The sequence below is a fragment of the Dipteris shenzhenensis genome, chromosome 17, assembly GCF_047967505.1.
Source record: "Dipteris shenzhenensis isolate YYH24624 ecotype China chromosome 17, Dip_SZ_1.0, whole genome shotgun sequence".
Classification (NCBI taxonomy): Eukaryota; Viridiplantae; Streptophyta; class Polypodiopsida; order Gleicheniales; family Dipteridaceae; genus Dipteris; species Dipteris shenzhenensis.
The window spans coordinates 17,320,950-17,393,038 of record NC_141612.1 but is presented as its reverse complement, the minus strand read 5'-3'; the positions used below and the strand labels follow the sequence as shown (position 1 = coordinate 17,393,038).

The following is a 72,089-nucleotide window of genomic DNA, read 5'->3' as shown; positions in this document are numbered from 1 at the left end:
AGGCAGTGTTTTGGTGACTCCTCGTCCTCATGACAGATCTGACAACGTCCATCCTGACCAACTTGCCGTAACCAGCTCCCCACTGGAAGACCCTTGTGGGCAAGTAGCCAAAGGAAGTAGGAGATCTTCCGCGGTCGCCAGCTCTCCCACAAGGCCTTCTAGAAGGCCTGCAAAAATAGCCTGGAGATACCCTGAGCATACCAACTGGGCCGCTGGGTGGGCGGGCGGGCGGCTTTGCATCCTCCCGAGAACTCTCCTGCCCAATGTCGTGCTGTAGGCGAAAAAAGAGGTCGGCCCCTGACCTGTCACAATCTCTGGCCATCTCCACTCTCTTGGGTCCCAATCAAGCCCAATCAAGCTCTGACAAGGCTCGCCCCTCCCAGAGCCAGAGTCGCCATAACTGCAGCTGATCCTGCTCTATACTAGGATCGGTCCGCCAAACCTTCCCCACGAGGCCAACGACCCGAACCCTCTGCCATGGGAGGAGGGGGTTGATGAGCACATCCTCTCTCCTGAGTCGGCCGTCCCCCAAAACCGCGAAGAAGGAAACAGAGGTGTAGTCCATCCGACCTGCAACCACCAGTGGGATGCCATGGGGGGTGAACTGTCCCAGCCAACGGTCATCACCAGGCATGAGGATCTGAATCTCAGGTGGAACCAACCAATCGGCTGGAATCGCTCCGTCTATCTCTGTGTGTCTTGCCTGAGCTCCACGGGCACCTCCAACTGCGGCTGCTAGAGCAACGGTCTCCAAGTGTCTGTACGTGTCCCTCCAAACTCGAAGGGACCGGGCTGGCCCCCGCATCCAACCGTCCCACCTGATGTGTGATCTCTCCCCCAGCTGAAGGCCCACGGCATCTCTGACCTGATCGTTCCAGATGAGCGGCTGGCGGTCGATCTCCTCCTGACAGTTAGGAGGGGACTGTATGAGACTGAGGCGGAGCCGCCTCCAAACCATGAGAAGGCTACGAATGAGTGAGGAGCGGGGGTGAGTGAGCGGGGCAGAAGTGAAGATCCACTTGAGGGACGGTAGCCACTCTCCACCTAGGCGCGGGACGCAAGAACCGATCCCCTGCTGAAGTAACATCTTTCACGTTTGCCCCCCCGGGGTCAAACCGCGGATAACCAACTTGCCCAGCAGGGCCTGACTCTGAAGCTCAGGATCGATGACCCCCAAGCCACCCTCAGCCTGCGGAAGAATGACTGTCTGCCAAGCTACCCTGGCTCTGGTATCTCTAAGACCGTCCCCCCCAGACCACAGGAAATTCCGGACCAACCTCCTACGCTGTGCCACGCTGGATCTCGAGAAACACCAACAAGAGGCCACATACCATGCCGTGGCTAGGAGAACCTGGTTGACTACAAGAGCACGACCTGCAAGAGAGAGCTTAGCAGTGCTCCAGAAAGCCAGCTTCCGTCGAATGGAATCTAGCACCGGGAGAAACTGCTGAGCTGGCGTGATATCCAGGCCGACCTGAAAGCCGAGATATCTAGCTGTCTGTCCCCGCGGGATCCACCTGAAACCCAAAAACCTCCCCCACTGTGAGCACGCCCCAGGGTTTGTGAGAAAACCAACTGATTTGTTCTAGTTGATTTTCGCACCGGCTGCCGAACAGAAGACCTCTAGGGCCAGCCTCACCCTCTCCAGCATCATCTCATCATCCTGAACATACAGTGCTGTGTCATCTGCATACTCTGAATCCAGGAGCTCCGTGTCCTCCCTGATGGAAAGGCGAACACCCCGGATCCTGGTCGACCTCGCTTGAAGGTAGTATGTCATGGCCTCGGCGAAGAAGAGAAACATGTAAGGAGCAAGGGGGCAAACCTGACGCACTGATCTCTCCAAACGAAATCGCTCTCCCATCCTACCTCTGATGATGACCCTGCTGGAAGGTGTCCTGTATAACGCTGAAATACCCTGAATCCATCTTGCTGGGAACCCTAGTCGCTCCAGAGTACCCTCCAGGAAGGACCAGTCCACTCGATCGTAGGCCTTCTCAAAGTCGAGAAGTAGGATGGCTAAATGTGACCCACTGTGCTGAGCCCACTCCGCCGCCTCTGAGAAGGTGAAGACATTATCCAGGATACTGCGATCCTGGACAAAGCCTGTCTGAGTGTCATGAATGAGGTCGGGAAGTAGAGGCCGAACTCTGGTGCTGATCATCTTGGTAAGGATTTTGTAGGCAGTGGTGAGGAGAGTGATCGGGTGCCACTGACGGATCTCCTGTCGATCTCCTCCCTTCCGGATGGGCGAACCAGGGCTGGAATGTGCCTCCACACCTCCTCGCGGGAACGTCGAGTGCGAGGGGCAGGCTGCTCCTGCTGGAAAAGAGTCCTGTAGAAGTCGGTAGCCAACCCCAAGACCTCACCCGGATCAGTAACGATGTGCCCCTCCGCTATCCTAAGACTCCGTAGCTGATCACCTGCTGCTCTCTGGCCATGCATCCTGAAGAACTCCCTGCTCATCCGGTCGCCCTTCCGAGCCCAGTATGAGAGGGAGGCATGATAGGAAAATTCTGAGCGGCACTGGAGAGTCTCCTCAAGAAGGGCTCTGGCTCGAAGGGCCTAGATCCGAAGCTCCTCCGAGCCCGGGGCTGCCTGCTGGAGTCGCTGAATGGAGGCGAGGTCCCTACGAAGAGCTCTCTCTGCCCCACCACTACTGGCGAACCTGAAGGGCTGCGAGCTGGCAAATCTGGCTGGACTCCTGCAAAGCCTGCGCCACTGAATCAACCAGATCCACGCACTCGCCCCAATCTCTGTCCCAAAGGCTACCGATACTACTGCGCACCTCCTCCCTCGAGAAGATGGAGTCGGGAATCTGGCACGAACGGGGAGGAAGGGACTAAGCTGCCGAGTCTAATGATAAGAGCACAGGCGCGTGGTCGGAGAGTGTCGTCCCTGGCACTATACCCGCCTGACCACCTCTGCTGATGGCCCAATCACTGACATAAAATCTATCCAGTCTCTCCAGGAGTCTGCCTCCTTCCCTACGGAAGCCCCACGAGAAGTCCAAGCTCCCGTGCCAACGACGGAAGGACGGATCTCTCCAGCTGTCCCTACCTCCTGTCGCGAAGATAAAGGAGTCCCAAGCGGACTGCTCTGCCTGAGCCATACCTGTAAACTCTGGTCCTCTGCCCTGCTGGTCCTCCAAGGTCTCCAGATTGTTGAAGTCACCTCCAACAATCCAGGAATCCATGTCTGGGAGAATCCCTGTGAGTGTCCTCCAGAAAGTGGCTCTGCATCGGAGGTGTGTGGGAGCATAGATGTTGAGGATTCCTATTTTGGAACCCTCCAACTCTAGGCCAACCTAAAGTGCACGGCCTGGAATCAACGTACCATGACCAAAAACTCCCTGGGCTAACAGCTCGCACACGGAAGTACAGACACCGCCACTCCTCCCCTGTGCACCAATCGAGGGCTCCCAATAAGTGTGAGAGCGTCCAGGGAGGATCTTCCCGCAGCTACAGGAATGAGCCACTGAAAGCTTATGCTCCTGGAGCAGAAGTATATCCAAGCGACCAATCACTGCTGGCTGAAGTTCCTGTCAAGATGAGCTTCCTAGGACCACGGGTGCCAGAAGAATGAAACCCGTTCACGTTCCAGGAGACAAGGTGTAAGCTCATGGTGAGGACTGATAGGCTGCGAACAACTGTCTGCTCGCGGCTGATGTCGATGAAGAAGCTGACGTATCAGAATAGAGGCGCTGATGCTTTTGAGAGGGTTTGGAGGGGGAGGCGGGGTCGTCCTGCCCGTTCTTCAAAACTTTTAGCAAAGGCGTAAGGCCTTTAGTGCCATGGACAAACGCTTTCTCGAGCCAACTCGAGATCTCTGAGGTAGTCATCCCGTATAAGGCTCGGAGTTTCTAAGGAGTCCAGGCTCTGACATCCTGGGGAAGGGGCCACGACAGAGGGGGCCTGAGGATCACAATCAATCTGAAGCGTTTGGCGGCGCAACGCCACCGCAGGCGCATGTCACCCTCGGACCACTGAGTCTCGAGAAGCTGTCCACCCGACAGGCCTATCCAGGGGCAAACCTGAGCGTGCGTCTGCTCTCTGAGAGCCTCCCAGACCGAGTCATCTGTCCAAGTCTCGGTGCCGTCGCTGAGAAATGTGAAAGCAAAGCTAGGGCTATCCCTTGGGGCCAAGGCTGCGATCTTCCCATCCGCCCCTTTACGGAGCAGGAAGATACTGATGTCGAGACAAGCAGGGAAGGTCCCAAGGTCGGCCACATCCAAGTAGTCCCAGGGGCCAGATCTGTAGAAGTCGCGAGGAAGCTCTCTATCCTGAAGCTGAGGCCCACCAGAGTCTGAAACTGAGGGGATCGGGCTAGCAGATAGGGAAGACTGCTCCAGGGGTGGTGTAGACTCGGGGTGTCCTGCCTGGGGAGGGGAAGGGGGAGGTGGCTGAGGGGTAGGCAACTCAGACTCCACGGAGGCGACTAGCGGGGGGGTGGAGGAGGGGGAGTGGGGGCTGCCCGCGGCTGAGGAACCATCAGTACAGCTGACACTACAGGAGAGCTGAGAGGGGCGGGGGGAGGGGGATGGGGCTGAACCTGGGACTGGGGCTGAGAAGGAAGAGGAGGGGGCTGAAGAGGAAGAGGCGGGGGCTGATGCTGCAGGTCGGGAAGAGGGGGGTGCGACTGGGGAAGGGGCTGGGACTGAGTGGAAGGGGGCCGGGGAGCGGAAGAGAGGGGGACCTGAGGCTGCGGAGGGCGAGCTACCGTCGAAGAAGAAGCTCTCCCAGGACCTTGGGGCGGCTGCCTGCCAGTTCTCTGAGCGCTGCTGCAGGTTGGGTAACCTCTGCCTCCTTGCCTTTTTCAGAAATCTTCTTATTCTTTCCTCTTTTCCTTCTGACCTCAGTCCAGCCGCCAGCCATCTCTGGACCGGACTCCGGCTGCCTCTGCTCCTCCTAACGTGGCTGCCCGGAGGGGGGGGAGGGGGTGGGGGGGGCCGAGAGGAACTGGAGAATCGTGGACAAATAGCAGCCAGGTGCCCAAAGCCGTGACACCTCAGGCACTGGCCTGGATGTCCTGTGACTACCATGCTCTGGGTAATGCTACCAGCGTTTGTCACGATCTCAATCACTGCAGAGAGAGTCGCAGGGTCTGCCACAGCCACACGGACTCGGGGGGCTCCTGCCATAGTAACCGCGTCGGCGAAAGTGTCATGCATTACCCAGCCAAAGTGGGAGCCCAGGTCCCTGACTATCGGCCGCAGCTCAGCAGCAAGGCCTGGAAAAACTAGCGTCACTGGGTGGCGAGGTATGCGGAAACGAGCATCAAAATCCGCTGCACTGAATCCACGGTACCAAGGGACTATCATAATGATCTTTCCATCCACAGATGTGGGGGAACCAGCAATCAAGTTGCTCGCAGCTTTCGCAGTGGAGAGTTTAAGCCAGAAGATGCCCCTTCCCATAAGGGCCACCTCCTCAATGTGGCTATCCTCTAGCATGAGAGTGGACTGGAGCCAGTCCCTGATGGCTGATCTGGAGGGGGTGTGTCCAATGACTCTGCCATAGACGGAAGTAAGGGCAAAGTCATTGGCAACCTCTTGTACCCAAGACGACTGTTGCTCTGTCAAGATAACGCGGTAGGCATCTGGAGAGGGAGGGTCCGATTGGGCCTCCGGTTCCGGGCAGGGAGCCGCCATACCGCCAAGACAAACTGCGAGACCTCCGATGAAGAAGAGGCTGCCACCCAAAAAAGGGGGGGATAGACGAGGGGGTGGAGCCTGGGTGTGACGAAGAAGGGTGAGGCGATACGAAACGAAACGAGGTGGGTGGGGGAAGCGGAGGCGAAGGTGAGGGCGGAGGCAGAAGGCGGAAAGGGGTGGAGGGCGGAGGGCGGAGGCGGGAGTGGAGGCGGGGGTCGAAGGCGAGGGGGAGGGATGGTGGTGGAAGCGAGGGCGGGAGGCGGAGGGGGAGGGGGGGGAGAGCGAGGGCGGGGGCGGAGGTTGGAGGGCGGAGGGGGGGTGAAGAGGGGGCGAGGGGCGGTGGGGGTGGAAAGCGAGGGGGCGGGGCAGAAGGGCGGAGGGGCGAGGGGCGGGCGGAGGGAGAGCGAGGCGAGGGGGCGGGGGGGGGCGTAGCGAGGGTCGAGGTGAGGCAGAGAGGCGAGGCAGGGGCGGGCGGAGGGCACGGCAGGGTCGAGGGGCAGAGAGGCGAGGGGGTGAGGGCGTGGAGGCGGGAGTGTGCAGCGAGGGCGAGGGGGGTAGGCGAGAGCGAGGGGGGCGATGGCGAGGGAGAGAGGCGAAGGAGGCTAGGGAGGTAGAGGCTGCAGGAGGGAGGGAGGGGGGCTCGCAGGAGCTGCTCCTGTGTGCGCACGCGCATACGTCTCCCTTGAATGCACATGGGTGCTTAACTAGCACATTTGTTCATTTAGGCATTAGAATGATTGCGGCTTCACAAGTAGTTATAAGTCAACCTCGAGAGTTTGTCAAAGTCACAAATGTGCTCACACAATAGAGCCTCTCTCTCTCATTCAATTGGCACGGAAGTCGAGGTGCAGCTTATCGTGGATCGTGCCACTTCAATGCGAGCGCTTGTCAATTGTCTTGTGACCTCAATGTACCATCTCACGACACATCATCTTGCCAACCCATGCATTGTGCCATCTCTTATGCATTGCTTAACGTGGTATATCAGACTACATTAAGACTCGTAGCTTTGTCTTTCAAAAGTGGGAGAGTTTTTACCAAAACCTGGTGAAGACGCTAGGAAAGGTGCATGTTACGATGGTGGTTCATAAATGTAGTAAGGTTGTAAATGATTAATCTATCCTAAAAGTTTCAGCTTCAAACATTTGACTAAGAAGAATCTTTTAGTGGCTGAATTGTTACTCTTGAATTTGCAGAGCCATTAGAAGCAATTATTAGTATTTTAGATCTCAGCATTGCTCAATCTTTTTTAGGTTTGGAGAGTAATGTCATCTTAAATGTTATATGAATGCGACTTATTAATCCAAACAACTTTGTCTTCACTAAAGGTTGAGTGATAACTTGGCAATTCTCTTGGTTTGCTCATCTCTTGGGTGCCTTTCTCTCTCAATTTAGTGGTTGTCATTATTTCAACTCTAGATATCCTTAAATGTGGAATGTCTCATGGATGTAATAACTTGCCTAGCCTTAGGCACTTAGCTTCATTGACCTAGCATTTTTATGCCTTATTTAGAAGTGCATAAGACTTTTGGATTCTTGGGTCTCTTGCATTGACATTCATGGTGAATCTTGACACTTGTTTTTTTGCATGGAAGATAGCGAGTCGACCACTTTGTAAGAGCATCATACCCATTGTAAAGTTAAAAATGCTTCATTGGGATCCACTACTTTCAACATAGTATAGACACTAATTTTTTGAAACTTTTTCTTTGGGCTTCTTTCCATATAAAAATTTATTCCCTTCTTAAGCTAAAGCGTCACTTGAATAGCTAGTTGAAAAACTTTTTTGTTGGGCTTCTTTCCAAATAAAAATTTCTTCCCTTCCTAGGCTAAAGCGTCATTTGAAAAGCTAGTTTACATATTCCTTAATGAATTAGTACTTATGGCAATTGATTTTTTGGAGAACCTCTTTGACGAGCCATCCACAAAGCTTGTAGAACCATAGCCCATTCCACAAGTATCAACACAGCCGCCAGCTGAAATCAAATGAAGAAGTGATGAAAGAGCCATAAGAAGAGTAGTTGCCTAAATAATAAGAAAAGAATAAAAAAGAAATACAACTTATTCTAGTAGAAGCCTTTCGAGGAAATGTATGCGAGACTCCACATGGTGATCATTTATAGCTTGATATGTGGATCCCATGATGAAGAAGGCTTTTCACAGCAGTGCCATGAATTGAAATCATTAAGGGTACCAAATGAGATCTCAAGGAGGACAGTGACACTTTTTTCTAGATCTTTTGATGAGCCATCAATGTAGATGGGATTCAACCTATAGGAAGCAAAACACAACCTACAAAGGCTCAAAGTGATATGCACAATTTAGAAGCAAAAAGGCTGATTAGAAGATAGAATAAAGTAAATCATAAGAGATCACCTCCCAAATGACTCAATGGGAGGAAGAAACAAACTAAGAAATCAAATTACTAGTCAAACAAGAACGCATCATATTGAGGCAATAATAAAAGAAATGGATTTCATAAGCAAAGAAGCATTTTACTCATAGCATGCATGGAAGTTATGTAGCCCCAAATGGATCAAGTAGTAGACAAAGTGCTCATTTTTTAATTTAAGCTTAAGGACATGCATTCCAAATTCACAAATGAAGATTTAGAATCTTTGAGATCATTTAGTAATCGAGAGATGAACTGCAAGCCAAAGTGGAGGAGCTATTGCAATTATTGACCAAGCCTTTCGAGCCCTCTCAATTTGATGCTCTACAAAAGGATGACTAGGGTCCTCACTCAAGACTTGGGGCAGTGACAAGTATGATTGCAACACCATAGATCTCAATGGAAGGTTTGGCCCAACTAGCCTCGAGTACTACCCAATAGAGGCTAAGGAGGGAAGGACAAAATCTTTCCCATTTGATAGATTTGGCAAACATGGTAGGAGATCAAATAAATGAAGTCTTAATGGATCAAGAACAAGTAGTACTGCTATAAGTGCAAGAGGTGACAAACTCAATGTTGGCCCTGAAGTCGAATTCAATGGCAAGCTGACATCCAAACTATTGCACCTTATGTGAGGTAGTAGACTTTGATAGAGACCATTAATCAAGGCCATTGGAGGTTGAACTTAGGGAGCTTGGGCATTCCATATCACTAAGGGTGCCAATGAATGCCAATGAATACCTTAAAAAAAAAGGGAACCGATGAACACAAAGCAAAAGCATGACATAGGGCCATCAATGTTTGCATTGAGGGAAAAAGGATCACAAGGGTGGCAACCCACCATCGAACCACTCTTTTTTACACCATTTCAAACATGGTGCAATAAATGGAGAGGGGGTGGATAATCTTCTATAAGCTTGCTAAAGACCATGGTTACAAAATATATTGAAGCTTGGAAGTCAAACCACACAACTCTGGGATCCGTTGAATGACTATGGCAAACCTCTTAATTCCAATATGGAACAAAAATATGCGAAGGAAATTCATGATTAATCAAAGAGATATTGAAGGCATGACGGTGTGGCCACATCAATAGTTGGGGACAATGTTGAGCCCCCAAACCAAAGGGGGCCAGCAACAAAGTGAATAACTTGGCAAAGCAAATGAAGAGTGAATTAAGACAAGGGCCAAAGTTTGAATCCTTTGGACTGAACCTCAATGAAGGACCAAAGGTGATGAAGATATCGCACCAAGCAAAAGGCACTTGAAATCCACACCAATGGTTTTCACAAGGATTCCTTGCAGGAGGAATCTAGGCTTCCTCAATGGCAAAATGCCTTGCTAAGCATTGCAAGGAGAGAGTGTAAAACGAGTGGTCATTTTGATCCCATGCTTGACTTAGTGTCCAAGGACCAAAACTCATGAACTCACCACTTCAATCTGATCCCTGACAACCTTTATCCTAGAATTAGATTCTAAGTATTCTTGAACTTGTAAATCTAGATCGCTTGGTACCTATCTTTTTTGGAAGCGATGTTGACTTTTAGTCAACACTTTGGCACACCTCGAATGGAACGAATGTCAAATGAGCTTTGAACCCACACCTTAATTATCTAAGACTTGCACAATCACCTTGCCAATGATTTGGTAAGGGCCCAACCAATGCATCTTCATTTTTCCAAGATGAGGACCCATGAGAGAGTTGAACTACAAAACCACATCACCAAGCTCAAACATTCGGGCAGCGTATTACTATATCCACGTACATACATAGCATTATATGTACATACATTCATACATACATACATCTATCTATCTCTCTCTCTCTCTCTCTCTATATATATATATATATATATATATGGCAAGGCCTATGTTCTATCTCCTCCCCCACAACAATCTAGAGACTCGGCACCACAACCACTAAACCCTAAGTCAAAGAAAATAAGGTCTATCTTAAATGTCGTTTATGAAGGCCCAAAGTGCATAATGCAACTTCTCCTCTGAACTAGGCCACTTCTTCTTCACAATCTTCTTTGAGATCCTTTACAAAACCTTATGAGTGGATTCCACCTAGCCATTTGCTTGTGGATAGTACAGGGTGGACTTCTTATTGATAATCATATGTCATTGGGTTAGACAATGGATCAAAACATTCAAAAAGTAACCCCTTGTGTAAATCTATAGAGGGCAAGAGAGGCTGACAATAGAGAGTGAGAGAATAAAAATAAAAAGTGTCTGCATCATGAGGAGCAAACTTTTTGTATGTTTAGGAACTTTCTGTATGTTATTGCACTCCACATAAGATTGAAGAGGAAGATGTCTACTAGGGTCGTCATACAAGGTGTAGAATTGTGGACAAGGCTTTGTAAATATATCCTAAAGAAGTGCACACTATATCGATTCTTGTATATCCAAGGACTAGGTAGATACTTGGCATCCATTAACTCATAGCAAAAGTAAAAAAGATCATCTTTTAAAGTTCACATAATTGAAAATGATGTCTTTACAAAGAGATCTTACTATTCCAATTTATTTGGCTAAGATCTCATGTGCAAGACCATGTGCAACTTGCTTAGAGTCAGTCTTGTGAATACTTCTCAGCAATGTACTCATATTTCAAATTTGAACATTTGAATTTCAAATTTAATACAAAGTCTCTAATTTGAATCAGAGAGAGATTTAGGAAAGGTATCGGCATCTGTTAAGGTATTGTCATAAGAGTCGTGGACTCATAACCACAACATCATGTTTCCACGGGGCCTCCCAACGCACATAAAGATAGTGAACTAAAATAACTATAGCTACCTTGCACCTTTATTTTACAACCAAAATACAAGAAAGGGGAGGAGACTAGCCAAAATTATGAATACTAATGAACTCAAATATGTACATACAACCTATGATACTACCTTGCAAGATATGGTCTTGAGTATGGTGCTCTAACATAAGCACTAAAGGGACCCATCACTAACCAAATGGAAGAGTAGGAGGTAGAGAATGTGAAGATGGATGATGAGGATCCAAGAGAGTTGCAGAGCTCAATGGTGGAGCTGAGAGAGATAGAAGAGGAGGGGAAGGGCCATCCTAGAACTTATGTCAAGAATGTAATTTCTCACTATGACACTAGATTGGGGGAGGGGCATCCTACTGGAGCCCATGGAAATATTAGGTATATTGTTATAGGCCTATGATTGGTTATGCGTAGATAGGAACTTAAGCTCAAATATTTGATATCCCTAGATTTTAGAAGGCATGTAAATGCAAGCATTTAACACAGATTTTATAGAAAAAAGGGCTAGCAAGGGCTGGAAAGGGGGCTATACACAGATCTTGTTGCCACACCTCCTTGCATTAGGGCTCAAATTTTTATCACCCCAAATACTGCGTTGGCTAGAGCTTGCAAGCCTTTTAGAGAGTGCAATGAGACCCAAGAATTGTTCGAGATGGCAAGGACCAAAATTTTGAATGGAAAACATCAGTGTGTGAAGCTATTGGCACCAAATGCTGGTATCAATGACAAGTTGTTGGCATCGAATGCTTGTATCAATGACAAGAACACGCCGAAGCACTATATAGGAAGCCCATTGAGAGTTGATACTAAGGTTGGTTACATACCAGTGCCCGCCTAATGTTAGAAAGGGTCATCCCCCCACATGGGATCCATGTGGTGACCACTATCAGGCTCGTCCATCGTTTGAGAGCAAGATTTGAACCCGTGCCATCCAATCCGAAGCCCCTCAACCTAAACCACGGAGGCATAATCACCCTTTTGCAATCAATGCGGGACCTTTTACTCTTAACTCGTGCATTTGGTGTGTAACGAGGTGGTGCCCATCATGTGACTAAGGAGAGAGGGTGGATAGTGATGCCAGAAGAGGGATTAGCAAGCTACCACATGAAGTTGCTCTAAGATGCAAAAGATGCAAGCATTTCCTACAAAAGCAAGCTCGGGTGACCTTATCTTGTCTTGTTTCTTCTCAAAATTCCATCCTCATGTTAAACTTATGATCTCTTTCTCTCTCTCTCTCTCTCTATATATATATATATATACCAATGCACATTGACTCTAAGGCCGCCCATGTTCTCCCAATGCTCGTGGGAGCGCTCTTATCACTTTTCTGAGAGATGATAGCTTCTGAGAGATGATAGCTTCACTGGGTGCTCTCTCTCATTGCTGAGAGGTCTCAGCTTCAATAGTTGATTGATTTCTCCCTCCTTTGATATCATAGCTTCCCCGGGTCTTCTATCACATTGCTCTCCAGTTCTCGGCTTCAATAGTTGATTGATTTTCTCCCACCTCTGAGCTATAGACCATGGACCCAAATGGCCCTCCCAAAACTGAACCCGTCCCTGACGACAAGCCCTCCGAGGACGAGGAGCCTTTGAGCTCTGACGACGACGACGACTCTGATTACGACTCCGACGACGACTACTCGGACGAGGAGGAAGGAGAGGAGCCGCAGGAGCTGGAGGAGCGGAGCCCCGAAGCATTGGAAGAGGCGGGCAGGCAGCGAGAGGAACGCAGGCTGAAGAAGCGGGAGGAGGAAGAGAAGAAGAAGGAACAAGAGGACGTTGTGGAGGAGGATGAATTGTGGAATTTTCCAGTAGACCGTGAGAATTGGACAGAAGCAGACCTCGGTGAGGTTTGGGCTGACTACTGGGGGGATACAACTGCTGTAGGCTATGACCCGGAATTAGTGGACAAGGCTGATATAGACCATTTTGATAAGCTGAGGAGCCAGGGAAAAGGACCGCCTAACACTCCCTATTATGTACCATACCGTAAATTCTATCCATCGATACCCGATAATCATTTTGATATTCAGACACCAGAGGATGTCGTGGAAGAGCTGGAACGCATGGAGGAATTTTTGGTATGGGTCAGTTATGTTTTCAAAAATGGTTCCAGGTAGGCTTGTTGCTCGGCTCAAGTACAAATTTATGCTTTCACATTTCTTTGAAACCAGGGTTTAAGGGTACTTCTTACGTGTGAAACGTCGAGGAAAGGCTAATACAATCTCCCGAGGTTCCGAAGTGAAATCTAAATTAGCGATTTGCAGTCTGAAAAAAGATATTTTCAACTTATTGTCCCCAGCATTTCATCGTAATACCAACGAGTTTGTACCGAAGCTTCGATATCGGCATAGTTCGAAAGCTTCTGGTCCTTTTCTTTGAACTTCATTGTTCGCTCGTATATTCATCCTTCTGTTTTGGTCTCAACTGTTTTTGACGTTGCAGAAAAATTTCTATACGAATGTATGTGATCCTCATATACGAACATAATTTAAATTAGTGGATCTGTTTTTGAAACCCCCTTTTGAATAATGAAGGATTTCAGTCTGCCAAGGGTTGAATAGTGGTAGGCGTTGTGACATTTGGCATTGTTTTGGGTACTTGACTGTGCCGAGTCTTCTTTTACCTTTAAGTATCCACTCATGTCCATACGGACAGTGCACCGTGTCATTTATCTCATAGAGAACTTCAGCATGTCGTTTATATCAAAGAGGACATGCCTGATGCATGGGATGAAAGAGCATAGGAAGAAATTGGGTGGTAATGATCGTTGAAACACGGAAATGCAAACGATCTTCCATGTCCTGTACCCATGGACTGGATGTCACATCAGGGCCGAGGCTCTGCTAATACACTATTTTCTCCTAGTGCCAATGGCAAGCGCTGTGGTCTGTGTTGGAAGCAGACATCTTTGATGAGCATCTTCAGCACGAATCCAACCAGCTTAAAATTTTTAGTGACTGATGTAATCTTAATTTCAACTGACCAAATTGAGTTTATTACTTCTGAGTCAGTTCTGACCAATTTGAGAGAGTTTTATGCTTGTCATTCTCACCTTAAAGCTGAAGTAATTGTAAAATACATTGTGTAAGTAAACTGGCGACACTGGTTTATGGATAACCTATTTGTTGAAGTCGTAAGAGCATATCTGCTCATCTCAACTGCCTATCTGTTGTCTTTTATTATGGGATACTAAAATCACGAATGTTCTTTGTTTGCTGGCAATAAGTATGGGTACTTCTACTACTTGAAGGTAAGAGAGGAGTTTAGGCTATATGTCACCTCAAAAGTGAAAATACAATGAGTTGGAGGGGGGCTTGTACAGCCGTCTCAAGCCGAAACATACCTAGCCAAATTACCAACTTGGTCTGATTTTTATCTTTATTCTTTTTTTCTAAAAAGGGAATTTTGCCTTTATTAGTAATTCCTGCCAGAATCTCTCTCTCTCTCTCTCTCTCTCTCTCTCTCTCTCTCTCTCTCTCTCACTCACTCACAGAGTCACAAGCATGCACACACGCGTGTACACGAGCGCACGCACACGCACCATGTGTATCTTCATGTAGATACACACATACAAGTATGCAGGTCCATGTGGATGTGTGCACACGCACGTGTGCTGTATGCATGTTTGTATGTATATATGTTTGTATGCACATATGCATACACAGGTTGCTTTAACAGAAAAAGAGAAGTGAGCTTTTGCTGAATTACTGATGTTTTTCAAACTTTTTATCATTTGCATATATACTTATTTTCGTATTCACCATCTTCTTTTGGGTTATCTCAGAAACAATCAAAGTGTAATTGCTGGAATGTCTGTTCCACTTCTACTGTTCACTGCTTTTTAACTTGTGCATGTATGCATAATGATCAATCCAGGTCTCTGCAGATGTGTGACATTATCTTTAAGCTGTGTAAGACTCTTTGTAAACTCTCATTTATAGATGCATCGTAGTATAAATTGCTATGAAGTGACGTGAAAAGTTGAGGCCATGCATGGTCTTGAATTGTCTTACCTCACTGTGTCAAAGGAGTGACTTTATAAGAAGAGTGGCTTTTTAAGGTGACTGTGCGTTTAGTCATAAATGCTTATCAATCATTTCAATAATTGTGATTATTAAAGACTGGTGTGTCTGTGCTGCAAAGAAGATCAGTTTTTTATCAGCAATTGGAAATTTTGATGCAGCTATGAAGGTACTGTATGGGATGACCTCGCCCATGGAAAGGGTGTCTATACAACTCCATTGGAACTTTGCAGGTGAACAAGATATGCTTGCTGTTTCCATCAGGACACATCAAGTTAGTAGAGTGTCAGGTCTACTGTACAAATAATAATAAGAGCTCTCTAAGAGTTGAAATTTGTTGTGTGGGCACGCAGGTATGAAGGAGAGTGGTTTCAGAACATGATGCAAGGACATGGTGTTTTAGAAGTGGATGTTCCTGTTTATGAGCCTCCACCTGACTCTCAGTTTGTGTCATGCCCAATCAGCTTTGTTGTTTGTGTTGTTAAATGCGTTTTACATCCCGGCACTCTTTAATACTATTTTCTGATAAGGTTTTCTTCTTTTTTTACATCCTGAAACAGGGAAGCAAAGAAGATGAAGGCAAAGGGCGCAATTTTGAAGTCAGATTACATGGATCCCTTTGAGAGGGAATGGTTAAAGATGGACTATGAAGATACCATCAAACGGCATCCTTTCCGTGTATTGCCTTTCGAAGACCGCCAGAGCTGGGTTGACCATTTCGGGGAAAAACCGTATGTTTTGAGAGCCTAGAATTTTTAATACAGATTCGTGAATTTCTCTGCCAAGACGTTCTTATGTGGGACTGAACGTGTGCAGATTGGGCAGGCTATGGGAAATTGATGTTTTTAAGCAAATGTGGATTGACGTTGCAGAGAGAAGGGGCATTATAAGTATTCAGGCCAGTGGAAGCACAGTCGGATGCATGGGTGTGGAGTGTTCGAAATCAACAGTCGTCTTATTTGGGTATGTTTTCTGCAAATCTAAATTTGTATGATTGGACTTATTCTAGTCTTACAAAGGTATATGTTTTCTGCAAATCGATGGGACTTTTGAACTGACAATAATGAAGTATATCATGCTACGGAGGATTTTCTTGGATTTGTGAACTGACATGATTCTGATGTATAAAACAAAAGCAAGGTAATGTTGTTGATATGACCGTAGAACTCCAAGTAAGCTGATTAACAAGCTCTGCATTATCTCTCGAAGGTGGAAAGGGAGGCAATGCCAGAGATAATATGGCAGCATACTCCTCACTACCCCAGCCAGCTAAATATGTTTCCGATGGATCACACTCGCTCTCAGAGCTCACTCTGCTCTCGTGCACTCGAGTAGATGTTGGTGTCAGAATGAGGGTGACATGATCTTCCAAATGAGGATGACATTGTTAAGGACTGCGAAGTGGGCAGATTTTGTGGCTGCTACATGAGCAGATCTGAGGATCAGTGGGCTTCCATGTAGACAGCAAGGTGGCTGCCACGTGGGCAGCAAAGAGGGCTGCACAAGGGCAGCAGATCTGACAACATCTGTCTGCTACATTACCCCAGCCATGCGGGCTGGATGCCACAGCAAAGGGGAGAAAGGCAGGGCCATAAGGGCCATATATAGGGATGACATGGACCTTGCAGACAGCTGACCAGCCTCTTTCTAAAAGGCCCCAATGGGGGATCATTGAAGCATCCACCAACAGCCTCTATTGAGCCACTGAGCCACCCACAGATAGAGCACATGGCAGAGGAGTTTGCAGTCAGAGGGGCAGCATATGTGGGTCTTGTGGTACCAGACCTGAGCAGCAGGTGGCTGGAGGCATTGGTTACACCGTGGATTACATTTTGTACTTGATCTATTCCATTGTGATTCTCCAGATCTTTGTGTGTTCCTCTTAACTTGTGTGCATACATGGAGGGTGTCCTTGTGTGTTAATGATCACAATTCCACTGTGTGGGTTTGGCTGTCGCACTCTTCATTCTAACATGTTTATTAGAGCCAAAGAGATCTACATCAGAGATCTGCTTGGACAACTGGGCCTTTGCTTGAAGAGAGGAGGTGACTTCAAACTCAGTGAATTGTGCCTTTTGTCAAGTGGCTTGCAGCGTGCGCTTGTGGAACTTTCTTCCAAGTCATTTACATGCCAAGGAGTGTATTACCAGGAGAGGGTGTGAACCTTCTATTCTACTCTGAGGATCTTTCCAGTGCACAGGTGGTAGCTTCAAACTGGTAGCAGCTACGAGAATTAAGGATGGAGGCTGCTCGGTGTACCATGTAGCCCACAGTTGGGTACCCCCACAAGCTCTCTTCTTTGGACGCCAAGAACACGCTTGCCACATTCAAGAGCTAAAGGGTTGGTACCATGATTTGCTAGAGTGCATATCGTAGCAGGAAAAGAGGAGAGATGAGAAGTTCACCCGACTCCAGACAGCTCACAAACAGCTCTGAGCTGACCAGAGCCAGATGCTCCAGTAGTATAAGGAAGCAATGGGTGTGTTCAAGGAGGCACGGGATACCATTGCCTCACAGAAGAAGCTGATGGTGATGACTCTTGTGCCAACCTCCACAGTCTCCAGCTAGGTAAAGCCCAAACCCTATAAAGATATGTCACCGTGTAAAAGGTGGGATCAATCTGGAGTGGTGTCATGGTGAACTTTGCCTCTACTATTTGATGAGGAACCACTGTTGGATCTGTACGCGAACGGTTGGTTGTACCGTACGGATTCTGTATGCGTTGCGGGACTTTTTTTGGGGGGGGGGGGGACGGGTGTAGGACCTTGGCACATACATTTCTGCGCTTTTTCATGGCTTCCGAGCAACAGACCTCATTGGAAATCTCAACATGCATTCACCCTTGGGACTCACTGGTTACTCGTTGTTCGAGGTTGTGAGCTTGTCCTCCAACAGCTGTACAACCATACAGCCATACAGCTTCGTACTGTGAGGAACTGAGGGCTTACTCCAAATCGTCCTGGAAACCCCATAATCACCTGTAGCCTTTCAAATCTAATCCAATTGGTCGTTGAGAGATCACTCCCCCCAGTAGGATGCTGCATACATGGTTGTTGGCCTCACTATTGTATCAAAACGGCCATCCCTTTGTCGGGAGGTCTTGGAAGTGTGCTTGTAAGCACTCTCGCTCTAGCTGGGCCAAAGCTACTCCTCATTTAAGTCATGCCCTGGCTGCATCTGTCATCGTGAAAACTGGTCACGTGAAGACTGTCCCTAGATAAATGTACAAGTGCATGATCTCCAGCGGCTCCCCTCAGTAAGTGAAGCGGTGTCAATGAAGTATTGGCCATGAGGAGTATAACCTTGGTTGCCAAGGTTGACTATCAAGTCTAAGGCTTCTAGATGTCTTTGTAGGTGTGCTGTTGAAGAGGATATGAGGACAATGACAGTTGCGTACATAGTTTTTGTATCATTAGATCAGCAAGCAATGATCGCTCACCCCCTAGGCAATCAATAAATGTTGTGATCGCATCAATGTAGGTCCCAAAGAGTGTCGTGAGAGGGGGCATCCTTGCTTCACTTTGTTCATACTCTGAATCCAATTTGACAGGCCTCTAGGGGCACGTACTCTACCTTTTGCTGACTCATGTAGACTCATCGCCCCCCAAATCATGTCTCCTTGGATCTGCATCTCTTGAAGTCTCCTAATTACTTGAAGTCTCTTACAAAGGTATATCTCTTGAAGTCTCCTAATCATGTGGGAACATGAGACCGTGTCAACGGCCTTTTGAAAGTCTACAAACTTTCTTGGATCTCGGTCTCGCCTCCTCGATGATGGCCTAGAGTGAAGATGTGATCAAGAGTAGAATGCTGCCTTCGGAACCAGGCTTGTCTCAAAGCTCGCTGTCCTTGTGCCTCTGTGTAGGATTTGATCTCTCTCTCTAGGACTGATCCGGTGGCCAATGTGTGGTCAATCATGAGAGTGCAGTGGATTGTAGTGTCAATGGGATCCCATGCTTTGTCTATTCGGGACGGTGGTTGTACCCCAAGCAAGGGGAAAGCCATGGTTGAACATCTGTGCTAAGATCAGGGCCAAGATTTGTATATTAGGCGATGTGAGATCCGCTGGTCTTAGGCATCATCAGGTGTCCCAAAGCCTGCTCATGTATCAAGAGAGATCTCATCTCTTGGCACTCATCATCAAACCATGGGTTTTGGGCATTTCCCCAGCTGGGTGGAATGTCGCGGATTGGGTCGTCTGGAAGAAGTTGGCAGTAGCATCCTGAACCATTGAGACAAGAGGGTTTGAGGCATAGGCGACGTCTACACCATCTCGAAGGGAGGCTGGTAGCTCGCTCACGAGACAAGTGGCTCGTATAGACTGCATCAAGGGCATGGTCAAAGTATATCTGGGCAGGGGTGGTGACGGGAGGGCCTGTCCTATGGTTGGGTGTGTGTGTGAGAGAGGAGAGAGAGAGAGAGAGAGAGAGAGAGAGAGAGAGAGATTAACATTAGTGGGTGGCCTTGCGGGCCTATGGGAGAAAGTGCATAGAAAAAGTAAACTCGTACAAGCCTCAAAGGGCTGGAGCAAAGGGTGCGCTAGGGCCCTTGCTGAGTACTAATCTATGCTAGCAAAATCATATTCAATACTCAATACTCCCTCAATCAAGCACAAGCTGAATCAAATCAATCTCAAAGCTGGGCCTCAGAAAACAACTCACGGCACAATGATGGCTCTCTAGTACCAAGAGAGGAAAGAAACTGCAAGATCTACCTCACAAGGGAGCTAGGAAACGAACAACATTTGCTCCGAAGATGTCGAGCGTATGCACACGTCAGAGAGAAGTAGGGACACCCTAAAAAATCTGTTGGAGCAACCAGACAAAAGCTAGGGAGCTACCTAAAAGAAGTTTTAGAACATTGCAGCAAATTACTCGAGCTGGCACACAAGCTAGCCAAGCAAGTACTCACAACATAGCAAGCTTTGTAAAGTTTTTCTTTTCGCTGGATGCAAAAGACCACTATCAGTTAATAGTGGTCATGAGTCCCATAGGCTCGCGAGGCCTCCCGCGGACGTTAATATTTATTTATTTCTTTCTTTCTCCCTCCTCTCCCTTCCCACCCTGCTCTCCTCCATCACATTGCTCTCCCTCCCCACACTGCCCGCCCTCCCAGCTCTACTCTCCCTACCCGCCCTAATCGCTGTCCTCCATCACGCCTGCTCAGCCCCTCCAAAGTGCCTCTGTTACTCCCTTGTTGTGCCTCCTCACTAATTTAGTAGTTCTCTAGTGGGAGTTAGAGGGAGATGTGGAGGGACTATATAAAACCACATCCACCACTGTTTGAAGTGATCTCTATCCTATCTATCTCCTCTCCTTCCTCCTCCTACTTGCCTACTCTCCTATACTCTCTCTCTCTCTCTCTCTCTCTCTCTCTCTCTCTCTCTCTCAATGCAGAACCATCCGCTGCCACTGCCACACAATCGACAACCGCCAGTCATATTTGCAGTTCAATGAATGTTGTGTAGCTGCAGTTTGAGGTTCGTCTGCTGTAAGAGCTACAAATCGAAGTTGCAGCAGGTTGAATCATCACTCAACAGGTTGAACTATTGCTCAGCCTACAAGCAGGTCACCAGATCACTTAAGGAGTTTTGGCGGGCGGTGGTCTTCCATTGGACCTAGCTCCGTTGCAGCACAGCCCGATTCATGCTTTCAAAAAGGGTCGTTTTAGCAGGCTTTGGTCTTCATTGCGGGTGCTTGATTGATCCACCTCTGCTCCATTGCAGCCCAGCTCGTTTTTTTGCTTCCATTTCATGCGTAGGGTCGTTTTGGCAGTTTGAACGCACAGCTCCCCAACAGACAGTTCGCTGCAAACAGATTACTCACTTCTGGGGTCTTTTTTGCTTAGCTTGTTCTGAACACTATGGGTAGCAAGAAGGTGAAGTCCTTTGCTCAGGCGGTTGCTTCCTCCTCATTGCCTCATACTAGACTAAACAGTCTGCCACAGCACATTGAGGACCTTGAATAGGAAAACCTGCAACTCCGAAAACTCATGGAAGAGCTTTAAAAACGTTTAACTAAGCTAGAGGAACAATTTAACAACCAGCTCGGTTCTCATCTTCTTGAAGGACTTGGTAAACAGGCTGTCATAGATGAAGTAGTCAAAGCTTGCAAGGCTTCTCCACCTACTCCTCAGCTAGTCTCTACAGTCAAAGATCTCGTTCATACTGAAGTACAAACAATCCAGAAAGAAGTTACTGTGGAGGTTGATACAAAGGCAAACAAAACTTCTATTCAGGAAGAGCACGAAGCTAGATGTGATAATGCACTGAAGATTGGAGTGGGAGGACTCTGGTGGCTTGAGCCACTAGCAACATAGCCTTCGGCTCCCGCCTCTTGACCCGTGAAGCCCTGCTCTGACCGCGGGAAGGTCCTTGGCCGTTGGTCCCTATGCGGCCTGTGCAAGAAGGCAGAGGAGCAGCGAGCTCCCCCCTTACCTTGGCGGACATTTCGAAAGGAAAGCCAGTCCTTCGGCCCCCGTTTTCGCTGGTCGAATGATTGCAGGGAAGGGAGGTTGCCTTCCCTCGAGCCTCTTCGTCAAAAAGGAAGGAGAAGGGTGGCTCACAACCTCTTTCTAAGTCCGTATTGGTGCAAGTTCAACAAGGCCCCCCAAGTGAGGTCACGTGTTACGCAGCAGCTGAGAGAGAGGCTGCGGACCTCATAATAGTCCCATCACATCAAGGGGTTTCCAACTCAGGCATTTCTTTTGGCATGGCAGATTCTTGGGTGACGTCTACTTCAAGAACTTGGGAGTGGGTCGCTCTAAAGTCAAGCCGTGGCTTTTCTAGACCGCAATTGCAGTCAGCCCAATCGGCTTTTCCCTTGCAGGCTGGTCATTTTTTCTTTCCTCCTTGTGGAAGCAAACGTTAGTGGTTGTTTGGCAGGGAGTAGAGTCTTGACGGTGACCTTTTGGTCTGACAAGAGAAGCTCTCATGGCAGCCTTCTCGGCTCTCAGAGCTGTGAAGGTTTGTCTCTCCTCCTCGGACAAGCAAATTCAGCAGACACTTCAATCTCTTTAGGATAGAGCAGTGGTAGGCCGGATAGTCGGTAGTAGAGGAAGGAGCCACATAGGCCCTTCTTTCCTACAGATTCAAGAGGAGATTCCAAATCCAATGCCTTCGGAGGAGCAAATCCGAGAGTGGCTTTAGGGGAGCTTAGCCCTAGAGGGTGACCACTTTCAGGAGGTCACTATCTACGAGAGGGGTTTCTTTCTGCTCCAGTTGAGCTCCCCAGCCACCAGTCAGACCCTCGTGGAGTAGGGTCCGATCTTCTTGGGGCCACACCTGGTCTACCTTATCCCTTGGTCCCCACGGTTTCATGGTGGAGGATATGGATACGACACCCTGTGTACCATGGTTTCCGGTGACGCTCAGCTTTCTGGGTCTCTCGCAAGAGTACAAGTCCATCCTTCCTTCTATAGGGGGGGATTTTGGCACAGTGCAGGAGTCCCTGCCATAACATGATGGGGTCCCAAGCTTAGGCTAGTTGTCGAGCACCTCGAGGCGCTCTTGGGTTCTCAAGACCCTAGATGGGGGTACACTTCGATAGAGGGTGGAGATCTCGGGGCTCCTTGGGCAATGCCTTCGTTGCCACCAGCTGGGGGACCTTGCCCGGGAATGCCCTAGAGGACAAGCACAACCTCCCTTCCCTCCCCCACAGGTTTGATAGAGTCAACAGCAAGAGCCTCAGGAGGAGCGAGACTAGCGCGCTCCTAGGCAACTCCAGCGAGAGTCACAAACACCTTGGGTGACCGATTCGAGGGCACGTGGATCCCAATATAAAAAGCAAGAAAAAACCGAGCTAAAAGACCCAAAAGAATAGGAGACATGGAGCCAGACGTAGGACGAAGGAGCGACTAGAGCGCGAGTCATCTTCCTCCCCTCAGGCGGAGCAGACAGTAGACTGACCTAGCCCTTTAGAGGCCTTTTAAGTGGAAAATGTGGAGGGACTATATAAGTGCCCATCCACACCCTATTGTACACTTTTTGATGTGCATCTAATCCTATCTACTCCCACCTCCTTCCTCCTACGTGCTGCCTACACTCCCCTCCCCAATCTCTCTCTCTCTCTCTCTCTCTCTCTCCCCTACCCTCTCCTCTTTTCTGCCATCTTTGGCCCTTCACCAAATCTGCCCCTTCTCCTTCATTGCATTCGTATTAGAGCTCCGACTCTGGGCCATAGACTAAACGCAAGGAGCTTTCACGACGCAAGGGATGTGCAACACAAGGAGCTTTCGTGACAGCAACATGCCTAACGACCAACGCTGACAGCAGCCTGCGTGACGAGTCATGACCAACGCTGGCCGTCCAGAGCTGTCCATCCACAGAACTTGCTTTGTTCATGCTTGAATCCTACGCCTCGTGTAGACAACCACTTGCAACGATGCCATATTCCCGTAGCCATCATGAGCCACCGTGAACCGAGCCCTGCACAGCCACGGCCGTGTGCCACCGACGAGGCAATTAGCATGCTCAGCCCTTGCGCCACCGTTGACATAGGGCCTCCATGGAGCTACACTGTGGCATGCGTCGTTGGCGCCGCTGCTGTTTGTGAATTTCCACTACCCCATCTTGCAAAACCTTAGCTTTTCTAGGTTAGACTAATCGAGGTTAGTAGGTTGGGTTAGGTTTAGTCAATTAGGTATAGTTAGGTGGGTTGGTTAGGTAACTGGGGGGTGAGGTTAGTGGTTAAGGGAACCAGATTGAGTTAAGTTTTCATTGGGATTAAGTTATACTAACCAAAGGGTCCTAGTGGTCCTGTCTTAGCAATCTTTAGGCTAGGAGTCTCGAGTGTCTTAAGTGACTTAGGAACCTCCAAAAAAAAAGGCAAAATTTCAATCTTTTTTAAGACCTTTCATAGCCCTGCTTGGAGTCATTTCGACTCCATTTTGCAGCCTCTTCATTGATTGTCCTCTCAACCTTCGCCATCGGCCTTTTGGAGGTTTTGCATACTCTTGCTCATTATAGCAGGGTTTTTGCTGCCTCCTTCTCTTAGTCCACTTCATCTCCTTGCCTGCATTCAAGCTTCCCTCTCTCGGACAGCCACCATGCCACCCAAGCGTGCCCCTTGGGAGTCGGGATACCTTGCATGATAGTGATGAGGCTGCTTAGCATGAGCAATTGCCTTCCACAGTGGGTGCATCCACTGGTGGTACAGAGATCCCTACACCTCAACCTCTCCAGCATCTCGAGAAGCACAGGCAGTGCAAACACAGTTTTTGGATACCCTTGCTTCTATGCTCCAGAGTGCTTTGTGCCAGATTGGACAGGTGTTTAGCCAGCAGCTTACCACAGCTATGGCTATGCAAAATACGGCTCTTGCCCAACTGGCTAGGCTATGCAGGACAAGGGCAAGCAGCCCGCCCTCTAGCAAGGGGACTACTCAGACAATCAGGATGTTTTTTCCGCTCCACACAAGGGTTTTATGGTAGATGCCCGTCGTGCCTATGAGCATCAGTCTTCTCGACCGTTGCATGTACCCCAACATGGGGATTATTGGGACTTGGATGATGCATTCTCAGTGCCACGGAGCACCTTCTTGCATGATGTCAGGCCATTTTTTGGCTCACAGTTTTCTTCATCCATGCAAGCCAAGCCATCTCTTTTGGGCCAACCCGTTGGTATACATCCGGTTAGTGCTCCCTTCACCGCATTAACAAGTATTTTTTTTAAAAAAGTAGTGCTTGTTATATTACTTGAAAAACGAGAGTACAAGAAGGCCTAAAGGCCAGCGGGCTGCAATCACGAAACGGATGCAGCCCGGGGTAAACAAAAAATTAAATTACAAGCCTCTCAGGGCATAATCATCTGAGTGTGGACAAACAGCCACAGTGGGGGCGAGTAATGCCACTGAAGACTCTGAGCAGAGTGCTGGAAGAAAAGATCCTAATGGTCCTAGTCGCGAAGGAAGTGCCGTCTCTTCTCCTTCCCTACCCGGGAGTCCCCTTGAATCTGCCCACTGACCCTTGAGCGTGTGAATGATCGTGCTCCAGATGTCCGCGAGGGTTTGGGTAGCGGAAGAAGCCTGATCTCCTAGGGTTTGTGCGCATCTGGAGGTCCAGATGTGCCAGCCTACGATACTTCCAATGATCTCCCAAACTGGGTGCTGAGTCATCACTCCTGCATCTGTCTCTGTCAGATGCCAAGGGAAGCTTTCCATGTGTGCCCAGGTGGCCTGCGTGATGAAGAAAACTGGATCTTGCCGAGAGAACTCGTAGGCCAAGTGATGTCCCATCTCGGTGCTGCACCAACACAAAGCTCCCCAAGTGACCGGTCCTAGCTCGGGTGCCGCCCTCGCTAAGATCCCCATGTGCCCCTCCTGCCCCATCTGCTTTAGCCAGCTCCCAACTGGTAGCCCCTTATGGACCACCATCCAAAGAAAGTAAGAGATCTTCCTTGGCCGCCAGCTTGCCCATAGAGTCTTCCAAAATGTACGAAGAAAGACCAGAGATATGCCCTGGGCATACCAGCTATGTGCCTGGGTGGGTAGCCTGTGCTGAAGAGCCCCAAGAGCACGCCTATTGGTACGCACGCTATATGAGAAGAAGGGAGTAAGGTTCTCTGAAGCATCAAGTGGTGGCCAACGCCACTCCCCTGGGTCCCACTCCACCTCTGTCAGGGAATGGCCCTCCCAAATCCAGAGTCTCCAGTCTTGGGCCTGCTCAACCAGGTCCAAATGCCACGCTTTCCCTTGCAGCCCTATAATGCGAGGGCGCTGCCAGGGAAGCTGGGGGTCGATCACAGCCTCACTGCTCTGGAGGCGGCTACCATCAGTGACGAGCCTGGATCCCTCGTGCGGTACCTATTGCTGCTGCCAGCTCGTCTGGGCTCAGCTGTTTAAAGACGTCCCTCCAAACCTTGAGCGAGCGCGCAGGCCCACTCACCCATGGGATATGGGATCTTTCTCCAAGTTGGCGACCTGTATCATCTGTCACCTACCTGCTCCAAATCAGGGGCTGTCTGTCCATCTCCTCTTGGCAGCTGGGGGGGACTAGGAGAGGTTGTGCCGCAGCTTCCTCCAGACCGAGAGGAGGCTGCGGAGGAAGGGGGAGCAGGGCTGAAGTGAAAATCCACCGAATAGAAGGCTGCCGATCACCCCCTCTCTGGGGGGTACATGCGCTGAGACCTTGCTGAAGCAAGAGCTTCCACGTCTGCCCTCTTGGGGTCAGACCGCGGATGACTAGCTTGCCAAGTAGTGCCTGACTCTGAAGTTCTGGATCTATGATGCCAAGATCGTGCTCTGTCTGGGGGAATGACTGTTTGCTAGGCGACCCGGGCTTTGGTGGTGTTGGAACCGTCTGAGCCAGACCAAAGAAAGTTTCGCACGAGTCTCCTCAGCTGGGCTACGCACGATCTCGAGAAGCACCAGCAGGAGGCCACATACCAAGCGGTGGCTAGAAGGACCTGATTGACCACAAGGGCCCTGCCTGCCAGAGATAGTCGGGCCGTGCTCCAAAAGGCTAGCTTCTGTCATATGGAAGCTAGGACCAGTAGGAACTGCTGAGCTGGCGTGGTATCCAACCCTACCTGGAAGCCCAGGTAGCGTGTCGTCTGTCCTCTAGGGATCCAACGAAACCCCAGGAAAATACCCCACTGCAAGTTGGCTCCAGGATCTGTAAGAAAACCAACTGACTTATGCCAGTTGATTTTCGCCCCAGCGGCTAGGCAGAAGACAGTCTCACTCGCTCCAGTGACTCAATATCATCCTGCACATACAGGGCCATGTCATCTACATACTTGGAGTCCATAAGTTTCATCCCTAATAGGGAGGCGCATCCCACGAAGACCAGTGGTACGGGCTCGTAGGAAGTGAGCCATAGCCTCTGCAAAGAAGAGGAAGAGGTAGGGCGCAAGCGGGCAGCCCTAACGTACCGAGCGCTCGAGGGTGAATCTCTCCCCCATCCTGCCACCGATGATAACCCGATTGGAGGCCGATCTGTAGAGGCTAGCAATACCTCTAATCCACTCGTTCGGGAAACCGAATCGAGAAAGTGTGCCCTCCAAGAAGGACTAGTCTACCCTGTCATACGCCTTCTCAAAGTCAAGGAGTATGGCTAGGTGCTGGCCACTATGCTGGGCCCACTCTGTCGCCTCTGAGAATGTGAAGATGTTGTCCAAAATACTTAGGGCGCCATTGTTTGACCTCCTGACGGTCCTCCCCTTTGGGGATGAGGCAAATCAAGCTTGACGCAAGGCTCTCTGGCATCTGTCCGCTGGAAGGCTGCGATCAGGGGCTGGTGGATCTGCTCCCAAAAGGTGGTGAAGAAAGCTCTAGAGAGCCCATCCTCACCTGGGCATTTCTGCCCATCAATATCTCTCACAGCATCCTGCATCTCTGAAACGGTGAACGGGGCGAGAAGGGCCTCACTCATGCTAGGCTGAACGAGTGTCGGCGTATGCCTCCACACCTCCCTGCAGTGGTGGGCACGAGGGTCTGGGGGCTCCTGCTGGAACAAGGATCTATAGAATCTGTCGCCAAGTCCCTGACCTCGTCAGGATCTGTCTTGACACAACCATCTTGCGCCCCAAGAGAGTGGATCTGCTCCCCTGCTGACCTCTGGCCATGAGTCGTGAAGAACTCTCTGCACATCATGTGGCCTTTCCTAGCCCAAAAGGACTTGGAAGCGTGGAACGAGAACTCTGAACGCCTTTGGGTGATCTCCTCTAACATGGCTCGGGCTCTAACCTCCTGTCGTATGAGCTCCTCGAAGCCTGGAGAAGACTGCTGCATCTACTGAATCGAGGCAAGGTCTCGCCTGAGGCCCCTCTCCTTCGCCCACCACTGCTGCCTGACCCGAATCGCCTCCTGCTGGCAGATGAGACTAGACTCGGCAAGGACCTACGATACCTGAGCTGCCATATCCCCCAGGGGGTCCTAATCTCGCTCCCACAGGTCCACTATCCTGCTGCGAACCTCTGCTCTGGAATAGATGGAGTTTGGGATCCGGCACGTGTGGGGAGGTAAGGAGTGAGAGGCTGAGTCCAGGACTAGGATGACTGGGGCATGGTCAGAAAGGGTCGTCCCTGTAACCACCCCTGACTCTCCACCTTTGCCTATTGCCCAATCACTGACATAGAAACGGTCCAACTGCTCCAGAAATCTGCCTCCCTCCCTCCTGTAACCCCAAGAGAAGTCCAAGCTCCCTGGCCACCTGCAAAAGGACGGCTCTCTCCAACTTTCCCGACCTCCCACGGCAAACAAAAAGGAGTCCCACTCCGATTGCTCCGCATGAGCTATACCGAGGAACTCTGGGCCCCGTCCCTGCTGATCCTCTAGAGCCTCAAGGTTGTTGAAATCCCCGCCTACAATCCAAGAATCCATCTCTGGCAATAAGTCTGTCAAGGAGCTCCAAAAAGCCGCTCTCCGTCTCAGGTTGGTCGGGGCATAGATATTGAGGATGCCAATGCGGGATCCCTCAATATTTAGGCCCACTCAAAGCGCTCGTCCTGGGATCAAGGTGCCAAAACCGCACACATGCTGTACAAGAGGAGCGTCGATGGAGGTACAGACACCTCCGCTCCTCCTCTGCTCGCCAATCGAAGGTTCCCAGTAGGTGTGGGAGCGCCCTGTGAGGACCTTCCCACACTCACTGGTCTGAGAAGCTGAAAGCTTGTGTTCCTGTAATAGGAGCACATCTACCCTTCCCACCAAAGCTGGCTGGAGCTCCTGTCTGAGCACCATCTTCCTGGGGCCACGGGTTCCAGATGAGTGGAACCCGTTGACGTTCCAAGAGATAATGCATATACTCATGAAGAGGAGAGATGGGCTGCAAATAGCTGTCTGCTTGCGGTCGATGTCGAGGTGGTCGGAGGATCCCCGGTGTGCAGACGAAGGCGCTTCTGTGAGGGTTCCGAGGGCGAGGCCGGATCATCCGACCCATCCTCTAAAACCTTCAGCAGAGGGGAAAGGCCCTTCGTCCCATAGTGGTAAGCTCTCTCTAACCAACTTGAAGCCTCCGCCAGAGAGAGATTGTAGAAGTCCGCTACGTGTGAGGGCCTCTAAGGGTGGAGCCCTTTCGCGTATATCCACTCCAAAGGCGGACGAATGATGACCAAAAGACGGAAGCGTTTAGCGCTGCGGCGCCATCTTAGACGAACGTCTCCCTCCTTACACTGCTGCTGAAGAAGCTCCGCTGCTCTGCTACCAATCCAGTCCTGTACCTGCTCCTGGGACTGATCACGAATCGTCTCCCAAACATTTTCATTCGTCCATTGCTCAGTCCCGTCACTAGTGATAGTGAAGGAATAGCTGGGACCATCATGGGGGGCGAGGACGGACACCTTACCCTCCGTCCCCTTTCGGAGGAAGAAGATGCTGATGTCTAAGCATGCAGGGAAGGAGCCAATACCAGTTGCATTCAGATAGTCCCAAGGTCCTGCTCGATAGAACTCCAAGGGTAGAGCTCTAGGAGCTGACCTTGGGTGGGGGGACGAAGATGAGGAGCCAGAACCAGAAAGAGGGGTGTTGGCCACCAGAAGAGCTGGAGTAATGCTGGCCGCCTAAGGAGGAGGGCCTCTCCCCTCCAACGGGGTAGGCATGGAGGAGGCCTGTGCTATCTTCGGGGGCGAAACCGAAGGAGGAGGGGGGGGAGTTGAAACCAAAGGTGGTGGGGGAGGTAGTGGAACCGAGGAGGAGGGGGGGCGTGGGGTGAATGGTGAGGAGTCTGGCTGACCTTCTCCTTCCCTGACCTCAGGGGTCTCCTGCTGGGGAGGGGGATTTTTGGTTTTTGTTTTGTTTCTTTCCCTTTTGTTTTTGACCTCAGTCCAACCTTCCTCCTTTGGAGGGGTTGTTGACACCTGGCGGGGGGGATCCTGAGCTGCCTGGTTGGGGGCCGTCGGGGGTTCTGTGCTCGTGAAGCGAGGGCAAGAGTGCGCCTGGTGCCTGAAGCTGTGGCATCTCAGACACTGATCTAGGCGACCAATGACCATAATGCGCTGCGTCACCACACCTGCGTCCGTCTCAATCTCGATCTCTGAGGGAATACTCTGCGGATCTAAGACTGCCACTTTGACGCGTGGAACCCCTTGGGCTGCCGCCGCATCAACGAAGGTGTCCTGCATGAGCTAGCCAAAGTGCGCTCCCAGGTCCTTGATGATCGGGCGAAGCTCTGCTGCGAGGCCTGGAAAGATGAGGGTAACTGGATGGCAGGGGATGAGGAAGCGGGCATCGAAGTCCGCTACACTGAAACCCCTATACCACGGGACCATAAGGATGATCTTCCCACCCACGGAGGTAGGGGACCGTCTGACCATATTGCTCGCAGCCTGAGCCGAGGAAAGCTTGAGCCAAAAGATACCACGTCCCATGAGTGCGACCTCCTCAATGTGGCTGTCCTCAAGGTATAGGGTGGACTGAAGCCAGTCCCTAATGTCTGCTCGTGAAGGGGAGTAGCCAATGAATCGTCCATATACGGAAGTGTGGGTAAAGTCGTTGGCAGCCTGCTTCACCAAGGAGACCTGATGCTCTGTCAATGTTACGCGATAGGCTGAAGGAGGGGGGGGGTCCGTCTGGGCCACCGGTTTCGGGCTTAAGGCTGCCATACCGCACCAACAAACTGCGAAAGCTCCAAAGGAGAAAGAGGGGGGGGGGTGCCGAAGCCGATGAGGTCTCTTCTGATGTCTGCCCGCGCAACGGCTTGCCCGAGGTCAGTAGGGCAGGCTGTGCAGGCTGCACGCAGGAGAAAGAGGCTCAGGGCTGGCGCGGAGAAGCAGAGGGGAGGTGGAAAGAGAGGAGAGAAGGGACAAGGTGAAGAGGAGGTCAAAAAGGAAGGGGGGGCGTGCAGGAGAAGGGCGGGGGGAAGAGAAGTGGCAGAGGGGAGAGAGAAACGAAGGCGGAGGAGGGGAAGGAAAGGAGGAGGGTGGTGCAGGAGGAGGCGGGGGGAGGAGAAACGGCAGCAGGGAGGGAGAAATGTAGGCGGAGGAGGGGAAGGAAGGGAGGAGGGAGGGTGGCAGCGCGGCGCGAAGGCGGAGGAGGGGAAGGAATGGAGGAGGGAGGGTGGCAGTGCGGCGCAAGGCGAAGGAGGGGAAGGAAGGGAGGAGGGAGGGTGGCAGCGCGGCGCGAGGTGGAGGAGGGGAATGAAGGGAGGAGGGTGGGTGGCAGCGCGGCGCGAGGGAGGTAGGCGAGAGGGGAGTTGGGAGCATTTGCAGGAGCAATGTGAGTAGAAGGCTAAGAGGGTGCAAAAAGACCGCATTAACAAGTATGCCTGGGGCTGGTTTTGGTTTATATGGCAACCCACACCCCTGGAAGAGAGGTCAATCCTCTTCTCAGCCCTTTGGCATGCCATCATTTTGGAGAGATGCATTTGGTAGAGAGACCCAGCCAGCGGTTCATGCACCTATCGCTCCGCCAGTGAGCAGATATAGCCAGAGGCAGCCAGTGCATTAGATGGCAGCAGCTACTACACAACAGGGGTTAGTGGTGGGCATCATGCCACTTTTGATGAGATACTGGCAGATTCCTTGGGTTCATATAAGGCCCTACCTGAGGCCATCAAACTTGAGATGTCTTTCTCCGATTATGTGAACCTCAAGCGTGATGATGCCCGCACTTCTGGAGGTTACACACACATGTATTTTGCAGACAAGGATGTCAAGTACAAATTCACAGTGCATAAGTTCAAAGGGGACACTCGCACACCTAATGAGCTAGAGTAGTGGCTTACAAAGCTAAAAGATTATTTCTGCTTCTACCCAAAGCAAGCAGGTTCAAGACCGCATAATCTTTGCGGGTATGCACATGCAGGACTATGCACGTACTTGGTGGCAGTATACAAAATGGCACCACTACTTGTACGGTGGAAAGATTAAAGTCAAGACGGATCATAGGACACTCAAGTACTTTCTTACACTGTCCAATTTGTCCATGAAGCAGAAGAGGTGGTTGGCTGCAGTTCAGTCCTATGACTTCATCATTGAGTACAGGAAGGGGAAAGAAAATGTGGATGACAATGCCTTGTCTAGAATGTGGGCTTGTAGTTTATCTGCCATTTCCACCATTTATCAGGAATGGATTCATGGGATCCAGTAACAATATATGCAGAATTCAAAGGCAGCTCCCATATTTTTGGGGTTACAGGAGCCTTCAAGCCAAAGCTGCATAATGGGCTGTTGTACTGCAAGGACAGAATTTATCTTGTGCCGGACTCCAAGAAAAGATTGCTGTTTTTGCACGAAATGTCACTCACTCCTATGGCAGGACATGTGGGTACCACTAAGACATATGAAAAGGTCAAACAGAGCTTCATCTGGGATGGCATGTGGTTCAATATGTCACGGAATGCTTGCCTTGCCAATAGAATAAGGTGGACAGCCAGCTACCCGCAGGTCTTTTACAGCCATTACCTATTCCATAAGGCAAATGGACTCACATAGGTATGGATTTCATCATAGGGTTGCCTTAAACATAGAGGGGATGGGATAGCATTTATGTGGTGGTGGATAGAATGACAAAACAGGCTCACTTCATACCCACTAAGACCCGGTATTCAGCATTACAAGTTGCTTGGCAATTTATTGAGCATGTTTTTAAGCATCATGGCTTCCCCAAGGAAATTGCCATTGACAGAGATGTAAAATTTATGGGTCACTTTTGGCAGGAGTTATTCACAGCAGTGGGTACTCTCCTCGCACCTAGCAATGCTTACCACCCTGAGAGGGATGGACAGTCAGAAGGGTGAACAAATGGGTGGAGGCATACTTGAGGCACTTTTGTCATGATACACAGAAGTCCTGGGATAAGTGGTTGGCTCTTGCTGAATTTTGTTACAACAGTACTAAGCAGCTTTCCATTGGCATGAGCCCTTTTGAAGCAATGTATGGATGCAAGGTTGGGATGCCGCCTTTTATTTCAGACATGGCTATGAAAAATCACCAAGCAAGAAGTGACTTGGAAAGAATGGATGCCCTTCTGCAATTGTCTAAGAAGAATATGCAGGATGCCCAAAAGCAGAAGAAGTATGGGGATGAACACAGGAGGTATTTGTCTTTTGAAGAAGGAGATTATGTACATTTACGCCTTCACAAGAACCGTTATGCCTCGCTGAAAGGTAACACCAACACGAAGCTTGCTCACAGTTTTTTTGGTCCCTACAAGATCATCCGCAAAGTTGGAGAGGTGGCATATGAGTTGGAGCTTCCCAATACCTCCAAGATTCATAATGTTTTCCATGTGTCCTTGCTGAAGCCGCATGTAGGACAGCATGTCCAAGTTCTTTCTGAGCTACTACCTATGGATGAGGAGCGTCACATCCTCTATGTCCCGGAGCGCATCATGGGTTTCCCGAAACAAGGTCCACATAGAGTATCTCATCAAGTGGTGGGGACTCCCTGAGGATGAGAATTCAAGGCAGGCAGAAAGCATTGCTCAGGACCACCCTTATCTCCTACCAGGCTGATTAGTAGTTGCTGTTTGCTAGTCTTTTTGGACAGCCAAGATGTGAAATTTTGAGGGCAAAATTCTATGGGAAGGGATGGCTGTAATGAAGGGGGGAAAGGGCCAATTTAGAGGCCTTTTAGGTGGAAAATGTGGAGGGACTATATAAGTTCCCATCCACCCTCTATTGTATACTTTTTGATGTGACATCTAATCCTATGTACTCCTATCTCCTTCCTCCGACGTGCTGCCTACACTCTCTTCCCCAATCTCTCTCTATCTTCCTCTTCCCCTCCCCCTCTCTCTCTCTCTTGCCCCCCCCCCCCCCCCAACTACCCTCTCCCCTTTTCTACCATCTTTTGCCCTTCACCAAATTTGCCCCTTCTCCTTTATTGCGTTTTCGCTTCAGTATAGGACCCCGCGAGAGCCGAGGATGCACGCAATCTCCACCGCACCCTTAGGGTCTGGAAATCCAGATGTCAAAGGTTCCTTCAGAGAGACCCTCTCAGTAGTTGGAGGAGGTGAGGCAGATCCATCAGGCCTCAACACAGATGCAGGCACCTTCATGAGTGGAGTTTCCCCCCCATGCCCTCCCCCCTAGTTTCTTCCCACCTCGCCCCCCCTCCCCCTCACCCCTTGGATCCCTGTTATTCGCCTCCCTCCTGCTCTAGCACCCCCTGAGGTGCCCCTCTTGGCCCTCAGCCCTAGGGCAAGGGCAAGGGCAAGGGACCGACCCCTACCCCAACCCCTCTTCCAGCACAGCAGGCAGGAGCCCCCCACAGAGGACCATGGCCTCACCTCAGGAGTCAAGGGGTAGGAGGACCCACTTGTAGGGCTCAGATCCAAATGTGAGACCCAGACTTCCCTTGCCGCAGCCTTGGAACTACCTAGCTATTCCAAATGCCTATCCTCTGTCTTGAGTTGACAATTCTGATTGTGGAGCCCCAAAAGAGGCTCTTTCAACTGGATCCCGCCCACATCCTTTCTAGGGTATGGAGGTTGCCTCCACAAGAGAGGAGAGATGGATGCCGGAGATGTTTGATGACATGATAGAGGAGCAGTTGTCCCGCATGATGACTGAGTGGATGGGGCCGTATGGGTTGGATCTCGTCCGCTTTCTTCCAGCTTGGTTTCACGCCAAAGAGACCGGGCTCAGAATTGGCAGTAGGAGTGATCCGCGTGCCATAGGAAGCCAAGATTTCTCCGACTCAGCAACGTTGGACGCTACATTTTCATGATGCAGTTGGCTCGGAAGGTGGGCATAGAGCCGATGGCCACTCTGGTCCGCAGGTGCAGGGACACATATTACTTCCCCTTCAAGCCCCCTTCGAAAGTGCAAAAGTCCTGGTTCTTAGAACAAGCTTCCGCTCATCGGCGAGCGTTGTTCCCTTCGACATCTTCCTCATGAGCTGGATAGTGGTGAGTTGGAACATGCGTGGGCTCCACAATTGTGCACATAGTCATCCTGCAGTGCCTGATTTTTCGCCAGGAGCTGCAACGAGCAGTGGTAGGTAGGTCAATTGACCTCCTCTTGATCCAGGAGCATATGTTCTCAGCCACAGATATTGCGTGCCGTCGTAATTACCTCCCTGGAAGCGGCCCGAGGTCTAGTCCCTAGCAGTCGACAAGAGCGGTGGGGTTTGTATCTCAGCCTCGCAAACAGTGGCTGCTGAGGTTTTTGACCAAGGCGAGCTAATCATAGGCTGTGAGGGAAAGAGAGGAGGTGGAACGTTAGGAGAGGGAGACACAAGAAGTGTGGGTGTGTAAAAAAAGTGTTGAGCCACACCACAAACTCAAAGGTTTTATTAGGATTAGGGATTCCCCCTATGACTGTCTTAAGGGTCATAACTTTTAAAGGGTGGCAATGTGCCTTTACCCCAACAATCTCCCACCTAAAGGCCAATGTGCCTAAAGGGGAGAAAAGAATAAAATTACAGCAATATACAGTTACTGTATACAAGACCATAAAATAAGAATGGTCTCATCCTAATCCCATGATGTGGCGACAATGTGTAAACCGCTCTGTAGGCAAGCTCTTAGTGAGCAAATCTGCAGGATTATCATCAGTATGCACCTTCACAAGCTCAAGCCGCTTGTCTTCCAGTACCTCCCTGATGAAATGGTATTTCACATCTATGTGCTTGGTCTTCTGATGAAAGACCGGATTCTTTGCCAACATGATAGCACTCTGACTATCACAATGCAAAACTGGCATATCTCCTGTAATGCCCAAATCTCCCACCAGCCGAGTAAGCCATATTGCTTCCTTGCAAGCCTCAGTGGCTGCAACATATTCAGCTTCAGTGGTTGACAGTGCAATGCATTTCTGCAACTGAGACACCCATGATATAGCACCTCCTGCAAATGTGAAAATATAACCGGTAGTAGACTTCCGGTTATCCGCATTCCCTGCATAGTCTGAATCTGTAAAACCATGCACCAATGCATCCTGCCTACCATAGCATATGCACAAGTCTTTGGTACCCTTGAGATACCTCAGACGCCTTTCACTGCTTCCCAGTGCCGCTTGCCTGGATTTGCCATATACCTGCTGATGACTCCCACCGCAAAAGCAATATCCGGACGAGTGGCAACCATGGCATACATCAAAGAACCAACTGCAGATGCATACGGAACCTTGGCCATCTCAGCCTTATCATCATCTGATCTGGGGCTGTCCTTACTGCTGAGTTTTAAATGAGGAGGCAACGGGGTACTAATAGACTTCCCTCCCTCCATTTTAAACCTCTGCAGTACTTTGTCAATGTACTTCTTCTGTGACAGAAACAAAAGTCCCTTGGACCTGTCACGAATAATCCTCATACCAAGAATATGGTTTGCATCACCCAAGTCTTTCATGTCAAAAGACTTATGCAGTTGCTTCTTCAAAGCACTAATCTCCTGCTGAGATTTGCTGGCAATCAGCATGTCATCCACATATAGAATGAGTAGCATCAAACTGCCATCCTTTGCCCATTTGGTGTACAAGCAGTGATCGGTCTCACACCTATGATACCCTTGGGACTGCATGAAGGCATCAAACTTCTTGTACCATTCTCTTGGCGCGTGCTTGAGTCCATACAAGCTCCTCTTGAGCTTACACACAAGCTGCTCTTTCCCTTCAACAGCATATCCCTCTGGTTGACTCATGTAGATCTCATCATGGAGATCTCCGTGAAGAAAAGCAGTCTTCACATCCATCTGACATAAATCCATGTCCTCATGAGCAACAAGAGCTAACACTGCTCTCAAAGTAGTCATCTTGACTACAGGGGAAAAGATCTCATCAAAGTCAATGCCCTTCTCCTGCTTAAATCCCTTGGCAGCCAATCTGGCCTTATACCTCGGTAAAGCATTTGAATCCACTTTGACTTTGTAAACCCACTTGCATGGCAAAACTTTTCTGCCTGCAGGTAACTGCACCAAGTCCCATGTATCATTTTGAAGTAGGGAGTCCATTTCTGACTGCATGGCTTTCTCCCACTTCCTTTTCTCTGTTCTTCCCATAGCTTCCTTGAAGCTGGAAGGCTCACCACAATCTGTCAGAATGATAAAATCAGCCACATTATTGGCTCCTGGAACAAACCTGTCATGAGGGCGTTGTACACGGGTGCTCCTCCTAACAAAATGCTCCGTATTAGGCTGCTGTCTAGCCTGTTCGTCATGCATGACGGGTGGCTGTACCACCATATTTGGCTGTCCTACAACGCCATTTGCTGGCATATCCAGTGGTGCATCATTGGCAAAATTGTCTGGCTGATTTTCAGCCTGTATACCCTCTTGAACAGGGTTATCTACAGCAGCCTGCTGCTGCATATTAATGGGCATTCTTTGCTGTCCGACATCATCATAGACAACCCTCCTGTATTCCGCAGGTTGCACGGGTTCTCTGTGTACACAATCCTCTTTAAAGATGACGTCATTGCTGCATATAATCTTCCGTTTGACAGGATCCCATAACCTGTACCCCATTTCACCTTCGTCACCGTAACCCATGAAGATGCATCTGAAAGACTTTGGCTCCAATTTGGTGCGCAGTTCTTTGCGTACATGAGCAAAGCACTCGCAGCCAAACACACGTAAGTGCTTATATGAAGGTGGCTTGCCAGACCACACCTCCTCTGGCACTTTCAGCTCCAAAGCCTTGTTCGGCGACCTGTTAATTAGGTGAACTGCTGTTTGCACGGCTTCTGCCCAAAAGCCATGGGGCAATGCAGCATAAGACAACATACATCGAACTTTCTCCTGAATAGTTCGATTCATCCTCTCACTCACACCATTTTGAGATGCATTATGAGGGGCTGTGAGTTCCTGTTTAATGCCCTTAGCTTCGCATAACTGTACAAAAGCATGTGACACATACTCACCCCCATTATCGGATCTGAGGCATTTCAGCCTGTGTCCTGTCCGATTCTCAACCTGAGCGACAAACTTCTTGAAAGCATCTAAGGCATCGCTCTTATGCTTCAAGAAATAGACCCACACTTTGCGTGTGGCATCATCAATAAAAGTAATGAAATACTTTGCACCCCCTAGTGATAGCTGTGGCATCTCACACAAATCAGTGTGCACTAGATCAAGCGGTGCTCTATTCTGGGGAGTTCTCCTCTTATGAGGAGTCATAGAATGCTTTCCAAAAATGCAATGATCACAAGTAGGCAAATCTGAAAATGAAAGAGACGGCAGATAACCCAAACGTGACAGTTCTTGCATTCCTTTAACGGACATGTGTCCCAACCGGCTATGCCACAATGAAACCTTTGGCAGCTCGGTTATGGCAACAACATGATTACCTACACTGGAAACATAAAGAGGGTACAAGGTATCACTCTTATAACCCTCAGCCACTACAACCTGGCCATCAATAATTACCCATTTGGAATCCCCAAATGTGGTATGATAACCACTGTCATCCAACAAGCCAGTGCTAATCAGATTTTTATTGATTTGCGGCACATGGCGAACACCATCAAGCATAAATATGTGTCCGTCAGGGAATACTATCTGTATACTGCCAATCCCTGCAATCTGACATGCATAGTTGTTCCCAAGGTGAACAACTCCATGAGTACCTGTGTAGGAAGTAAACCACTCCCTATGGGACGTAACATGAAAAGAAGCACCTGAATCCAAGAGCCAGGTGTGCATGTCATGGCCATCAACAACCAATGTATGTGCAATTACAGCAGAAGAACATAATACATCATGTCTGTCACTGTCACTGTCCTCTGCTGCAACATTCACTGCATCCAAGTCATCTGCCTTGGCCTTGCCTTTGCCTTTGCTTCCACTGCCTGCATCCTTTGTCTCAGCCTTCTTGGCTTTCTGATCCCGTATAAACTTGAAGCACTTAGACTTCACATGTCCCTTCTTGCCACAGTAAAAGCATTCAATATCCTTTTTGCCACGGGAATGACTGCGGGATTTGGACTTGCCAGCAGATCTCCCCTTCTGTTGAGTCCTACCTCTTTCCTGTACCTGCAAAGCATTGGAAGACTTGCTGCCCATATTATTCTTCCTGCTCATCTCCTCCATAAGGAGAGAGCTCTCCACATCAGCATACATAAGAGTGACATTTGAATTTGACAAGGTGGTCTTGAAAGTGTCCCAACTCTCAGGGAGGGTACACAACAAGAAAGTAGCCTTGAACTCCTCATCAAGGTTCAATCCCTGTGCGATAAGCTGTGTAAAGATGGCATTGAACTCACTCAAGTGTGAGGTCATAGCTGTACCTTCCTTCATGCGAAGGTCGACAAGCTTCTTCAACCAATAAACCTTACTGGCTGAACTCTTTTGGGCATACAACTCTTCTAGCCTCTGCCATAGGCCATAAGAGGTCTTTTCTGCCTGAACATTGAACACAAGAGAATCAGTGAGAGTAAGCATGATAGCCGCCCTTGCGGACAAATCAAGCTCCTTCCACTCATCATCTGCCATCCCAGATGGCTTGACACCCTTCACCCTTATGGGCTTAGAAATCTTCTTTAGCAGAAGTACATTCAAACACTGTTCTGCCCATAATGCATAATTGTGTGCCCCTTCCAATTTCTTTATGTTCAGTATTGAAGATTCACTTCCCCCTGATGCCATATCAGATAAGCAAAGTGCCTGACTCCCTGTAAGTCAAAAAAATGACTAAATAAAATTCTGATTTCTCAGAAAACCTGCTCTATCAAGAGCCAGGAGCACTCACAATAGTGCTGTTTTTTACTGTCAAAAAATCTGCAGCAAAACAGAAAATTTTCCCTCCAGTCATTGTACCTTCTGACACACTGTACCGTGCTCAAATAGGCATAAAACAGTAACTACAGAATGCTGCAGCTGTTCCACAAGTGCTTTACAAGTGCATCATCATCTGACGAAACACAAAACACTGATGTCCTGATCACTTCTCCCACCTTAGATGAGGTATTGCACTGATTTTATATGCATAAACCACTTGTCATACACTATTTTGTCCACTGAAAAAGGCTCCAAACACCTCAGCCTGTCACAAACCTGCAACAAAGTATGGGACAAATCCCAAACAATCACCCTTCTGCCAAGGGGATAAAAGGCATTTGAAGTTCTCAAACAGTAACTCAAGTGCTCACAAGCAAAATCTGGGCAAAAGCCCCTTGATTTGACACCTGTACCAAGTGAAAAACACCTCAACACTGAGGTAGCATACAAAATACAGCGCTCTCCTAGCACTTTCACCTGACAAAGTAATGCATAAACTGCCTGTGTGCACAGTGGCAACACAGATCCCAACGTACAAACACCGAAAAGAAGATCTTTTGAGCACTGTCAACGATGGACAGTTAGGCACTGTGCAACCACCACACACTGTGGCACTAGTCACCTCAAGCACGAGGGACACGAGTGTACTTGATGTACCTCAAACACACAGTTTTAAAACTGAAAATTCTGGGAATGCATCAAGAAAAAAAAACTCGTTGTACTTCTGTACCTGCGTGTACTTGCAAGTACCACGCAAAAAGAGCAGAGTGCTCTCCCTTTTTCCTTCTTCCCCAAAAAAAAATTTCTGTGCCTGCTGTACCTGCAAGTACTTGCTGTAATGGCTGGCTGTACCTGTCGTGGCGTCCGTACAGCCGGTACGGCTGGCTGTACGGCTGGTCACGGCTGCTACCTTGCAGCCGGTCGACTGGCTGCGCGCGGCCGGTGCTGCGCGCTGCGCGCGTTGGCTGCGCCCGCCTGGTAGGCTGCGGCCGCCGGGTAGTGGGTAGCAGCTAGCAGCAGCTAGCTGCTGCTGCAGCTATGGGTGCTCGCGCACCTGCTGCGCGCGGCGGGTGCCCTGGCTTGCTGCTGCCCCGCTCGCTGCTGTCGCGCCCTGCTCGCTGTTGAGGGCACGAGGCCCGAGGGGAGAGGAAGGGGTAGAGGGAGGGGTAGACCGAAGTGAGAGAGTGGCTCTGATACCACTTGTGAGGGAAAGAGAGGAGGTGGAACGTTAGGAGAGGGAGACACAAGAAGTGTGGGTGTGTAAAAAAAGTGTTGAGCCACACCACAAACTCAAAGGTTTTATTAGGATTAGGGATTCCCCCTATGACTTCTTAAGGGTCATAACTTTTAAAGGGTGGCAATGTGCCTTTACCCCAACATAGGCAAGGTAGTGTGGATGGGCCTTCAGGCAAGAGGTCTCCGGATAGGAAACCTGAACGTTTACGCATTAGCATGTAGACAACACTGGCCAGGGGGCGGAGTTGATGGAGGGGGAGGCCGATGGGGCGGAGTTCAAAGGGGATGCGATGGGGCTGCGGAAGGGGCGGGGCAGCCAGGGAGCAGCGGCAGCAGCTCCTAGAGCTCCGAGCGAGTTGTGCACTGGCTGACTAAGACCTTAATACCAGAGGATGAGTAATCTCTTCTTCGCAAGGGAGGAGCTCACATTGAGCAGACATCAGAGGACTCACCATTCTGGACCTGCTTTTCATACCCACGAGACTAGTATGAGAATATCTATAGGACCAATGAATAGGTGCCCCATATGCAGTACTACTCTTGGCACCATCACAATGCCAAGTGACTCACGATGGCACCAGGTTAATATCACAGAGCAATGTGGAGGATAGCAAAGGCAAATCTCCAAAGACACCAAGACTCCAAATGGAACCTCGGCCAAGTCCATGAAGAGCTCACCTCACTCATGGCAAGCTATGAGACTCACTCAAGTAAGATCTGCACATACTCTGCATCTTCAGCATATTTCATCTACTATAGCTCATCTTTTATGATCAGGCTATTAGATTGCAATTTTTAAACAGAGATGTGCTAAACACCTCTTGTTTGTACATGGGATGTTCAGGTCATGGGGTATTACAGTTCTTGGTCTCATATGCCTTTTCGGCATGTTACAAACACCAATGCACCCTCTCTCTCTCTCTCTCTCTCTCTCTCTCTCTCTCTCTCTCTCTCAGGAGACTACAGGAGACGCAGATCCCAGAGACTTTGATTTGGGGTGTGTTGAGTCTTAGATGCTCGTTTGAGAGAGACTAAAATGAAATCGTTTAGACTTCACAAGCAGTTGTAGCTTGAATGAGGAGATTTTTGACTACTTTTTGACTTCTCCTTTAGTGCTAGCCTTCGTTACGGCTAAGTCAGCCCTTCACCTCTGAAGTGCCGATAGAAACTCAATACGAAGACTTTGTATAAATGGATGCTCAAGTAAGTGTGTTTGTGTGGATTTGTATGTGTGAGAGCATATTTTTATACTATGGTCTACACCCACTGTTGGATGCTGATGACGTCAGTGGGGATGTCATAGTAGCTAGTCGCTGCTATGCATGATGGAATTTTTGGTTTTCCATCTTATGAGTGACTATCGTGAGATTGAAACTGCACTATGTTGTGTTTTTAGAGGATGAGTTTGGGAATGTTCATGGATTCATCTAGGTATATGTGTTGAGTCTATATGAGTCTGTTAGAGGGAAAGTTCTTGCGCCAGGTGGTTTGTTTGATTGGGTTGAGAGCACGATAGGGGTGAAGCAGGGTTGCCCCCTCTCATAGACCCTTTTCGGACTCTATGATTTTTTGAAGCATTTTTTGTGTCACTATTCCCTAATTTCACATGCATCTTCTGGGATTTCACTACCCCATGATTGCAGCCATCTCATCCACTCTTTGTGCCATCCCGTGAATTTTGTAGCTTCCATTGCCTTGTCGTTTCCTATTTGCGTTCATCTTCTCAACTTTGTTGTGGTAAGCCATAAATTGACATAATGCTTTCCCTTCTAGAGGTATCATACTTGTTTCAGCTAATAGGATGGGGTAGGATGTCTGCGATAAAAGCACAAAGGACATTGAAGAACTAGTTGAGTTCATAGTTGCCAGGGAACGCCGTTCCATAGCTATGGAATATTGGAACGACGTTCTCTTCACTCAGCTTGAAGAAAACATCTGTGGAACGTCTGGCCTCTGGAACGGCTATGGAACGTTCCATATCCCTTGTGGAACGTCTAGGGAACGTTTCCTAAGCCGTTCCCTTCATGCAGGTAACGATTTGGGCAAATTATCTAATCCTAATCTAATCAGCGCAATTCGCCGCTCTGTGTTCCCCGCTTGTAGTCGACCTCCATGCTCTGCGTGTTTGCTGCTTGCAAGCTTGCTTCGACTTGCAAGGTGCCTTTGTTTTACTCTCCTAACAAGAGAGCTTTCACTCTCATTGAATTGCCAGTCTTTGGCTGGCCCCAATAGCGGCATGTCCATTTTCATGAACCTCCTGCAAGCAACTCCTCGGGATTTAGAAAGTCCACTTCCTTCCACCAAGAAGATTAAGCATCACAACGTGGAGGAGCCATGAGAATTCAAACTTCAAAGTTGATTGTTGTAACTTGTTTGCTACTCTCACAGTTCACTGTTAAAGCAGCAAATTGAAGTCCATTAATATCAACTTGGTACATTGCACAATAGGCTAGCTGTGCGTAGGCTAGCGTAGCGTGGCTAGCAGTGCGTAGGCTAGCGTAGCGTAGGTTGCGCGATGGTAGTGTGGGCTAGCGTAGCTTGATAGGCTATAGCATTAGCAAGCTGCTATAGTACCAGAAAATGTTCTTTTATGCTTAAAAGCATTGGCAAATGCATCTAAGCATGGTGCTCGAGCTTTTATGCTTGTTGGAAGTGCAGTGTCTATAAGTATTCCAGTCTCAGCAATGCCTTCCATTTCAGTTGCCACTTCTAGTCTTGGGAAGGGCAAGAAACAAGCTTCCTTAGCTGCCACTTGGCACCCTGGGAGGAAGGCAGAGGTAGATGATGCAGTGGGGCAATTTTTTTTATAGTGGTGACATTGCCTTGAATCAAGCCCGCAATCCTTATTTTGTGGATATCGTGAGGGCTATTGCAGCTTTTGGTCCCTCTTACACACCGCCATCTTATGAAGCCTTGAGAACCAAGATTTTAGAAGGAGAGAAGCATAGCATAGAGTAGGCTTTGAAGCTTGTTAAAGAGGAATGGAAGACATTTGGTGCTACCTTGATGGGTGATGGATGGAGTGATACACGTAGTCGATCTATTCAGGGCATAGTTGCATATTGCAGGGGTAAGTCATGCTTCTTGAAGTCCATTGATAACTCAGAGGACAGAAAGACAGCAGAGAGGTTGGCTGATTTGTGGAGTGAATCTATTAATGAGGTGGGGGCTGATTATGTCATTCAATTCATAGCAGATGGGGAGAATTCCAACAGGGCAGCAAGTCGCATTTTGGAGGCACGTTATCCTAAGCTCACTTTTAGTGCTTGCATGGCACATTGTGTCACCACAATGTAAATATCCTAAGTCAAAGTACAGTTGACCATTTATTTGATCATAATTAAAGAGTTTTATATGTGTTAATTATGGTTAAAGAGTTCTTTTAATGGTCAAAGGATTGACTGCGGTCAAAGATACTTGACTCTAGTCAAGTAAACCTGACTTCAGTCAGGGAGACTTGGTTTATTACCAAGAGGGTTAACTGCGGTTAAACAGAGAACCACAGAGTTGACTACGGTCAGAGAGTGGTGACTTCGGTCAATGAGACTTGGCATGCGCCAAGAGGGTTAACCACGGTTAACCAAGATGTGCCGACTTCGGTTGGAGAGACTTGGCTATAATTAAGGCGCCTCGACCCTTGGTCAAAGCTCCTTAACTATGATCAAGAGTGTTGACTCCGGTCAACCAGAGAATAAATATGTATTTTTATATTTGTTTAGGTGTGCACATGTATTCAGTGGGGACGCCCACCATGACTAGAATTAGTCCACAGTGTGTTATTTGCATGCAAAGCGCTAACAATTAATGGGTGCCATGGTGGTGCGCTTTAATTAATTGTTGCGGGTACTAGGAAGAGTTATTTTCCTAAGCACTATGGGAGCCTAACAAGCATCTAGGAGGCGGTTCGTGTGACCAAGTGCTTTGAAGACTCCAAAATGGCCCTTAGTGGCATGTAATAGGACTTAGTCTAGATTTTAGAAGTGGCATGTTGCCAATTTGAAATGAGCTTGAAGCTCTTGTAATGAATGATTCATGTTTTGGATTTTTTATGTATCAAACAGCTCTACGCTGAACTCTTGTAACAGATTCTCTTCAAGAAATAAAATACCTTGGGGGGGGGGGGTCCAGCTCGACATGTTGTCCTGGGCCCTAGTTAGTGTGTAGAGAGAGAGAGAGAGAGAGAGAGAGAGAGAGAGAGAGCTCTACTGAGTATTTCTGCAATAAATTCTGAGCGTGAGGGTCTGTAGAGAGAGAGAGCTAGCGATGGCATTGGTATCAGAGCCTGGTCTCATAGTTTTCCTAAATTGTGACGATCCAAGTGCAAGAGAGTTTCTCGAGATGATAAGCGACGCTTGGGAGAGTAGCATGATTTTGATCGGTGGTTAGCTGAAGAGCCCTACAGGCGAAGAACCAAGATGCAGTTTTGCACCCAACGTATTAGCAATGAGCAGCTACCTTGCTGAAGGGGTACGAGTGCCATATTAGTAAGCTATTGCGTGAAGAGGGCAAGCAAGGAAAAATAAGGCGTAGGTGTTTGTCTATCTCGAGCGCTAATTGGGCGTCGTGATTATGGCAAATACCGTGCATATCACAAGCGTTGGGCCTGTGCCTACTCATCGGGATTACGCTACTGGAAGCCTCTTGTAAGCACCGGCAATTACCATGCAGAGGGAGACGCCCTCACGCGTAGCGACTTTTTCATTGCCTCCGCCAGCGGTATCAGAAGATGACTACAAATCTACACTTCGTTTAGTTCTGATCGCGTGAACTATTTTCCAAGCCCTGTGTGAAAATCTGTAGACGAATGGCGGAGACACCGACGGGCGCTGACGTTGCAGGCCTGACACACAGCTGACGTGGCAGCCAGCAGGTCCAGCTGACGTGGCGTCCACACGTGTGATGATGACGTGGCAACGCAGGAAGCTGATGTGGCATTAACATGTGGCAGAGAGGCAGCTGCTGATGTGGCAGCCAGCTAGACTGCTGAGATGGCAAACTAATGGTTAGACTAACCCTGGTACAGTTAATCCTGGATGGTTGACCCGTGGTTAGTGAAACCGTGGTTAAGTTAACTACAGCTAGTTAACTCGGGTTAGTTGAACCAGTACTCAGTTAGTTCAACATTGGTCCAGTTAATCTAACCAGACCAGTCGGGTTGGTGTAACTAGACTGTGACCAGTCTAGTTAGTCTAGTTGCAGACTAACCAGACCAGAACCAGTCAGTCTGGTTAGAGTAACCAGCCAGTTACTCCATCTGGTTACTGTTCACCAAAAAAAAAGAAAAGACAGTTGCAGAGACTGTTTCTGCTAACAGATTTCACCTATCTGTCAGACTTTTACTGTCAGAAAAGCAGCAGAAAAGCAGAGAAATCAGAGATTTGCAGAAAAAGAGTATGCGTGCCTTTGAGCAGTGAAAAGAGGGAAAAACATATGCTTTTTGAAGCCATCTGCAGCAGCCAGAAAAAGGGGCAATATAGTTGTTGATGCTTTGGCAACTGTGTGGGTATATGCCTTGAATTGACAGCCAGTACTGGCATAGATTGTGAATGCAAGACACCTCTTGTTGAGGTAAATTTTCTCTTTAAAAAGCAAAGGCAGCGTGCATCAGTTGAATACACAGTGTGTGTGTCAGAAATTTGCAGATCTCAGACGAGTTGTAAGAAAATGGCTCAATCACCTATCCAGTGGGATTCACACGATAGGGATGCGCATCCAAATCAGAGAAGTGTGCAACAAACTCAGTAAGAATTTGAGCAGATGGTACGCACTCGTATACAAGAGATGGAAAATCTCAGAAAGGATCCAAGGGCTCAGCATTTGTTCCAAGTAGAAGCTATGCCTAATGCAGTATATGACGTGCCAATGCCAGAGGCACACTCTCGTGTACAGCCAGAGAAAGAGAGATCTCATAGGGGACGGTCTCATAGCAAGAAGAGATCGAGGCATCATCACCGATCTCCTAGTCCATCACCGTCTACCTCGAGTTTGACTTCTGTATCTTCTTCTTTATCAGATAAACCATCAAGGAAAAGAAGGAAACACAAGAAGTCTAGGAAGAGAAAGTCTTCCAGAGAGACCAAGGAATTCAAAGAGGGAGGTAAATCTGTCAAGTTTATGACCTACAATGGACAGTATGGTCATACAGACAAAGCATTGCAGTTCATCAGGCAGTTTGATGCTGCATTCGGTACAGAAAAGTTTTCAGAATCCTCCAAGATAAGAATGGTCAGTTTGCACTTGACAGCGACAGCTAGTGCATGATGGAGTGCATAGACCACAGATGGGTCAGCCCCAAAGAAGTGAAAGGACTTTAAGAAAGCCTTCTACCAACAGTTTATGCCAAAATAGTTTAGAGACCATGTTCTTCAAGATTGGGACAATTTGCATATGGATGTAGGAGATACAGTGGATGTGTACAATTAAAAGTTTTGGGATGCTTATTTGCAGGTTGCACCTTTCAAAAAGATCTCCAAAGGAACCCAAATGAGAAAGTACAGAGCAGGTCTCAGTCCAAGAATCTAGGTAGTAGTGAATGCTTTGGGGGCAAAGAACATTGAAGACCTTATGCATTCAGCTTCAGTAGCTATAAGCATAGGAGACAGTTAGATCTCAAGGAAGGGGATTGGGTACTTTTGAAGTTTGAAAAAGCTAGGCTCCGCAAGTGTAAAGGCAAACATAAAGTGTATGCAAAGTTATCTCCCAGATACTATGGCCCTTTCAGGGTTACAGAAAGAATAAATGAGGTTGCATACAGGTTAGCATTGCCAAAGCATTGGAGGATTCACTATGCATTCCATGTGAGTCTTCTAAAGAAATTCCAGGGGCCAGAGCCTATTGAACCAGTATCAGAGGATCCACCAGAAGTGGATGAGCTGGAGGAGGTCGTTCAGCCAGAACAGATTGTGTACCATACTGTACGCAAAGACCCTCAACGCAAGGAGTTTTACAGGTATCTTGTAAAATTCAAGAATTATACGGCATTAGATGCCAAGTGGATGGACGAAGACATGTTATCCGATCATCCACATCTTTTGGATGTTTACAAGGAAGCTATTCAGTTGAGGTCAACTGAATAGAAGCCGAGGGGATGTCACCACAATGTAAATATCCTAAGTCAAAGTGCAATTGATCATTTATTTGATCATAATTAAAGAGTTTTATATGTATTAATTATGGTCAAAGAGTTCTTTTAATGGTCAAAGGATTGACTACGGTCAAAGATACTTGACTCTAGTCAAGTAAACCTGACTTCGGTCAGGGAGACTTGGTTTATTACCAAGAGGGTTAACTGCGGTTAACTAGAGAACCACAGAGCTGACTACGGTCAGAGAGTGGTGACTTCAGTCAATGAGACTTGGCATGCGCCAAGAGGGTTAACCACGGTTAACCAAGATGTGCCGACTTCGGTTGGAGAGACTTGGCTATAATTAAGGCGCCTCGACCCTTGGTCAAAGCTCCTTAACTATGATCAAGAGTGTTGACTCCGGTCAACCAGAGAATAAATATATATTTTTATATTTGTTTAGGTGTGCACATGTATTCAGTGGGGACGCCCACCATGACTAGAATTAGTCCACAATGTGTTATTTGCATGCAAAGCGCTAACAATTAATGGGTGCCATGATGGTGCGCTTTAATTAATTGTTGCAAGTACTAGGAAGAGTTATTTTCCTAAGCGCTATGGGAGCCTAACAAGCATCTAGGAGGCGGTTCGTGTGACCAAGTGCTTTGAAGGCTCCAGAATGGCTCTTAGTGGCATGTAATAGGACTTAGTCTAGATTTTAGACAAGTGGCATGTTGCCAATTTGAAATGAGCTTGAAGCTCTTGTAATGAATGATTCACGTTTTGGATTTTTTATGTATCAGACAGCTCTACGCTGAACTCTTGCAACAGATTCTCTTCAAGAAATGAAATACCTTCGGGGGGGTCCAGCCCGACATGTTGTCCTGGGCCCTAGCAGTGTGGAGAGAGAGAGAGAGAGAGAGAGAGAGAGAGCTCTACTGAGTATTTCTGCAGTAAATTCTGAGCGTGAGGATCTGTAGAGAGAGAGAGCTAGCGATTGCACATTGCTTGAATAACTTGCTAAAGGACATAGGGAAGCTTGCTTGGGTTCATCCAATAATTGATTTTGCAAAGGATATTATTGGTTTTATCACACGACACCACTACATTCTTGCAGTGTATCGTAAGCTTGCCTCCAAAGACCTCTTGAAGTATTCAGAGACATGTTTTGCATACAACTTCATCATGTTGGAGCGTCTTCTAGAGGGAAAAAATGCTCTAAGGCAGCTTGTTGTGTGTAATGAATGGGAGGCGTGGAAGGAATCAGAGAGTGCAAATGCCTTGGAATGCAAGTCTTTATGCTTATCTAATGCCTATTGGGAGGATGTCAATCATATGGTGAAAATAGTGAAGCCCATCATGCTTTTGATGAGGCTTATGGATAGTGATGAGCCATGCATGAGCGGTGGAACTCCTATCATTCACCCTTGCATGCTGCAGCTTATGTGTTGGATCCATAATTTCAAGGTAACAAGCAAGAGTCAGATAAGGAGGTGATGCGAGGATGGGAGAAGATACTGAAGCAAATGGTACCAGATGCACAAGAACGAAGGCAAGTAAAGGATGAGTTGGCTTTTTATAGGAAGAAATATGGAATGTGTGGCTGTGAGGATGCACAAAGGGACAGGTATATTGTGGGATTTGCTCTATGGTGGGAGGATTATGGGGCTGATACACCTTTGTTGCAGAACTTGGCTATCCGCATTTTGAGTCAAGGAGCACGTTCCTCTCCTTGTGAGCGCTTGTGGAGTAGCTTTGGGCACATTGCATCAAAGAAGAGGAACAGACTTGGGACACAAAAGGCAAGTGACCTTGTGTTTGTGCATGCAAACTTACATTTGCTTCAGAAGATGAATGCTAGGTACAGCCGTGAGGAATTCATTGGATGGCGGGAATGGTAAGGCAACAGGCCGGCAAATTATTCCTGTGGTGGGTGCATCCATGGATGATGTTGGAGATGACCAAGAAGATGGAGATCATCCAGATGATGGAGATGATGAAGAGGAGGAACAGGGCAGCAACCACGATGCTGCAGATTTAGATTGATCATTGATGTTGACAGTGTTGAGTGGATCATGCATGTAGCAGCTAGTTTTTTAAGTTCTAGGAACATCAGTGCTAGGAGGTGTCACTCTCCTTTTCTTGTATCCAAATTCAAGATTCCAAGACTCAATATAATCTCATATGTTTGTGCCTTGTCTCTGATGGACTTTGCTTTTGTATGCCATTGGCAAGCTATAATGATTAATCTAGATTCTATTATCAATGATTATTCGTGAACTATCATCTATGTCCTGAGTCTTGAGTCCTTAAGGCTTACTCCAAATTTCAAAAGCAATTGCAATGTTTTTGAGTATTGGATTCTAAGTTTAAGCTTTCTAATGTATAGAACAGTATGTTTGTTTATGGGTATGGTGACGTGGTGTTCCCTTCCCGTTCACGTTCCCTAGGATTTGGGTGTTCCCGTTCCACAAGGGGTCGACGTTCCGTTGCCGTCAAAGTTACGGGAAATGGGGAAACGGAAACGTTTCGGGATTTTTGAGAGGGGGTGAAACGGGGAAACGCTACGTCATCAAGGGGGTTTATAAAAGGGGGTTTAGAGTAATGCATACACACATTTAGAGTGCTCTACCTTAAAAAAAAGTGCACAATAAGCTATAGCTCTACCTAGTACCATTAATATTGATTGTAACTTTGAACTTTGAAGATTCAAGTTTCATTGTTCAACCAGTTACCAATCACACAATGCAAATTTCAATTACGCAAGGTGGGGTAATTTATAAATCCTATAACAAGTTACAAAATGGAAAAATGATTCATGATTCATGATATTTAAGAAACCAATCATGATTCATAAATGGTAATTCAGCTTTCAAAGCCCAAATGTCATAGTAACAAAAAGAAAGCTGAAACCCAAAAAAGGCTACATCGAGGATGATATCATATATGATCAAATAATAAGCTCATCCTCATCCTGAGACTCAACCTTTGCCTCCTTCTCCTCCTCATCATCATTCTCCTCTACTAACAAATCATCATCATCAGGTGAGTGGGCATCATCTGGGCTATGAAATCCAATATATTTGTCATGCGTATACTCGTGTCTCATCTTGTTAAGCAAACACAAGTTTGCATTAACAAAGACAAGATCATTGGCCCGTTGTGTTCGCAGACGACTTCTCTTCTTTGTGTGGATATGGGCAAAGCTACTCCACAACGCTCACAAGAAGAGGAGGTGCAAGCTTGGCTTAGAATGCGGATGGCAAGCTTTTGCAACTCGGGGAATCAGCTCCATAATCCTCCCACCATGTAACAGCCCCAACTCGAAATCTGGAATTCCAAAACTCATAAATTTCAGATTTCTTATTTTGTATTAAATAACAAATTACAAGTTCCTAAAATCTGAAAATTAAAATGAGTTAATATTACCTATCATGCTGTGCATATGGCCATCCATACATGCCTTCCTTATTGCGATAATTGGCAAGTTGGTCTTTTATCCTCCGCCGTCCGTCAGGAGTTGGCACCATCTTTTGAAGAGTGAGGTTCCAACCACGAACAACCTCTGCATCACTCTGTTGTGCACTTGCCTTGTGTTGAAACTCCGGGTCCAACACAAAGGCAGTTGCATGTATGGGAGAGTAATATTGATTCCATCTGCTCACAGCCAACTCCTCCAATTCTCTCAACCTTTGGGGATCCTTTTCTATTTCTCTGATATTCTCAATCATCCGATCCATCCCCTCATACACCTTACCAAGAAAAGGCATATCTCCATCAACTCGGTTAAGCAGCTTCACAATAGGCACACATAGATCAACAATGTGAGATGCATCAGCCCAAAATTCATCACTGCCTATGCACAAGCCATATCAATAAATTCCAAGAGCCTGCCTAGAAGTGAGCCATGCATCCCACTTTTGGCTTGCGACAACTTGTTTCAGTGCAGTTCTCATTTCAAGGAGCATGCGAAGCATAAAAAGTTGTATGCAAATCTTGTCTCTGCATACTTCAAAAGCTCCTTGTTGGCAAATTTACAGTACAAAGCAAGAGAAAAATTATGTCGTTTGATGAAGTTAACCACCTCTTTTCCATTGTCAATAACATTCTTGACCCAATCCAATTTGCCAATGTCCTTTAATAAATTATTCAAGCAATGTGCTACACAAGCACTCCACTGGATATGAGAATACTTTTGCTCCAATAATGCACCTGCTGGCTTATTGGTATTTTCCCCATGTGAAACAAGTTGCAAAACATTAGACGGCCCCACATATTCCACTGCATCTGCCCACATTTGCATCAATATAGGTGCTGTTTTTTGTTGAACTCCACACTCTATGGAGTGTATGTAGAGTGCAGATCCCCTGCAATATGCAAGGATATCCTCTAGTGAGTGACTTCGCACATCACTCCATCCATCTGCAACCAAACTTACCCCATACTTTACCCATTTCTCTTTCACAAGTTCAATAGCTTGCTTAACTGCCACCACCTCATCCTCTAGAAGCTTGCCCCTCAAAGCATTAAATGTGGGAGGGGTATATGTGGATCCAAATGTTTTAATTTCTGACACCATCTCTTTGAAGTAAGGTGATCTAGCAACATTGAAGCTAATCCCATTGGAGTAAAAAAATCGGGCCACAGCTGCATCTACTTGTGCCTTCCTTTGCGGATGCCATGATGTGTAGAGACTGCCCTGCCTATGTGAAGTAGACCGAGATGTAGCAGGAGCTCCATGTGCACTCGCAGAAGAAGAAGCCGTAGTAGCAGAGGGAAGAGGACTCCGAAATGCAGTGGCCTGCTGAACACGTGCTGCATGAGCACCTGATGAAGCTCCTACACAGTGGAAGTCATTGTCTTTGCCCTTTTTGTAGTGGGCAATACTTTAACCTCTCTTTGCAACCTTTCTTTCTCTTGTGGTGAGATTACGGAGCATAGCCCAATCCCCCCATCCTTAATGCCAAGATCACATTTGACCCTATCAGGGTTCCCTCCTCGCTCCAATCCACACCATCTGCATCTAAACTTGTGAGATCCTCCTTTCTTGGAGTCATACTTGCCTACCAAATCAACTTGGCTCCACCAATAATCCGATTGGGTGAACTCCTTCTCTTGCTGAGGGACAACGCTTTGTGAAGCCATATCCATGAGCAAAAAGAGCACTTGTACAAGTTGCAATAGATCAAATTTCAAAGGGAAAAGCCAAGAATCAATGGTTGCAGCCAAAAAACAGCAAGATGTTTGTGGCAAGAGAAGCATAGAGAAAGGAAGTGTGCTCACCAAAGCTGGGTGTCCAAAAGAGCAGCCACTCGTAGGGCTGGGACTCGGGACTCGGGAGAGAACCAGGTGGGCAAGAAATCGTGGGGGAGAGCAATAGGCAGAAGAGCAAAAAAACGCGACGAGGCGTGGGGCGTTTTTTATGTTTTGCCTTGTTTTTAGGTCACGTCCGAAACGACACCAGAAACGGCGCGATTCGGGTTTGAAACGGCGTTCAGATGCCGTTTCGGCGTTTCGGATCGTTGTTTCAGTCTGTGTTTTGGGTTTCGGGGCCGTTTTGCGTTTTGGGGGGTGTGGCACGGGGGAAATGTCGTTTCAAGCCTTTGTTGCGCCGTTTCGGCATTTTGGCGTAACTATGGTTGCCGTTCACGTTCCCTAGTAACTATGGTTGAGTTGGAGTTTGGAATTCAGGGAGCAACAACAATGGGCAGCCATAGCTTTACCCTTACCCGCCGATCAGTTACAAAGTGAAGGGTCACTTGAAGAAACTTTAGCAACAGTGAAAGCCTTTCTCCTACTATTGCATGGAGCATGCGAGCAGCAAGATCTATTGAAAGAGGGGTAACCAATCACTTGTATCATTCAAAACAAGTGAATTCCTGGTCCAGATACTTGATAGAAATGGGAGTGGGGGACAAAACGTAAAATGAGCAAAACGTAAGAATCCATGAACTTAAGTTGCAAGAATGATAAGTGAAATGGAACTTTTTTTATATATACCTTTGTAAGACTAAAATATATCCAATTGTACAAATTTAGAATATTTATTTTTCTAAATGAAACTTCACCCTTCCAGCTAATTATTACATTCCAACACCCCCCTACAGTGACAATGCCCCCGTCGTGTACAAGGTGTAATCTCATGTACCAAATGGAAGTAGCGCAAAGCCTTGCACAAAGCTTCAAACTTTTCTCTAGGTGTAGACCCTTGGTAAAAGACCTGAACATTTTTATGTGTAGCAGAGTTGATCAAACTGATCTCTCTTCGATCTGACATAGTGCTAATGTATCTCAATGTGTTTCGTGCTTGCATGAAACACCAGATTCTGTGCCACTGCAATAGCACTCGGACTGTCACTAACTATGATGAATCTCTTGAGCCATACACATTCTACTGTAGTTGTAAAGGTTACCTTACACTCAGCTTCACATGATGATGTTGTCATGATACCAAGAGACCGAGTACCTTGCAAAATACCTGAAAAGACTCTTTACAATACTCCAATGCTGTCTTTGGGCTTCGCATATACCATGTCAAATGCATCCGTAGTCCCTTTGTTGTGTCTGAGATGCTTCGGCATATGGAGGATAGGTATGACATCCTAGTCCCTTTGGTGTGTCTGAGATGAATCAGCATATGGCAGGATAGGTATGACAGATTGTGCTAGAATCGATACTTGAACTCCTAGTGTGTCCATAAAAGAGGCCTCTCCAACCTCACCTGGACCTCTTTTGAGTAATGCTGCATTGCCCTTCTCCTTTTCTAGTGCTTCAATCCAATCTCCCATGGTCTTAATTACTTGCTCTAAGGGGGGGGGGGGGAGAGAGAGAGAGAGAGAGATCCTGTCATAAAAGCTGTTTGAGAGCTTCTGGTTTCAAGAGACCTTCCTATGTCATTACTATGTCATAACGCGTATCATGATACTTCTTTTGCAGGGTAAGTTCTACTTTGGGGAGTTGTTACCAGACCTTGAGGAATGCACTATGGAAATGTCCGCGGTACGCTTATGAATTTTCTGTACAGAGTTCTTTATAGGGAAGAGACATTTGTGTTTATGTATGGAAGAATCCTGTTCTGTTTGGAATAAACTGTGCGTTGGATTATTCTCTTGCAGTTTCATTCATCTATGGCAGAAGTGGCAGCTGCAAAGGCGAGGATGTTTGTAAACAAACCTGATGGGAGTACGTCTATACTTTTTCCTTTTTTAAACACTTTTCTTTTGGTCTCTTGCAACATGTGTGAATCCTGTTTGTGAGAGGTCGAGCATTTGATTGCTGTATCACTTTGGTGCTGATTTCCTTGTGTGTCAGTGGTAAGACAGATCAAGGGTCCATATACTGATCCCTCTCATCCTTACATGTATGAGGAGGAGGATTTATGGATGGCACCAGGGTTTATAAATGCCTATTATGAGGTAAGGATTTCCATAAATGCTTTTTTGAGGAGTTTATTTCACACTTATTGATGGTGAGAGTCTCTATGTATATATGATAACAGGTTCCTCAGGAGTGGAGACTGTATGTCGAAGATTTGGACAAAGAGAGAGAGTCGTGGTTGAATTCTTTTTACCATTCACCATTAAGAATCCCTATGCCCCCAGAGCTTGAGTATTGGTGGTCGCAAGGTAGTTCTTTCGTTATGGTTTTTTGTGATTCTGTATGTGCATTTTACCCTGAAGGCCCTGTTTGTGACTAATATATCTAAGATCTCATGTTTGTTTGTAACTCGCAGATGATGAATTTGTTGTTCTCGGGAACACACCGTCTTCATCACTTAATCTCAATCCAGATAATGTAGGAAGGGAAAAGGAGGAGCTTCAGGGTGAGGTGTTACTACATGTACCTACTGGACGGATTATCAACTGGGCACATGATGAAGAAGGGCGGCTACGATTTTTCGTGCAACCCATAACCAAGGATGGTCAGGTCAATATTGAAGATGCCATACCATTACCACTTGGTTATGATGATTATTTCAAATCTGATACTGAGCAGAGTGTGCAAAAAGACAGCAAGAAGAAAAATATATTTCAAAGATTTAGTGAAACATGGAAGAAATATACTGAAGAGCATGAGCAGGAGCACAGACAGAGGATAGAAAATCTAGAAAACAGTTGGAAAGAGGAAGATCAGGCATTTGAAGAGCGACAAAAGTTGAAAGCAGCAGAAAGAAAGCTTGTACTTGAGATTGAAGAAGAAAAACTTTATGCTCGTTACCAGGAAATTTTAGATGCTGCAGCTGCAAATAAGGCGGCTGAAGAGCAGTCAAGTGAGGCGGTTCAAGACCAGACAGAGGACGGAGCTGAGGCCAAAAGTGAGGAAGTGGATGAGGCCCAAGGGGATACAGAAAAGCCACCTGAAGCTCCTGAAGGGGAAGAGCAGGATGATGAAGATGACAAAAAGCCAAGGAGCTTTGGGACCGTTGCAATGGCTGACATTGCACCTGAGAAGAGCATGCACGACAGCAAAGCAAAGCTTAAAGAATCTGGCCCTTTCTCCCCAACAGCTTTTGCGTCACTAAGTTTAGCACCTAAAGTAGGTTAACTTAAACCTTCCTTTGACATACTCTTTTTGTTCTGTAGATCTGCATGACAGGATAGGCCTGATAACTCGGTGAGAACTGTGTGCCTTTTTCAGATTCCATTCCTTTTCCATTAATTCATTTCCAGAAGGGCAGTGACAGTCGATGTAGAGGAGAGTTTTCTAGAAAGAAAGTTGAGAGAGAGAGAGAGAGAGAGAGAGAGAGAGAGAGAGAGAGAGAGAGAGAGCACTCAAATATAAGTCCTCTCATGGTGTTCCCCCTTTTTAATCTGTATCAGATGGTTGTACACGAGGTGCTGCAGTCAAAATTCTATCAATCAATGGTTGGTTTGCATTTGAAGCGTAATTGTCGACAATGCCAGACAAGGAGTGATATTGAGCAGAACCAGGCCAGCAGTTCCTCAATGGTTTCAAGCATGAAGATTCACCATGTGAACTTTTCGTCTTGTCGTAGGGATCTTGGGCTGAAGGTTTCTTGTGCGAACAAGCAACATGCTGGAAAAGCTGTGCACAGATCTGAAAATTCTCCTTACGCAATTGGAGGCAGGAAACATCTAAAGTGTATAAAGAGGTGTGGCAGGGCCAATGCAGTGAACAGGGGGTCATTGTGCCAGCAGGATTGTAGCTCCAAGAAGAATGTATGGTCAAAACCAGAATATGGGTTTCTTTCCATGGCAGTACCTGTAGAGATGTGATCTCTTGTGACACATTTGATTAATTGCTTCAATTTTGACATTCTATTGAGTCCTATTTGGACTGATGAAAGCATGCTTTCATACAAAAAAAGGTAGCTTCATCTATTGGAAGCTATCACGGCTCTCAGGATAGCATGTCTAACGTAGCGTAAATTTCCTCTCACAAACAACAAAATATTGACTTCACGTATTGCTTTTTTTGTTTTGCATGCACATTCTGCAGTCTTTTGCCAATTTTCAGGTTTCAAGTTGATGATTTGCTTGAAATAAAAAAGCACAACGGCTGTACTGGGGGATGCGGGAAGTATGTGCTCAATCTGGGCAACCGCAATAGGGATTGCAATATGGCACACTTCTGCAGTGCTGACTGTTTCTTCGAGGAATGAGCTTGGCATCGTGGTGGGCCAGGATTTACAAATGTTTCTCACATGTAGGCCATTACTGAATTTATTTATTTTTTGTGGGACACTACATCATACAGCCCTGGTCTGATGCTGCATTCATTGGTTAAGAGCTGGGTGAGTTTAGAACTCTTCAAGAAATGCCACTTATCACACCTTCCACCATGTCTATGCAATATATTATGTGGAGATATTGAAAAGTGTCAACCAAAGGGGTGAGATCCTGTGGCTAAAGGCACAAGAACACAACGTAGCATTGTAGTCAGAGAGGTGCCTTTGCACCTCTTCATGCCGTGCTCCTGTATCCTTGTTAACCCTTAATTGTTTCACGGTTGCATCAACGAGTACATTGTGCTCGTTCTTGGTATTTGCTGCTGGTTTTCTTCAGCCTTGGCTGTAGTCTAAAGTTTTACTCTTGGTTCATTTCTGTTTCTGAGTCATTCATTAGTACCTCCATGTACGCATGTTAAGGGTCTGTGTCGAGATGTAGTGGGACTTCTTGCCCTCTACACGTTTTGCATTGGTTGTATGAGAGATTACATGTTTTCTTGTGGATGTCTGCTGCTGCCTTGGAAGTAAACCTTGAAATTTTCATTTTTCTGGATTGCACGAAGCCTGCTTTGCAAAACGTTGAAACTTAACTCCTCTATGCTTAATGAGCATTGCATGTTTCAACGGCATCCATGACAGCCTTTTTAAATTCTGGTCACCTTTTCTCTGGCCATGTCCATTCATGCCAGGCTTTTTAACTTTTGGTCAGCTTTTCTCTGGCTATGTCCTTTTATGCATCCACTCCATAGGTGTAGACTTCGTGCTATGTCCTGTTGTGCATCTATTTTATAGGTGAACTTTATAGGTGTAGACTATGTCCTATGTCTACAATCATTATGATCTGGACAATTATTGCTTCTATTCCCATCAGGTTGCATGGGCTTATTATTTTGAACTGGATATTTTTCCCTGTGCAAAGCAGAATTAAGAGTTTTGACTTTTTTTGCTCTTTGCACAGAGTCGGACATGCAATGTACACGTGTATGCATACCATGTGCAATGGGGTAAGGTTGATGAGTGTGATCGTGAATAAGGTAAAAAACCATTCATGGTATATTCAGCCACAGCTTGAGCTTATATGTTGAGTTGAAGTGTTGGGCCACTAGCACTTTGACCTAAGAAAATGGATTATCGTCGTCGTCAAGCTGGGCTGAAACTTCTTTCATGTAGAGGGCCTTTGTGGTAACAAAGGTTTATATTGGTTAGGGCAAACCATGCTTTGTGTTCGGGGGTGATGAGCTCAAGGAGGTCTACGTTTGATGACTCATTTATAAGGTGACTAAGTAGAGGTTATGGATATCTTGACATTGAGGTCCCCTCCAATCACAAGTAGTCGAGATATGTGGAGAAGAGAATGGAGGCGGGGTAGTCACAATACTATGCTTTTGAAAACATATGTAGATTGGTTGCAATATGGTGGAGTTGAAGCAGCACAAAATCGTCACATGCTACAATATGGGGTTGAGGCTTGGGAGAAAGCCTCTCACTCGATATCTAGAATGCAACGGAAAAATACTCCAATTGTTCCTAGACTAATTTCTTGAGAGTACAGAAACCACACCACACCACACTGCTTTCTCCTCGTCAAGATTGAGAGTCTTCCTTTAGCTCTTGGGATGGAGAGGGTAGCTAAATACATGTAAAAGGTAGAAAGTATGCCAATAGACAAGCTTCCTTACTAGGATTGGGAAGCTAGCTTCAAGAAGCAAAAGAGGACTAAAAAGGGTGTTTTGTAGTCAAGGCAGATGGATGATGCCAAACATTGGATTTCAAGGCAAAATGTAGGATCCTTTTTGTAGGCACTATTTAAGGGAGATGGAGTTCCTGGAGCATGCTTGTGGCATAAATTCGTGGAGTCTTGGGGGAGAGATTCCCACACTCGGAACAAAAAGATGTTACACAGAGCAAAGAAACCCATTGCATAAGGCAAGTTCCTTTGTTGAATAAGGGCTCAAACACAACCATATTTGCATCGAGACATGCACACAGTTATAGGCTCCATTTGGATAGGCACATACCTTTGAATTTTGAGAATCCCTTTGGTCATAGCAAGATAGGATTGGAGGGACGGATTGGTTTACTTTGTAGTCAAGGCTTGGTGGATAATAAGCAACACCATTTTAGAGGGTGTAATCTAATTCACCATAGAAGATGGGTTCCCCCACATCTCGGAAAGGTGAGGGCATTCACACCTTTCTCACATCAAAGTTGCATGATTGCTACCATGTCATAGAAACTACGAAACTACCCCTAGAGCAACTTTATAGTACCATGCACACTTGTAGTGGTAACCAACATGATTGCCCTCATATGCTCATACGTTCTTTGTTGTTGTGGCCCTGTGTCAAATAAGTGCCACTTGTTCAACACAGGGCAAGTACAACATAAACATAGAACACCAGTATAAAGTGTCTGAGCCCATGTAGAGGATGGAAATTGGGTGTGGTTGTCACGGTGGTGGTCCTCGATATGTTGGCTTAGGAATGAAGTCCATGAGAGGCTTTGATGATGTTGGCTAGCATGCATGGTCTGTGTGGTCTCCTAGCCATGGCCCTACATTAGACAAGTGCCATTGTCACACCCATCGGTTGTGCCTCTAGTCTAGTGAACAGGCCTCGAGCTTGATTTGTGCATCAACACATTGACAAGTCTATCGTATCTCTCACTCCATGCTAGGCCATCTCCGTAGGGTGTATTGGTTCGTGCTATCCGATTGGAGAAACCCTATGATCATACTTTGGGTGGAATCTATTTAAGAACCTTGATCTCATCGATGTGCTTTGAGCAGTTGGTCTTTGTGTTGTATAGCCTTGTAAATGGAAACTACTAACCATCCTTGATTCAAGTGAGACGAGGGGTACTAACAGCTTATTGCGGATCGTTTGTGACAATAAGAGAACCTAGAGCCTCTCCACTCAATTCCGATCTACCTCTAATAGATCAGGCCTTAGCAAGGATTGCTATACATGCCTGTTGGGGCGAATTGAGGAGTTAAAAAGAAGAGACTTGATCTTGGGATCCTAGATGTGGGAGTGAAAGCAATGCCGCTCAAATCTGGCAAGTGTGGCATATCGCTTGCTCAATCGGGCCTGAATTGTTGGGTGCATTGTGAATATCATGCCAGATAAAAGAACTTCCAAATATGTGAAGGATGTAACAGTCTCCATCGATAATGCATCTAGTGCGAAGTGCTCTCTATGCATGGCTAGTCAAGATATATTAAAGATCACAACCTTGCTTTTACCAAGGTTTACGTCCACATCCTATGTCTTGCACAAGATATGGACTGCATCTAAGTGTCACTGGAGTCCCTTAATTGAAGACAAGAGTAAGACCACATCGTGTGCACAGAGGAGAATCTAAATCAAGGAGCTGGCAAGAAAAGAGCATACGTCTTGATGAAGGTCTCAAGCTCATCAATGTATACGCCAAATGGGTTTAGTGATGGTAGACAACCTTGTTTGACTTCTATAGTGCTCCTGATCTCCTCTATCCACCCTGTAGCCACTGCCTGAGACCCTCTATAGAGTGCCATGATTCCCCAAATTCTCTCCTGATTGTATTCCACATCTTGCAAGCAGCTAATGAGGGCGAGCTCTTGGATGTGTGTAAAAAGCCTTGCAGAAGGCCGCTAGTAGCAATAAACTCTTTGTGTTCGTGCTCTAGCCTCTTCAATTACACCTCTGAGTGTGAGAGTGTGATCTAGAGTTGCATGATTAGTACAAAACCCTACCTATCCATCAACTCAAGTCCCTCATGTTCTACAAATTGGCTAACATGTGTGTCAAGCAATGAGTCGTAGAACTTGGACATGGCATATCCAATCATAATGGTCCTATAGTTTTTTGGATCATGGGATCCCCCAAGAGCAATGATATTAAGGGTCCAAGGGGGGAAACAGGTGCATTGAAAATCTTTGCCAAGATTGGGGCCATAGTACTTAAACCATATGCAATTATTCAATACGAATCCCCTCATGGTCTTTGGCTTAGCCATTATGGAGCTCAGAGCTGCATGTTTAGTGGTGAACAATGTGCAAGAGGTGGGGCAAGGTGATGGGGGATGAAGTATAGTGTGCATGCATAAGAGTCCCAAAGCATAGGTGATGGGGATGAAGTATAGGTGGGGCAAGGTGATGGGGGATGAAGTATAGTGTGCATGCACAAGAGTCCCAAAGCATGGTGTTTGTGAGGGGGGAGGGGGCTCTTCTCTCGAGAAACATTTCCAAAAGTCCTTGGAGTTGTTACTAAATAGGACATTTTAGCTCTAGCTAACAAAATCCTGCTTTGTTGGCCAAAGTAGGCAATGATGCTTGTGTATCATCTCTGCTTTGATCGGAAGATATTGCTTAGTCTTGAATTCGATTTGACAGCATAAAGCTTTACTCTCATCATGGTACTTGCTGCTTCAAGGTGGTTCCTTGGGAGTTGGTACTCATCCTCATGGGTTTGATTTTAGAACTAGGGTGTTTTGCAATGGTATAATTGGATGTGGTTAATTACATGATGTAGTTAGTGTTCCCACATGGCAGGATTGCATGCCGTTAGCTACGTAGGTATAGCAAGGAGTGAGCTGCCTTCATTCACGCTCTTCAATTAGTTCAGTGAGGGTAGGGATCCACAAATTCAGAAAGTTATCTAACCTTTGGTACCTTCACAGAGCTGGGCGAAGCTACTGGCAAGCACATGACTAAACAATTCTCCCATGTGACTATCTCATGCATTTAGCTATGGAAGTGTGTTGCCGTTTCGGAGTGTGTGTGTTGATGATGGAGGTTGAGCCTTTGTGGCTAGTTGTAGTGTCTTTATAAGGGCAAAAGCCCGGGATGAGCTCATTTTGATTGAATATTGAAGTGTTTTGGTTTGATTGAAATGTCGAATTCTCTCACTTCACAGTTCATTCACGAGTACTATTATTAAATTCATAATTGTGTAATTGCATGTGTGATTGAGAGAGCTCTCAAGCCATCAATGGTATCAGAGCAATAGGTTCGAAAATTCTGAGAATTATTGTTTGAGGTTGCTCATCACAATTTGGTGAGTCTATACGCAGTGTGGTTCATGCATGTCAGAGAAATCCAATCAAAGGCATTCTACCCTCTCAGTTATAAGAAGGTGGAGAAGTAATCGAGGTCATAGAAGGAGATCTTCTCTCAACATCCTAGCTGAAGCTTATTTCGTGCGCATCTGAATCCTACAAGGTTTTGACTATGGATGTGTCGAAGAAGGATGAGAACGGAGCAATATTATTGACCTTGAATGGTCAAAACTTTGCTTCCTAGGTGGCAACTGGCTACCCGATTACTCTTCATGCAAAAGGACTATGGCATATAGTTGCTGGTATGGAGAAAAAACCTAAAGAACGCTCCCATGATGCATACAAAATTCCTATGTGGGAGCAAAAGGATGAGAAGGCAATTGGAGAGCTCTAGGACCTGAGTACTTCCACCATCTTGATGTGAAAGCCATGACAACAAAGAATTGGCAAGCACTGGAAACTTTATTCAGAGAGTTCGTAGAAGCACTTGAAGTCAAACCTCAAGCAAGTTTTATTTGATCTCCAGATGAATGAATCTAAGACACTAGGAGTATTCTTGAACTTAATGCAAGCTTTGTTGAGGCAATTGAGTGATCTTGGAGCACGGGTCAAGGACAAAGACAAGAAGGCAATCCTGTTTAGAAGTTTACCCTTGGAACAATATGGTGAAATACTATGCATACTACGCCTTGACGACGACATGGATTTCCTCGACTATGTAGGGATGCTATTGAGCGAAGAAAAATGCAACAATATTTTCATGTCTCACACCAGAGTATATGCTGCCACTATAAAGAAGAAGAAAGTGGGTCATGATAATCGGAAATGCAATTATTGTGGGTCATGATACTCAAAAATGCAATTAGTGTGGGAAGGAGGGTTACATAAAAAAGTACTGTTATACCAAGAAACGTGACGAGCAATTGAAGCAAACCGAACATAAGGCACTTGCGGTGGAATACCGAAACAAGGAAGAGGTTACTCTGCTTGTTGAAGTTGATCATTTCCATGATCAAGTCTTTGCTTTCTAAGGGTAGTGATATCTACCAGGAGTCGTGCTCTTTGTGAGCAATCTTTATCTGGATCTTTGTGAGCAATTGTCATTGAGCTCTATGAGCATGATGTTTAGTTGCTGTTGTAGCTCTTTGTGAGCACTAGTAGAAGTCTTCGTGAGTGACTGTCGTGTTTACATAGTTGCTTATTCTCCCTCATTTTGGCTGAGGGGGGGCTTGTTGGGAGTTTGTACTCATCCTCATGGGGTCAATTTTACAACTAGTTTTGCATGGTATAATTGGATGTGGTTAATTACATGATGTAGTTATGTGCCCACATGGCGTGATTGCATGCAGTTAGCTACGTAGGTACAGCAAGGAGTGAGGCGCCTTCATTCGTGCTCTCTGGATCCACAAATTTAGGAAGGTCATATGATCTTTGGCGCCTTCACAAGGTTGGGCTACGCTCTTGGCAAGGTTGAGCATTTGTGGCTAGTTGTAGTGTCTCTATAGAGCAACAAGCCCAGTGGGGATGAGCTCATTTTGATTGAATATTAAAGTGTTTTGGTTTGATTGAAACGTCGAATTCTCTCAGTTCACACTTCATTCATGAGTATTATTTATTAAATTCATAATTGTGTAATTCCATGGTGGTGTGTGCATAAGTGTGCGGGATGGCCTCATGAAGGGAGCTAGTGATCAAAGCGGCTCGATCATCCAGGAGCAAAAGGTCCTCAACATCTGAAAGTTAGGTGGAAAGACATGTGGAGTACTCAAGGGAGAGGCTATGATCCTGTATTCCATTAATTGATAAAGAGGAGGAATTATTTCTAGTCTTTGATAAGAGCATAGATGTCCTAGGCAGCTACTTAGGAGCCCGAGATGATTTTGAAGACCTCATCAAGTACATGCAAGACTACATCGCGAGTTTTGCATATCAACTTGATGAGTCTACAAAAATATGGGTCCCAATTGATTATTTGAAGTACTTGTTCAATCAAGAACCCAGGTTCGTGAAGCGTTTAGATCGCTTTCGAGCCAGCTCACACCCGTAGGGTTTAGGGAGGTGGACACGTATGACCTCCTAGCATGTGGAGTCGTCAGAAACACAGGAAATATGTTCCTATCCTGGGAAATGACCTTTATTTTCCTTCTCCAGGAGGGACAAATGGAAGAGGAGGCCTCGACCTCAAGCCCTGTCATGATATGTAGTGTGTGTGGATGGTGCCACTATGTGCGTCATTGGTGGGGGATGGATATACTAAAGAGATACATGTATGGTTAGCTCCTAGTGGTGGTCGTGAGACAAACAAGTCAGTAATATCTGGGGCAAAGGCAGAGTATGCCATAGGTAGAGGATCCCAAGTTAGTACTTTGTGGGGAGAAGATAGAGGATCCCGTAGTACGAAGGCTAAGAGAGGCTTGCCTATTTGTGGATACTGGGGATATCCCTACCTCATCTAGGTCAATGCATGACGATAAAATAGAGTCATCCAAATCAAGAAGTGATACTTGGCACTAACTATCCTCGTGTTGAAGCCCCCAATAAAGAGCACTTCCGTGTAGCTTGAGAAGTCCATGATGTTGAGATGTTGGGTTGTATAGGGTGGTCTCAGGCTCCCCATTATGAAGATCTCTAGCAAAGAGTGAGGTATCAAGCGAGAAATAACATATTCAATGAAGAGGTTGTTGAGAGACCGTGCTCACATCAGGTGATTACATGTGCATAGCACTAACACATATAGAGTGCTATAAAGGAAAGGATTAGATGCCCTAACCCTAACCCTAAATGGGTTTGTATATATTCTACATTTTCAACTAAATCTAGTATACAGTTAGTCATTTGTGGTGTGCTCTCTCTCCTCATCTCCACTCTTCTCCTCTCCCCTCTTCATATTTTGTCATGGTATCAGAGCTTCCTTGCCTTCTGTTGAGGCATTGCGATTCTTGAGAGAGTGAGAGTTCTCGAGTGTTCTCTCTGAGAGTCCCCTTGTGGTGAGAGATCTTCATCCATTATTTGAAAGAAAATTCCGTCCATTTGAGAGGGATTTCCGTCCATTCAACTCCATTGAGAGAGTTCTTCGATTGAAACCAAGAGAGAGTGATCTTTTCAAGAGTTTGAGAGAAAGATAGGGAAAAATCTTCATTAAAAGAGATTCGTTCGGTGTGAGAGAGAGAGTGTTCATTCCGAGAGAAAGGTGGGAGAATTTCAGGAGTTCTCTGTAAGGTTTAGTTCTCAATTTCTAAGGTTCGATTCATGAGTGTGAGTGAGCATTTTGGTTCCTTTCGGGTCATGATAGTTTCTGTTTTGTAAAAGAGATGGAGAGATGCTCTAGTTGAACATAAGAAGCAGTTCGAGAATAACAGTCGGCTGAGTACTCCAAAGCCTCCTACAACAACGTCCGCAGATCTTTCAGCACGCCATCGAATCCAAGACGGCTACCTTGACAGAGCCTTCATCTACAACTGCGCCATCGAATCCAAGACGGCTACCTTGACCAAAGCCTTCATCTACAATTGCGCCATCGACTTGGCAGCGTAACTATGCAAGCAGTGTAGCCCCTCGAAGCTCCAACAGCCTGGCCTCGCATAGCTGACTCCTCCATCCCTTGACCTGCTATATCTCCAACCATCTTAGCTTACCTTGCATCACAACGGCCAAAGTCACAGCGCTCCAAGTCTCACGGACCATAGTTGCTCCATCTCCCTCGAACGCTCGGGCGACTCCAACACGGGCTTCTACTATTACAACACGGGAGACTCCTTCACGCAGCGTCTCCAGCAATCAGCGCCTCTGTGGCACCTCCACAAGCAGCGCCTCTGCGGCTTCCTGTACTAGCACAGGGCGTCGCAAGCTCCAAGCGCACACAAAGACCATATCTCAGCCGCTCACGATGCTCCAACACGCAGTGCAACGTCCAAAGCCTCCTTGGACCTGCAGCCTCACAGCCAACACGCTCGACAGCCAAAGCCCGCACAAACGCAGCACCAACCGCCACCTGCAGCACCGACGCATCAAGATCTCTGCCTCCTCAATGGCCAGCCTCTCCTCCACAGGCTTTGGAGACTCCAGCAAGCCAACCACGGGCTTCGACGCCTCCAGCATCACCTACATCGACTCACCTCCTACGCGGTTGCAACCATGAGTTTCTGCAGCGCCAATGGGCTCCAAAGCTTAGGCTCCACCTCCTGCGCAATGGCGCTCAATGCTCCACCGCTCGAGCGAACGAAACAACCCACGAGCTCCGTCGACGGAAAGTCAGAATCTCACGAGATTCCAGTGGCATCTTGAGGATTCCGGAGGTTCACCTCATATGACACGTGGCGTTATCCTCAATAGAGGCACCTCGCTAAGTGGATTTCTCATAAAGCGCAGCTCTTATGAGGTCTTATCATGTTCGACTATCTGAGACAACACAACCTATTGTGTCCAATTGTCTCAGACACATTTGCTAGTTATGTCAGAATCTACAGGAAAAATGTCCAGCTGCAACATATTTCTAGCTTGACTGCTCCATTGGCATTTGGACGTGTGTGGGACTCTTGTTTAGTTTAATGCTGGTGGGAAGATGCATGAGATATAATTTCATATAGATGACATACTTGTGGTCTTCCTTATCTTATGGGAATGGATGCTCGGTAGTAAGAGAGCATATGTACCTTGGAAGCCTCCAAAACTGTGGATTCACCCCCAACTATGATTCTCACGCTCATTATACCATTTCTTGCATGGAACGTTTGGTTGAGGTATCGTTTCTAACGCTCATTATACCATTTCTAAGGCACATCCTCTATTTCTTTTTGGCTTCATTATACCATACTAATATTGGAAAGTCCCATCCTTGGTGTACGATTGTTCTAGCCTAGGTAGGACAGTTTTACATAAAATCTATTACTCTAAGAGTTTTTTTGGCCATTTCCATGTCCGACAATAGCTTCTATAGCATTAGAGGATTATGTGAGTAAAGGACTTATAACATATTATAATGTGTTATAACCTATGCATTAGGTTATCTAAGAATTTAAATGTGATTTTTTTAAAAGAAAAATGATACAATGTTCATTATCTAAATTCTGGAATCCATTATCCATTTACTTTTCAATATATAAAGATTAAATGGTCTAAACTTGAAACTTGAGAATCAAGATTGGGAGCTTGAACTAAATGATAGAGGAGGAGACCTTTTGGATGGAGACCTTTTGCATGAAATGTATACCACCGTACTTTTCTATGAATATGATCTTTTACTATGAGAAGACTTTGAGATGACCTAGTGTCATATGGTAAGACTCTAACACGATCATTCCCTTGAAAGAATAAAGGGTTAACACTTGAGACCATAACTTGGTTCCATGGATTGAATTAAATTCATTTCATGGGTATATGTCGGCTCATATATAATAAACTATAATCTCCTTATATGCCCATATATTTGTTGTAACATTTCTTTAACCCTAAGTTGAAGAGGAGATTACCATTGGAGTTTTACTAGGTTGTCTTATATTGGCATAGATGGCATCTATATTTTGAAATTTTCTACACAATCTGCTATTCTTGGATTTCTTTGGGGAAATTTTTAGAGTTTTTTGGAGACTTTTATGGCAGATGGTAAGTATTTTTATCCTCCAGCTGATGGTTGGGTGATGATGTGTATGCTTGAACACTAGAAGCATTTATACCTAATGGGAGAATTTTGCATTTATTAGACTTTTATTGTAGACTAGCCTAAATATGTTATTTGTAATGTAAGTTTTTTACCCCTTAGCATTATTAATAGGGAACTTGATATATCCCTTGGGGTCCTTGCAACCTTTAGGAGGGTATAAGGGTCCTAGGAACTCCTAAAAACGTTGGACGACCAATAGATTACAAAGTTTTGTAATTACTATTACTAGACAACATTGGAATATAGACACTGTATATATTAGTAGTTATATATAAAGATATAAAGAATTACTAACACCTTTTCGCTATACAAGCCCAAGGAAGGGGACTTCTACTCTAAATATATAGGGGTATATGGACATATGTATATTCATATGTGATTGAAGGAGATTTGACCTTGATAGACCTCGAACCCCACACCATAGGAATCATCATGAATTTGGCCTCCTTTATGATTAAAATGGAGACCTCTACTTGATGTGTAATATGACATTTACATACACACACACACACACACACACGTGCCCGCACGGCCCCCCCCCACACACACACTATGATGCCCAAGAAGATAGTTGATAGTGAAGTGAAGCTCCGGTCTACTGCTTAGACGCATTCAAGCGAACACACACACACACACACACACACACACACACACGTGCATGCACACACATGCACACACGCGCGCACACACACACACGTGCACATGTGCACACGTACACACACACAATGTATGGATGTTTGGAGTTATATTTAGACACATACCTTGAAATGTTTAAGGGAAAGCACATTCACTTATGAGAGGGCATAGTGGAAGGTGAATTCCAAACGTTGGAGAAAGGTAAATTAGTTTTTTTCTTGCATGGCAGTGTAGACACTTAAATAAATAATAGAATGTATCATGGCTAGTGGTGGTATGCTAGCCAATTTGTCTCCATCATGGAGAAAGGCAGCTTTCTAGGGAGGTTGGAGGTTGTATGCCTATAAATAAATACATAAGGAATGAGTCTTGATAGAATTAATGACGCTTTGTTTGCCTGTAAATATAGACACAAGGAATGGTCCTTTAAAATCAATGCACATGAGATGGTTGATGTCCATCATTGTTGTGAGTATTTTGGGTGGGACTGCGCATGGAAGCCCATAACTAGATGAGTGCATGCATCATTGGGGTAGGTCTAAAGACATTGGCCTAAACCTACTCCAAAAATGGTTGCTTTTGGCAACTACATATTTGTTGCCCTCATCTTGATGTTCAAAACAAAAAATTGCTTAAGCTATGGCAGTGACTTCATAAGCTTTGCTACGTCACATGTTTGAGCAAAAAGTTGGCAACTAATTTTAAGTCTTGAACGAAAACAATCTCCTTGGGGGATATCCAAGGAATGAGACAATCTTGATCTTGATTCATTAACCCCCCAAAAAAAAACCTCATGAATTTAGCTCTTTAGTAATATGGTTTTTGTCTTCTACCAAGCATGCATGGTCTTGCTAGGGTGATGTGTCCCCACATTTTGCTTTCTTTACGAGACTCATGCCAAGGATCTATTCTTTGATTCCTTGATGGATGCTATTAAGGGCTATGTATGTGGCTCTACCCTGAATTAAACTCAAGCTATGCAAGCCGATCTAAAGTGAATCTATATGATCATTCAACCAAGAATGTGGTAAGATTTTTATTAAGGATGTATTGATTATGTATGACTCTTACCAATAAGGATAATGGTGATGCATTGCATCCTTTATGGAACGTTTATCTATATAGCAACTTTTTGTGGGCCCTACATTCCCACCTATTAGTATGCTCAAAGAATGTGGTAATCCATGAACCTTGCTTTTATTAGCATGTATGAGGATAATGTGAACGTTCTTCCAACAAATTGGATGGTGTGACAGCATGTGGACAACATATTGGTAAGCAAGGCTTGATTCCACCAATTAGTATCTTTACATATATACAACTTTCTCCATGATTTGAGATCTTGAAAGCAAGGGTTGATTGGGTATCTATTTCCTTTATGAGTTCATTCACAATTAAGGATCGATGGGGTGTCATGCTACTTCCATAATGGTAAAAAAATCACATATGTGTTGATTTTCATATGGGACTCTTGAAGTATATAGGACTCTTCCATAATGGTCAAACTACCATATATGTGTTGATAGTCATATACGACTCTTAAAATATATGAATGACATCGTTGTTTGATTGTCTTTTCTTCTTATGGACTCTTTAGAGCCTATTGACTTAAACACTGAGTTGCCTAATGAAGTACTACTTGCTAAGTGTCATTTGTTTGATCTATAATGGCATTTGATATTGTGATATTGCTAACCAGTGGAGATTTCCATTGAAGCCTGTAGTACCACAATAAAGGGGTTTTTGTTCCAACATATTCTTTGCTGTGGATGGATGCAGGTCCAACATATTATTTACTGTGGATAGATGTAGGTGAGTGGAGCTACTCCAATATCTTTTCCATCATGACTAGAGCTTATAGATACGTCACTTCCTTAGCCTTTTTGTGTCTAAAATGCACCATCATGTGCACGTGCACATGTGCACACACAAAGACACACCTACACACACACACACACATTAATTTTGCTTAGTAAATATCTCTTGTTCACACACACATACAATTGTCTCATTAAAAATTCCCACCGTTTTTTCCCCCTTTGTTTCCGCTTCTATGTTTGGTATTTTTTTGTCTAAAAGCTTTTTGCTTCCTCTTTTAGTATCTATTTCCCCCTTTCACTTTTTACATTCTAATTGTTTTAATTTTTACATTTTATTAAACCTTTATTAAATTTATTTGACATTTTATTTTACATTTCAACTTTATCCCTATCCCTATCCCTATTATTTTCAATACGCACACACATACGTGCACACACACACACACATGCACAAATCTCTTATTTTTTCTATATATATATATTTTTTAGTTAAGCTTGGCCCCCCTATTTTCCCTTATTTTTCCATTATTTCTTTTTTTTATTAAATTTCGCCCCCCTTCCGCGATACTTTAATTTTTATTTTTAATGTTCTCCCCTTATTAGTATAATATTTTTTACAAATGTTCATTGATTGTCATGAATTCTTGTTAAAGTTTTCTCTCCCTTAAACACACACACACACACACACTCAAAATCATGCACATATGTTTCCCCATATTTTCAATATACTTGAATTTTTAATATATATATTTATACTTTCCATTTATATATGGACTATAATAACCCCCTTCCTATTTATTCATATACTTAATTATTGCATAGTCTATTTACTAAGCCTTCAATTAAATCATACAAACAAGTTAGAGAGATACAAAGACTATTACAATTTTATACTATAAGAACCCCTAAAAGCTTAATAACCTCTAAACCATATTATATTTACATTCCTATACAAAAAAACCCCCCTAAAACCTTCCCCGACCTTATCCTATCTCCTCTAAACTATTAGCGACCATTTATTACAACCACCCTACATGTTACCTCCCTTAAATCATCGCCCTTTTCCTTTGTAACAGCTCAAACTTTGCTAGCCTTCCTCTTCTATTTTTAAGAGCGTCTTTATATGTTCTACTACTTTTTGCACGTAGGTCATTGTTGATCTCTCCTGCTCTTTCGACAACCTTGATTCCTATGCTATCGACACGACCCTAGCCTTCACTTCTTGCAACACCCATGTCCTTGGCATTTTCTCCTTCCCTTATCCTACCAGCTCTCATCTTATAGTCTCTATAAAGCTCTCCGATTGTCTCCTAGCCCTTTCCTTGCTCTATTGCTTTTCCACTCCTACTACTTGCTCTATTGCTTGGCAAGCAACTTCTTTTTCTTCACTTATGGTTCCTCATCTTGAAGACTCTATGCTAGCTTTCTCTTGGCGTTCTCTTTATTCATACAAAAATTGTATCGAAGTTCACAACCAAGTACATGTTCTAAAGGTGC

At 46.4% G+C, this 72,089-nt stretch overlaps 1 protein-coding gene, 1 long non-coding RNA gene and 1 pseudogene across 2 annotated transcripts; 1 reads left to right on the top strand and 2 right to left on the bottom strand.

Moving 5' to 3' along the window:
* Positions 1-12,007: 12,007 nt before the first annotated feature.
* EMB1211 (MORN (Membrane Occupation and Recognition Nexus) repeat-containing protein) lies at positions 12,008-57,605 on the top strand. Its single transcript, XM_087388264.1, has 11 exons — positions 12,008-12,954; positions 15,025-15,096; positions 15,217-15,306; positions 15,424-15,594; positions 15,736-15,826; positions 54,689-54,751; positions 54,868-54,934; positions 55,064-55,167; positions 55,251-55,377; positions 55,485-56,287; positions 56,572-57,605. Exons 1-11 carry the CDS (start codon positions 12,359-12,361, stop codon positions 56,986-56,988), a joined length of 2,601 nt encoding a protein of 866 aa, XP_087244390.1. The 5' UTR covers positions 12,008-12,358; the 3' UTR covers positions 56,989-57,605.
* Positions 27,525-28,182, bottom strand: LOC147891768 (uncharacterized; annotated as a pseudogene).
* Positions 57,606-65,370: 7,765 nt separating the features above from the next.
* Positions 65,371-66,776, bottom strand: LOC147891766 (uncharacterized). Its single transcript, XR_015542397.1, has 3 exons — positions 66,525-66,776; positions 65,963-66,031; positions 65,371-65,912 (listed from the first exon to the last, which is right to left on the bottom strand). It is a non-coding gene; the product is annotated as an uncharacterized LOC147891766 (long non-coding RNA).
* Between the last annotated feature and the right edge of the window lie 5,313 nt (positions 66,777-72,089).

Coding starts and splice junctions, on each gene's coding strand:
- EMB1211 (XM_087388264.1), top strand. CDS start 12,359: ATGGACCCAAATGGCCCTCCCAAAACTGAACCCGTCCCTGACGACAAG. Junction 15,307..15,423: donor GAGCCTCCACCTGACTCTCA/GTTTGTGTCATG, acceptor ATCCTGAAACAG/GGAAGCAAAGAAGATGAAGG. Junction 15,827..54,688: donor TCAACAGTCGTCTTATTTGG/GTATGTTTTCTG, acceptor CTTCTTTTGCAG/GGTAAGTTCTACTTTGGGGA.